The sequence below is a fragment of the Vombatus ursinus genome, unplaced genomic scaffold (genome assembly GCF_900497805.2).
Source record: "Vombatus ursinus unplaced genomic scaffold, bare-nosed wombat genome assembly UNPS02014781.1, whole genome shotgun sequence".
NCBI classification, from domain to species: domain Eukaryota; kingdom Metazoa; phylum Chordata; class Mammalia; order Diprotodontia; family Vombatidae; genus Vombatus; species Vombatus ursinus.
Window position 1 is genome coordinate 8,536,885 of NW_020954559.1, and position 72,089 is coordinate 8,608,973.

The 72,089-nt window shown below is 38.5% G+C and overlaps 1 protein-coding gene and 1 pseudogene across 1 annotated transcript; both read right to left on the bottom strand.

The window, feature by feature from the left end:
- Positions 1-12,862: 12,862 nt before the first annotated feature.
- On the bottom strand, positions 12,863-13,473 carry LOC114046125 (annotated as a pseudogene).
- A 648-nt stretch (positions 13,474-14,121) lies between these two features.
- On the bottom strand, positions 14,122-39,230 carry LOC114046147 (probable E3 ubiquitin-protein ligase TRIML1). The gene is made up of 3 exons (XM_027866402.1): positions 39,137-39,230; positions 14,877-15,401; positions 14,122-14,825 (listed from the first exon to the last, which is right to left on the bottom strand). The coding sequence occupies exons 1-3, from the start codon at positions 39,228-39,230 to the stop codon at positions 14,122-14,124; spliced, it is 1,323 nt and encodes a 440-aa protein (XP_027722203.1).
- Positions 39,231-72,089: the final 32,859 nt, after the last annotated feature.

Below are 72,089 nucleotides of genomic sequence, written 5' to 3' on the forward strand. Positions count from 1 at the left end.
TCCTGAATTTAAATCTGGCTAGCTGTGTGACTCTGGACCAGTCACTTAACCTTGTTTGCCTCAGTTTCCTCATCTGTAAAATGAGCTGAAGAAGGAAATGGCAAACCAATTACGGTATCTTTGCCAAGAAAACCCCAAATGGGGTCATGAAAAGTTGGACATGACAGGAAATGATTGAATAACAACAGCGATTCTAAGAGGGAAAGTGAATGTGTGTGTTCTAGGCAGGGAGGACAGCCAGTTCAAAGTAAGAGATGGAATGTTTTACGTGGGGAAGAGCAGGAAGGACAGTTTGACCAGATGTTAGAGTACATAGAGGTTAAACAACACTAGAATGTCAGATGAAGTCAGGTTATGAAGTGGCTTAAAAGCTAAACTGACATTATAATTGATCTACAAGTAATAGTGAACCACTGGAATTAATTGAGTGAGGAGTGACATGGTCAAATATGCACTTTCAAAAAGTCACTTTGCTGCCTAGTTGGAAGATGGAGTAGATAGAATAGGGATGAACTTGATACTAGGATAAATATTAAGACATCATTGATGTCTTAATGATGAGAATGTGGTAACAGACCTGAACTAAGGTGGTTGTGTGAGTGAAGAGAAGAAGAAATATTCAAGAGATAGTGAAGAAATATAAAAAATGAAATTCAGCAATTGATTAAATGAAAGCAAGACATCAGGAATAATGTTGAGGTTATGAACCTGAGTGTTTAAAAGGATGGTGAAATATTTCATAAAACTAGGGAAGTTTCAGATGATGTTTTGAGTTTTGGGGAGAGTGATATTGTGTTCTATTTTGGACACTGTGAGTTTGTGATGCCTAGGGAATATCCAGTTGAAAATGTTCAATGGGAAGTTAACAATGTGGGACTGGATCTCAACATACAGAAGGATGGATATATTAATCTTGGAGTCATTTGCATGGAGATGATAATGAGCTTGACACAGCACTTGACATAAAGTAAATGCTTAATAAATGCTTGCTGTCTGACTGACTTTTACCTCCAAGTACAGTGATCTTTTTCTAGTGAAGCTAGAATATAGGCTTTTTTTTCCTTTGAGATGTAGGGTCTCAGGAATTCACACTCTTCTTTTTCTCCTGATATTTGGGGGGATCTTATTAACACTGAATATTCATGACAGTTGGTAAGCATAGAGTCCCACTGGCTGTCTCCCATGCCTGAAATGTTCTACTCCATCATGTATCTTCCTTTCAGCTTTTATACATACATATATACATACATACATACATACACATACACATATACATACACACACACACATTATATATATATATATATATACTTTAGCTTTCCTGGATTTTCCCAGAATTGCTTCAAGCTGCAGCTCAAACTCTACCTTCTCCAGGAAACCTCTTGGGGTCCTTCCCTCCCTCCTCCTTGCCCCACCCAATTGCCAGTGACTTCCTAATGAGATAATATTCCATCTACCCAGTATATCTTTTGCATATATATAATTAATTACATGCTATAGCCCCATTAGAATGTTATCTCCTTTAGTACAGAAATGCCTCCCTGTCTCCTTTTTCTTTGTATACCCAGTGCTTAGTAGAGTTCCTGGTGCATAGTAAGCTCTTGACAAATACTTGTTGACTCAATGATTGAACCCTTGGGACCTGATGAACTCAATGAGGGACAGCAGAGAGACACATAGTGCTAGGATAGAGCTTTGGCAGGTACCCAACAGTAAGGGTGCTGGGGGCCATCTCCAGTCATCTGATTCTTGCCTTGGACCCAGATGGCTCCAGAGGAGATAGTGAGGCTGGTGACTTTGCACAGCCCTCTCTGATTTAAATCCAATTCACTTGCAAGTGATGGCATCACCTTCCTGATGCTATGGTCCTCTTCAAAAACATTTTTCCACAGTGAAATTTTCTAATTTGTTGTTGTTGTTTTGTTGATCAGTCATGTTTGACTCTTCATGACCCCATTTGAGGGTTTCTTGGCAAAGGTACTAGAGTGGTTTGCCATTTTCTTCTCCAGTTCATTTAACAGATGAAAAAAAAAATGAGGCAAACAGGGTTAAGTAACTTGCCCAGGGTCATATATCTGATAATTCTCTGAGGTCATATTTGAACTCAGGTCTTCTTGATTCCAGGGCCAGCACTATATCCATTGTGCCACCAAGCTGCCCTAGTTTTCACCTTACCTCCTGGCAAAGTGTTTAAAAGATATAATAAACTTACAGATGTTGTGCATTTTTCATTTACAAAAAGACAATTGCCTCAAATTTGCTGACATTTTCTGCAGCGACAAGTGGTTGCTAGTATGTGAATATATCTATATCTATCTGTCTCTGTGTGTGGTTGAGCTGTTCCATCAAGGTAAAGGTGGCATTAAACATTTATTGATACATTTTATTTTATGTCACCTTCATATCTAAATGTATTTCTCTCTCTTAGAACAAAAAATGGAAAAGAAAGACGGAAAAAAGCAATTCAACAAATCTAATCAACATAATCAATCCAATCCAACATTTTTTACAGAGTTCCATACTTACCTCCCCAAACAATAGAGGAGTATATCTTCTTTTGGCCAAGTATTGTTATAGTTTTAGTTTTAGTTTCTTTCTTCTTGTTATTGTTGCCATCCTTTCTTTTTTCATTCTTGCAGTTATTGTATATATTGTTTTTCTTGTCTTATTTACTTCACTTTGCATTAGTCCATATGTCCTCTCATGTTCCCATTCCCTAATCAATGACATTCAGCTTGTTTCTTGTTGCTTACTACAACAAGAAAGTTATAACTCAGCCAACAGGGTATCTGTTTTTCACACCTGCTCCATTATTGACTATTCCAAACTTTTGTCATTTTTGACAATTTCCTGAATAGAAATGGAAGTTTGCCTTTAGATTATTTATCCATTGAGGAATGACTTTTAGTGTTATATGTTAGTTCCCTCTATATCTTAGCAATCAGACAATGGTGTCATTAACAATCAGTGAGATATAAATTCATTTTTGAAAGAAACGTGCTATGTGGAGAGCATTTAAAAAATGAATGTTTGAAAATACTTTCATCATTATGTGATTTTGTTGCTGTAAATGATGTGTACCATATTTATACACTTTCAGAACTTGGAAAAAGAATTTTCTAATCTGTTTAAAATTTTCCACATGACAAATTTTGGTTTTGAAATATTTTTAAACATAAAAATACAACACCTTTGGATTCATTTGCAAGAATAATTGGTTGACATCAGGGAAATGGAAATTTCTAGCCAAATTTCAAGAAAAATGTTTCCATAAATAATAGCTGAGATTGAAAAATAAATACCATGGCTTTGGATGCATTTCTTTCATTTGGAGTTGTTTCTTTTTCAGCTATAGTAGTCATTTTAAAAAGCATTAAGCTGAATTTGAGCCACATACACACACAGAAATTATCAAAAAAAATGTATAATGGTACATGTTCATTTTTTTTCTCTGATAAAGGTGTGTAATCAAAATTTTGGTAACTGCTGGATAGAGATATGAGAGTTGCCCTCTCCAGTAGGGTTTAAACTAGGAGAGAAGTAGCCAGGCCTCTGAGAGACAGAGTGTTTGTCAAGGTTCCCTTTTTTGTTGAACAGTGAGAGAATCTTAGTAATCCTCATGCCCAAATAAAAGAAAGAAAGAAGGAAGGAAGGAAGGAATGAAGGAAGGAAGGAAGAGAAGCCTGAATCAGAGCATACAACACTATTAGATAGCACAGGTCCAGATGTGGAACTGGAATGAAAGATCCTGAGTATATGAAAATCAGGACTAAGGAACTGAGTGGTGGGGCATGGAAACAAGGAGGAAATTCTAAAAGATCTATTAAGGAAATATTGAAACTAAGCACCTTTTCCACTTCTTAACCTTGAACAATCTTTGTTCCTTAGATATTTTTGTTGTGTATATCAATATATGTATTCCAAAGCTAAGGCCTAAACTGTGACTGAAATCTAGAAATGGGGAAAAAACATTCATAATTTCATTATGCAAGGTAATTTTTTTCTTTTTCTTTACCTTAAAAAAAACCTTGTGAATGTAATAAATATGAAAGACAGAGAGAGAGAGAGAGAGAGAGAGAGAGAGAGAGAGAGAGAGAAACACTTCTATATGCAAAGTAGAATTTTTTTTTTTAAAGAGGTTTGTTCATGAAACCACAAATGTCTATTACATACAGTTTGGTCTTTAAAAGTATATAATAAATTCAACGTTTTACTTTCAAAACTGTCCTGCTTATCTGTTTTCTCCTAAAATTCATTTTACTATCTTCTGTACATTAAAAAATGTTTCAATGCACTTCTTTTCTCTTTTTCTCTTCTTCTCCTTCTTCTTTTTTTTTTTTTTTTGGCAATACTATCACTAGTTCCTCTCTTCTCTTGTCATAACAGAAGAAAAATAAAATCTTTATAACCAATACGCATAGTCAAGTGAAAACAAATCCACTGTATAAGCTAACGTTAACATTGTCAAACATAATCATTTGTTTGTTGAATTGAAATCTATTAGTCATTGCTGTCTTTCAGTATGAAAGAACAAACTTGAATTTTGTCATATTGCTCTAAATGAATGCATCATTCTTCTTATTGGTGCACTTTACAACTGACTTAAAAAAAATAGCTGCTCTTAGTTGCTACAACAAAATGAAAGATTACAAAATTTGTGACCATATTATCTGAGTTGAGTCCCAGATCTTTTTCTTACCATATTCATAACTTTGAGCAAGCCATTTAACCTCTATGGCACTCAGTTTTGTCATCTGTACAATGAAAGAGTTGTACTAGATGGTGACTAGGATACATTCAAGATCTAAATTACATAATTCCATGAAACTAAAGAACTTTTTTTTTTTTTTAAATCTACTGGAGGACTATAGCTCCGAAAAGTCACCCTTGCTTTTGGGATACATTTCTTGCTTCAGGACTCAATTTGCACCAATCCCAAAGCAAGATAGTTTTAGTTTAAGAGATTCTTAGGTCTATCAATACTACCGATAGGAGAAAGTAATGATCATCTGGTCTTCTATTTTTGTGTCCACATGGGACATATGTCCTCCAGCAAAACTGATTTGAGTTTTCTTTCAGGACACAATACAAGTTAGAGGTCCTCTCCATCCTCGTCCCCTAGTTCCTTATTGCTCAGAGATTTCCTGCTCCACTTTAATGACCCAGGCCTTTCTGGTCTCTAGCCCTCCAAAACCAAACAAAATTGGAAAGGAGCAGATGCCATCATTTACATTTTAAAGCAATAGTATTCACACTAACTTGCTAACTCTCTTAGCCATATTTGCATTTTAAGAGCTGTATCTACTTACAGAATCAAAGACTTTCTTCTAGTAAATGGAATTTAGGGAGATAGCCTGCAGGTTTGGGATGGCAGAAGGGGAAGAGGGGAGAGGAACCTTCCCAATGTCTTTGAATTCAAATTAGAAATCCTGAGGCTAATCCAGAAGGCATAATCTCCTTTGGTATTTTTAGGTTACTTCAGTGAAAAAGGACAATAGGATACCTAGGTTAGACTCTTCCCTTCCTTTTCCAATTCTCCAACCCTGTTTTATCCCAATCCATCTGCTTCAATTGAACTGAACAAACATTTATTAATTTAATACCCATTTAGTAGCAAGCCCAAACCACTGAGCTGGAGGGTGGGAGGGAGTGGTGGTGCACAAAGATAAATGTGATACAATTTCTCCCTCAAGGAAATTCCCACATTTCTGGATGTCAGCTATCCAAAGTCCATCGCCATTGTATGGTCTCTCCCTGGTGGCACCATCCATGGCCTGAATCTTACCATGTACCCACAGAATGTTGATAATCCTCTCATCTCCAGTTGATGATCTATTGTTAGAGCTACATGGAACTTTAGAGATCATTTACTCGAACCCTATCATTTTTCAGATGTGGAAAGAAAGCCCAAGTAAATTAAGTGACCAACCCAAGGTCACACAACTAATGTTTGGCAGAGTCTGGGAGATAGTAAGATACAATAGAATGAGCATTGGATTTGAAGTTAAAAGATCTGCATTTGAATCCCATCTCTATTACTTATTACCTCTGTGAACTTGGGAAAGTCAATTAACCTTTATGGGCCTCAGTTACCTCTCTGCAAACTGAGAGGGTTGGACTAAAATTACTTTTAAAATCCTTTCCAACTCAAAAGTCTATGATCTGATTTTTTAAAAAAGGCTATAGTCTTTTCATTCAAATCCACAGCTTCATTGCCCATAGTTTCCGCTACTTTTAATTCTCTAGCAGTCGGGACCCTCATGACAATGGGGGTGGAAATTGTAGAAAAACAGGGAACAGCTATTCCTCTTAGAAGAATAACCTCATGTTGTTGCTGTTTGTCTTTCATTTTATAAGAGGACCAATGTCATCACCGAGTGATGCCTTGACTCATGCATGAAATGGATTTAAGTGAGGCAGAGTTGCACAAAGTCATCAGCTTCACACTCTTTTCCAGAGTCATCAAAATCCAGAGGTAAGACAAAATTCAGGACAACTATCGATGGTTTGGGATACAGTGGATGACATTGACATCTTTGATGTCTGACCACAGCCTCTGTTTCAGCTGCCTTCATGACCTCTGGAACAAATTCTTCTCATCGGCCCATTCCACTGGGGAAAGTCTTCACCTGCTTGGGGTAGACATGCCCCTAAATAACCTCATATTTAACTGTTGAAGAGAGGCAATTTGATATCTTAGCCTTGCAATTATGAAGACCTGAGTTCAAGTTTCACTTTTGACACATTTAGCCTGATCATTTTCACATAAATAGCCCTATGAAATAAAATGGGTAAATATTGTTATCTCCTTCCAACAAATAAAGAAAACTGGGATAAGGATGATTAAATGAAGTCCTTCACAAAGAGATACTTTGACAAATGATTTAATCAGTGTAAGGAGGTCCCAGTAAAGAACCACCACCAAATGGGATCTGTAACTCATCTAGGAGCCACAAGGTGTCGGAGACAAAACAAATATTCACTGCCATCAAGAAGCTTACATTCTACTGGGAGTGGGAGGGTGGGGAAGGATACAAAAGATACCCTAATAAGCATAAGAAAAGGGGGCTAGGGAGAGATTAGATAAAGTGCTCTAGGAAAATAGAAAAAAAAGGAGATAGAGACTCAGAGAATACTTCTCAGAAGAGGATAGCACTTGATGTGAATCTGAAAAGAAAGCAAGAATTTTTTTGTGGCAGTAAGATGGAGATAATGTTGGGGTGTGCTGGTAAATGTTTAACAACCAGCTTTCCCACAAAGAAAATCTGTAGAGAGCAAACCACTTTACATTTAATCTGCATTATTAACATTTTCTCCATGACTTTCTTAAGCCTAGGCAATCAACAAAATAATAAATCAGTACCAATTTGTAGTATTTGCAGATTTCTAGGATATATGCTGAAAATTTAAAAATCACACTCCTGAATATATTCAGCATTGGGGGAGGAGGACAGCTTGAGCAAATGCATGGAAGCAGGAGAAATAGTCAATAAACTTTTATTGGTGGCAGCTAAGTGCTGCAATGGAAAAAGCTCAGGGTCTGGAGTCATGAAGATTCACCTTACATATTTAAAATCCGGCCTCAGACACTTATTTAGCTGTGTGACCCTGGGCAAGTCACTTAACTCTGTTTGCCTCAGTTCCTCATCATTTATTCCTCATAAAATGAATAAGGGAAGGAAATGGCAAACCTCTCCAGTATCTGCCAAGAAAATCCTACAACTGAAAAAAAAGACTTAATAACAACAGACCTTTATTAAGCACCTACTATATGCTAAGGATATAAAGAAAGGCAAAAAACAGTCCTGATCTCAAGGAGCTAATATCTAAGGAGGAAAGAGAAAGAAGCTCAAAAGGGGATGGGGAGAGTGCACATGGCCCCTGGGCATGATGACAGTTGGTGAAAAATGAAGAGATTGCTGCCATTGGCACCCTTTTTAAATGGAGGACCTGAGAGGAGTTGTCCATCGCCCAATCTCTATCTTCTCCAAATAAAGGGAAGAAGGGGCCCCAGGGTCAATAAGGAACTATGATTTTCAGGTTTTATATGATCTTGCAGTATGATGGATGAATATATATTATTTTTGTAATGAAATTCATTTACTTTATTCATATAAGAAGCCCTCACTCAGAGCCTTTTTACTCTTCTTTTGTTCACAATTTTAAGTGGTTGTGTGGCTTAGTGGAAAGCATGCTGCATTTGGAGTCAGATTCTGGGTTCAAATCCTACCCCTTCTTGCATCTATGAATTTGGGCAAGTCGTTTAAACTCTTTGGGCCTCAGCTTTCTCATCTTTGGTAGAAGACAGGGGAGGTTGGCTCTCTGCTTCATGGTAGGAGTGTAATTCTTCATAGGGGGAGATTTTATTGTCCGAAGCAGCAGTTAAATCTTGATTGGCAGAGGGAAATCTCCCTACATCACAGGCCTGGAGAGGCACTTTGTGACTTGTAGCATTTTTGGCAGGCAGCACGGTATAATGGTTAGTTTGTGGTACTTAAATTCGGGAAGATATGGGTTCAAATCTCTTCTCAGACACTTATTAGCTATGTAATCAAAGGCAAGTCATTTATCTTCTCTGAGCCCTTTTCTTGCCAAAATGGCTCTTCCAAACCTTTTCATCTCTCCTCAAGTCTCCCTGAGGGTCCTCTTGTTATCTTTATCATGAATTACAAAACTCCCCACTTCCAGGTCTCCTCTTTACCCTTGTTAGAATCTGGAAGGAGTTAACACTTAATAATCTGTAAATCCAGAGAGCTGTATTTCCCCCACTCTCTTCACAAATGGCTTTGATAATACTTGCTTCATATACAAACTTATACAGTGGCCATGGTTTTCATCCCCCCCCCCCAATTTATTGTTGTTGTTTTTGTTTTTGTTGTTGTTGTTCCTGGTTCAGCCATGGCTTCATTCATTAACTTGGTCCTAGAATCTTGAACCATCCATGAGCCAGGATGCCCAACACCCAGGATACATGGGATCCTTGAAATTGTCTTCCCATTCCTCTGTGGGTCTTTCTTCCTCAGAAGGGCTGGATCTGGACCAAGCCCCTATTTGTTATCTTTATCACGAATTCCGTGAAGCCATTGTTGAATCAGGAAGAAGCTTTATTAAGATCTGGGAAGGCGGGCATCCCACAAGTGTGAGAGCCAATGGATGAGCTTCTGATAAAGTGTAGGAGTACCATCAGGTGAGAAGTGAAGAAAAATAGAAGAAAGTTTTGCAAATAGTGACTTTGTATGGAACATAGGGTTTGTGAAGGGGGATAATATAAAATAATGCCTATACAGTAGGTGGGAACTGGACTACAGAGCACCTTAAATGTCAAGCTAAGGAGTTTTTAGTTTTGGTTTAGGCAATATGGAGTCACTGAAGGATTTTGATCTGCATGGTGTCACATTCAGTCTATTGCCTTGAGAAGCTTACTTTGGCAAATTTGCAAAGCATGCACTGAAAACTAGAGAAACTAGAGTCTTTTAGATAGGTTAGGAGGCTATAATAGCAGTAAGAGCAATAACAAAAGTAAAAGGTAGGGGCAGCTAGGTGGCCCAGTGGATAGAGCACCAGCCCTGAAGTCAGGAGGACCTGAGTTCAAATTCGGGCCTCAGACCAACCACTTGACACTTACTAACTGTGTGACCCTGGGCAAGTCACTTAATCCCAATTGCCTAAAAAAAATGAATAAATAAAAATTAAAATTAAAAATTAAAAAAAAATTAAAAGTAAAGGGCAATAAGGACTTGAGAACTACTAGGTGACTTAGCAGATAGAACCCTGGGCCTGGAGTTAGGAAGACCTGACTTCAGATTGGCCTCAGAAATAGTCATTCAATAAACCCTTAAACCTTTACTAATAGCAACTAGGTGAGTAGGGAAGATTCACCTTCCTAAATTAAAAATCTAGCCTCAGACACTTACTATCTGTGTGACCCTGGGAAAGTCACTTAACCCTGTTTGTTTCAGTTTCCTTATCTATAAATTGAGCTGGAGAAGAAAATAGCAAACCACTTCACTGTCTTTGTGAGAGAAATTAATGATATAATTATGTTAATAGCTAATTATAAATTTTTAATCCATCCTTTTCCTCCTATTTCTGTGAAGACCCTACTCCTGAAAAAGTCAGTTCTCAGCCTGATAAGATTACTTCTAGCCTCCAAGGCATATGCTCTTAACTAGGTTGGGAGGTACTTCACCTCACTCAGCCACTAACTAGATTGGGAGGTATCACATCCACCTTTAACTTGGTTGGGTAGGACCACACCCAACTGAGAAACCACTTGCTGTTTCTTGTATAAACAGAATCCAGTCTGGGTGAGACCTTATCCTGAGGGAAGGAACCCCTGTTCTTTAGACCTTCCATTATAGTTCAAGGCAACCCAGCTTATGAAGGAGAAAACTAGTCAGAGAGGTAGGATGGAAATGACTTTCCCTGCCCAGATTGTTGGAGGCTACTAGGCTTTCATGATCAAACCAGCTGGAGAGCTGAAGACTTTTAGCCCACTTCCTCGTTAATGTCCAACAATCAGGGTTAAGTTTCACTTGTCAGATGAGTTCCCTGTCAGAAGGTACACACCTGATTTAAGGTGTTTCAGAGTCTCCCTTGCCTTCTTTGTTTACCAAGAAAAACCACTGATCATCAATTTATTGCTTTTTAGCTAACCCAATTAATAAATAATTAATTACCTGGAAACTCTGTCTCTTGGGGTTTTTATTCATGACATTGCCAAGAAAATCTCAAATGGGATCAAATGGAGTCTAGAAGAGTTGGACACAACTGAAATAACTGAACAACAACAAATACAAAGACTTTAACTAGAAGTAGTTATTTGAGTGAAGAAATGTGGGGCAGCTGGGTGGCACAGTGGTTTAAGTGCTGGACCTAGATTCAGAATTGGATCTGACCTCAGACACTTACTAGCTGTGTGACCCTGGGCAAATCACTTAGCCCCTATTTGTCTCAGTTTCCCCATCTTTAAAATGGGGATACTAAAAACACCTACCTCACAAGGTTATTGTGAGGACCAAATGAGACAATAATTGTTAATGCCTTGTATGTAGTAAGTGCTGTAAAAATATATCATCATCATCATCTAGATCCAACTTTTGCATTTACATCGTGGAAGATTATATTTTATGTTAAAAGTATTTGCTTACAGGTCTCACTTGCCCTAGTAGATTGTAATCTCCTTGAGGGCAGAAAGAAAGTCTTATTTTTCTATGACTTTTTAGAAATATTTAACAAAAGTGTTTCGCACGTAGAAGAAACAACAGCTGGGACTAGGGGTATGTAAAAAGCCAATGAGGTTATAACATATAGGGTGGGGTGCGACCAGAGATATATTTTGTATTACTTTTTGTTAATGAATATATTTTGAATACTAGAACATCCTATTCTATGGCATGAAAGTGTTCTCTATGTGAAGATGCATTTGTCAAGAGTGAAGACTCAAAATTTCTGAGGTTGACTCTCACTTGGAAGTACAGTTTTGAAATTGGTGGAAGAACTAGGGTATAAAAAGAGAAGGGAGCCATAAAAGTTTATTTTGTAAGATGTCTTGCCTTCATTTCCTACCATTCACTCATCCATTGAGTTTAATTTTTTTTTGTTTTTGTTTTTGTTTGTTTGTTTTAGTGTAAATATATTTAATGTCACTGAAATTACAATTCCTTCAACACTTAGAAAAACCTCCAGGACTTCAAAGGGTTCAAATAAATAGCCTGTGAAATTAATTGTCCCACATGTTTAATTGACTTTTAAAACAACAGTGTATGATTCAGGAGCCTTTGAAAAATAACTATAGTTTTCAGAAAAAAAAAAAAAGGTACAATAGTACAGTGTGCCCAAGGAAGACTTACTACAAATATGAGAATCTACCAGTCTCAACAATGAATGAAATCACTAAATAAAAAGAACTTATTTAAATGACAATCACCACCATGAAAAGGTGAAAGAATGCTCTACCCAATCCTCATGAATTTGTGAAATTCTGTTTTTAAACAGAATCATAAGGGTAATATAAGTCAGGTCCTCCCAAATAGGGAGCCAATAAGCTCCAGAATTTCAAAAGCATTGTTTTCAAGTTCAACAATGTGGCCTAAATCCCCTCTGTAATGTAATTTCTTTCTCAAGCAGGTTCCTAGCAAGTCTTCATCAAATGGCAAATTCAACAAAGCTAGTCCCCTTCTGCCCTCTAGACCCAACACCCATTGTCCTCTGCACCCTAAGAACCACCTAAAAGCAGGTCCCCAAATGCCAACATTCTTATCAAAAAGCTCTCCATGAATTTGAGGAATAGGGGAGGGCCAGAGCATGAATATGCTTCTCATTCTGGAAGGTGTCCTAAGAGGATGCAGCAGCATCACACCAACCCAGGGAATGACTTTTGGATTCACCATTTCCTTCTTTTTAGTGGATGGCTCTAATTGAACCAGGCCCTTCATACTGAGTGATATGCCTCCTTTCAGGGCCACTGTCCCCTTTCACAGCATGTATCTCACTGCCAGCAGGGGGTACACTGAAAATATCAGCAGAGAAGAGCTGAGATTTACCAAGTCTGCTAATAAAGAGGTAATTGTCTTTGCCAACCTACCACTTTTTAAATCCATTGATAGAGACAGGTAGGTTTCCCCATCAGAAATTACTACAGAATAAGGCCTAACTACATAATATTGTTGTACTCTGAATTAATAAACATCATGGGACTAAGAAGCTGTTCAATAGTGAATTCAGCCCAATGTTTAAGGACCAAAAAAGTGTGTATCTAACACATGTAGTTTATCCCATGTCCTAATAAAGAATATTGGGGTGTTTCATCCAAGAGAATACAATGAAATTTCCAAGTTTGATCTTAAACAGAAAAGACCAGCTAGTCAGTCCATCTGGCTGATTGTTATTCATCAGGGATTGGTGGTGGAATTGGAGCAGGCTCTGATAAAGGAATAAATCTGTTCAAGGAAACACTTGGGAACCTGGCTTCTTGGGCATTATCATTCTCATAGTGGAGTCACTTGCCATCCTAGCTCTGAGACTCTGCTTCTTTCATTTCTTCTTCTACAGGAAGTCCAACAAATGCAGGGAAATCATCAGTAATAATCAAAGTATATGCCTGAGAAAACAGTACAAAGGCTCATCTTCTTGTGGCATCTCTGAATGCTTCCATGATGGACTGAATGGACTCAGACCACTGATGTGACCTGAAGGTCATAAAGATTCTTGACAAATTTCTCTGCCAAATTCTTTGTCCTACTGACCAAATTCCCCCAAGCCCAGAATTTGCATGTTTTCTAGCAGGAGGAATTTATTTTCAAAGATAATCAGCATTATTCATGTCATTGTGTAGTAAATACAGAGGAAGGAGCTGCCCATAAACTAGGGGCATAGTGATTCCTCTAGAAGCCTGAACTTCCGGTTCCTGCACTGATACAGCAGCTTCTTAAAGCTGAAGGTGGTGTTGTCCAGCATCCCCAGCACAGGCATCTTCCCTGACTGCACTGGGCGTGGGACTTCTCCACAGTGGCCACCTGAGGTCAGCTCCTGGAGCTCGCTGACCTGGGCCCCCTCAGTTTTTGAGACCAAGGTCTTCTTCACTGTATTCATTCATAATACATTTTTTTTTTCTTTAGAGGTTTTATATTTTCTGATTCAGTGGAAATTCCTTGAGTCTACTGTGGAACTCATTTTGTCTTGCCATCAACTTTCACAGCCTAAGACATCATCCAAGAGAACCATTCAATCTTTCATTTATTCATGTGTTTGTTTCTTTGCTTGTTTATTCATTCGTTTATTTATTTAGCATTCTAAATTTCCCTCTTCATCCTTCTGTACCTGAAAATTGTCTCCCTTTTTGCTCCCCTCAGTCCTTCTCTCTTGTTCCTTTTCTGCTGTCCCTTCCAACTGATCTCCAATTTAGGTGCCTGCATGGCAGCTACTATTTTTTTTAAAAAGCCCCCATTTTTATACCAAGGAAAAACAAGACAGACTTTACTTTAATTGGTTTTGATAATCATACATCACTTTATTGGCCATTTCAATGTGAGTTCAAATAAGTAGAAAGCCATTTTTAGTATCCCTTTCGGTCACTTTCATTAAAAGTTACCCATAGTAATAAGCATCGTTGACAGCCTTCTACTGATTATTAATAGGACAGATAATGAGTGATCCAGGAATAATTTTTTCTTTAGGAATGCCAAAAGAGAAGTAAGGGCGAAGAGGCCCTTCAAAGACTGTGTTTGAAGGACTGTGGATAAGGCATCCATCTGTGACATCATAAAATGCTAAATGTCCCTTTTCATAATCAAGAAAAATGCCTACTTTGTATACAGGCTGAATAAATTGAAAACAATTATGTGAATTCAAAAGGACGAAACGATTTCCAAATACGCAGCCTGCTAGGGTCCTTACACCCTCAGATGAGGAGAGTTTCCCCTTTCGGATGACTGAATCTTTACAGATGCCCACTTCCCACACTGTCTTATATCCCACCTCCACTTCCCAATAATGTTTCCCTGAGGTGAAGGTCTGGACCCCTAAAACAGCAAGAACATAGTCAAATCTCTCTTTGTTGTCAGGCAGGACCTGGGGGCCACTTCCATACTGGACCCTCTTCAAGTCCTCAGACAGGATGAGATGAGGATTGGCTGATTCAGGATCAAGAGTTATATCCCTCTGGAAACTCAAGAGCACTTCTCTTGATCCTGTGATGTACCAGGTGGTCAAGCCAGGGGAAGGAAGCTCTGGTTCTTGAAGTAGCAGTTCCTCATTTCTTTTCATAGTGCCTTTCACATCCTGCAGCATTTCCAAGGGCACCTTGTCCAAATTCTCCTCTACTTCTGCAATCCTTCATTGCAGATTCTGGATTTGTTGGGACAGCTTGGCCTTGCCCTTCTCCAGTTTGGCCAGATTATCTTTGGATTCCTGTCCCATTCCTTGCAGGTATTGATATTCTTCATCCCATAAGAACCGGTGCATTTTTCCATATTCAGAAATAACAGAGCATTTCAAATTGGAGGCAGCCTCCTTACGGTGAGTCTCTCTCCTTCTCACTTCATCCAATGCCATTTTAAATTCCTCTTCTTTTTTCTTTAAGACAGTCAATGTCTCCTGGAGCTTGTCCTTGCTCTTGTCAGCAGCTGTTTCCAAGGGAAGGGCTTGATGGCCCTTGTGCTCTGGGGCTAATAAACAGGAATCACAGAGGACTGTCTTGTCTTCCTCACAGAAGAGCTTCCTTTTTTCCTTATGTTGATCACAGGTGGTCAGGCCCACCATGCTCTGTCTGAGCATTTTGCCAGTCATGGACAGATTCCCCTTGGACATCAAATCACTGTATTTGATGACTCCTCTGCACTCTGGGCAGGTTAAGGTTTCCTTGGCTCCCTTCTTGCACTGGAGGAGACACTGTGCAGAAGCTGTGGCCACATGTGACAGTCAGTGAAGTCAGTGAAGTAGCCCAGGCACATGGAGCAAGTGAGATCTGCCTGGAGGTTGTCAATTAAATCTCTTGCATTTGGATTCCTAGGTCTCTGGTTCCTTCCTTCTCAGATATCTCTGTCAGGAGAGGTAATGCTGGCTCTTCCCCTTGAGCTCTGGCAGCAAAAGGTATTAGCTCTGAGTTGTGGGAGTCCTTTTATGTCTCTTCCTCTGCTTTGCCCCCTCCCTTTACTCCACCCCCAAAAGGTAAGAACTCCTAATTTTTGAGAGGGTTTCCAGACTCTTCCCTAGGGCTGAATTTTCACCTTACTTCTTATCCCACAGCTCTTGAAGAAAACAGCTTTTACTTCCTCTTAGTAGTTGCAAAGCAGTTGCAAGTAGTTGGGTCATTTAGCAATAACCCATTTCATTTCCAAGCCTCAGGACATCACGTTTCTGTTGTTCTGAGATGGAAATAGGGCAAGAAACACCCCCAAAACATCACCTCTTTCCCCAAACTGCCTTCTTCCCTACAACCAACATATGTTTTAAACTTTGGTATTTCCCCCTAAGCCTCTCTTTTTGTCTCCTCTCTCTGTTATGATTCATTGATTAGAATGACATGGTATTTTTTTTAATATGCAGATTTCTTTTTTTCTTTTCTTTAAGGGAGACTTCTGATTCCTTTCTTCTCAAATATTCCACTCAGAAAATAAAACACTACCTCTTTTTTTCTCAGAGCTTTACCAACAAAAGATTTCAGAACTGACCTTTTAGTGTCTTTTACTTTTTCACAATTTGCCTGTATAAGCTCTTCTTGTTACCCCTCCCTCAAAAGGTGAGAACCCCTATGTCCCAAAGTGCTTCTAGTCTCTGCAATGGGGCTGAGTTCTCACCTTTTTCTTTTTTTTTCATAATTATGACTTCTCATGTTCACAATGGTGTTCACTGAAGGCAATTGAGACCAGAGATTCTTGGTCCTTCAATCCTTCAAGTCAGTGAGGACTGGGTAGAAATGACTGGATTTTTTATTGAAGACACAGTGACAGTATCAGTATTCTTTTAGATTATCTTCTTTGGTGTGATCCTCTGAGAAGAGGGAGAGGAAGTTCTGTAGGGGAAGAACAAGGGTATAAAAAACAGAAGGCAGCAATAAAAGTTTGTTTTGTAAAAACTTTTGCCTCAATTTCCTGTGTTCTCCTCATCTGCTGATGTCTTATTCATTAAAACTATTTAAAATACCATTATTTCTGTAGATGTCTATTTTCCTGATTCAGTGGAAGTTCTATGAGTCTACTCTGCTCCTCAATTGCATTGTTTCTTACTCAGGGAACAAAAGTCTTTTTAAAAAAATTAGTTATAAAATTTATTATCATCTTTCTTGAATGTGTTTTTCATAGCATCAATTTTTCTTTTTTTTATATTTAATTTTTTTCTCAATTACATGTAAACAAACAAATCTAGAATTAGTTCTTTAAACTTTTGAGTTCTAAATTATCTTTCTCTTCACTTTCCTCCCTCTTTTAAAAGGCATGTAATTTGATATAGATCATGATTGTGTAGTCAATCAAAACATGTCCATATTAGCCATGTTGCAAAAGACAATGCACACCCCAAAAACAATAAAAAGATTCCCCCCCTTTTGGTGAGGCAATCAGGGTTAAGTGACTTGTCCAGGGTCATACAGTTAAGTATCAACAGTCTGAAGCCCTATTTAAACTCACATCCTCCTAACTCCAAGATCTGAGCTCTATTCTCTGTACCACCTAGATGCCCCCCAACTTTTTTTTTAAGAAGTATACTTGAGATGGCAAATGAGTTGGGATAAGGTATTCATGTCTGATAATACAACATTTGAAAATGATTCATGTAGGTACCTATGATTTATTTTATTTAATTGAATGTGAAGCAGAGGAAAAGGTTGTTAGGTATAAGATCACATGGAAAGAGCACAAGAAACTTTAGTTCCATGCCCAGGGCAATGGAACTTCTATTACTGTAAAGTAAAATGCAGGACTTTGCCCATATGGATAAATGTGTGACACTAACAAAGCTCTACAGAATGATTTAGTTCTTTACAGACTGCCTTGTCCATCACAAGATTATAGTTTCTTAAGATCATAGGTCTAGAGCTAGAAATATTCTAAGAGGTCTTCTGTGTCCTGTCCTCCTTATACTTATATAGATTTCCAACTCTTTTACAAATAAGGAAATGGAGATTTAGCAAGAGAAAGTGTCTTACTCAAAAGGGAGCTTTAAAAGTACCCAGTAAATTAACTAAATTAACCAAATGATTATGATGATGGCTTTGTTGTTGTTCAGTCCAACTCTTCATGATCCCATTTGGAGTTTTCTTGGCAAAGATACTGGAGTGGTTTGCCATTTCCTTCTCCAGCTCATTTTACAGATGGGGAAACTGAGGCAAACAGTGTTAAGTGATTTGTTCAGGGTCACATAGCCAGTGAGATTCTGTGGCCAGATTTGAACTAGGGAAAATGAGTTCTTGACTCCAAGGCCTGGCACATTATCCACTGCACCACCTAGCTGCCGTTTATATTACTACTCCATATTTAAATTATCACTCAACAGTGATATGGCAGGGCTGTGGGTTAGTTACTCCTGCTTTGTATTTGGACAGGAATGGTTGATCTGTAGTTGCTTTTTTTGAATCACTAACTAAATCTTTTTCCAGCTTAGTTTCTGAGTTTGCTTTCTTTCTGAGGTTACTAGCATCATTTAAAAGGAAGAAAAACAACAATCTTCCCCACCCCCTATACCCAAATAACACAATTCCAGGTAGAATGGCTGTTAAGATAAAAAATTTGGGAGTAAAAATTCCAGATTCTGCCTGTTTGTCTCAAATTGCTAACAGGCAGGTGTAGGCCATTTGCCTCAATGGGAAACTGGTCTTTCCCCATATCCATAATGTTGAAAATGCTTTCTAATCACATTTGAATGTGGAACAGTAATGACTTTACCACAATAAGAAAGGCTAGATTTCTGATTCAAATCAGTTCTCCTAAGTCGAGAGCTATTTTCGAACTTTTTCTTCCCCTGAAACATTTAGCGATTTGTTTATTTTTGTTAGAAAGACAGCCCTGTCCCTATGCCAGGGAATTTTCAAACATCCTGCCACCAACATCTGCACACAGAATAGAATGCTTTGGAGGGTCAGATGAAAAAAACAAATTTCCTTGGAAAGAGTGATAAAGACAGCAGTGTTTCTGTGAAGATCTACAGAATCTGCAAAAGAAGTTGCCAATTAAATTATATCGGTAAACCATTGTGATTAAGCCAATCTTTCAGGATGAAAAAGGGATCTGAGGTTATCTATCCTAAGCAAATGCGTTACAAGACTTTTAGATTTTGTATGACATTGTTTATTTGATGTGGGTCCTCTAGTGCCCAAGATCTCATGGTTCATAGCATACTCTGACTATTATATTCTGACTAAATGACAGTAGGGATGCACCCAGGATTGTGAGGGGAATCACTATATAGACAAGCACTGCAAAGCTCCTTAGTTTTTTCTAAGAGGATAGTTTCAAAATTTTGCCAGTTAACTAAATATTTCCATCACTAGGAATTGAAGTTTGCAAGAGTAGCTAAGTCATAGGAACAAGAGGACTGTAACACATACATAGCAAGCCAATTTGGCTTGCTTCAACCAGCCTTGATTCTTGCAATCTCCTCCCTCAACCTTGATGCACTGCAGCTGAATCAATCAGGGGGAAATTTGGATGAATTGGCACAATGGCCAGAAATATCATTTCCATTATACAGTTGTTCTGCTACATTTAGATATAACCTATGCCTTCAGAGCCAATGCAATGCTTGCTGCAGTCCTCTCCTGGGGTGATTGGAACTAATTAAAATGCTTTGGGGGAGGAGAGATGAAAAAATAGACAATCAATTTCAGCCAGTACTAAGAACCGACTTTCAGCTACTCAGCTCCATTTCTGAGCCTCACAGTACTAGAAATGTAGCCTGTTAGGAAAACCTGTGGGCTGCACTTGTTTGGAAATGCCAAAGAAATAATTCACTTTTGAAAAATGCTTAATCATATGCTATAATATTATTTCTCAGGCAAGTCTTCCAGGGTGTAGTACTGGAAAGGAGCCAGACCATTGATGTGGGGCATACTGATAAGAATTTGGCTGAATGTCCCTGTTTTGTGGCCTTAGAAAGAAGACCATGCACCACTGAGAGGCCCTGATGATTCTTAAATTGCTTAAGTAATTTTACTAAGTGGTTTGTGTGTTTATGTGTGTTGTTTTGTTTAGTTTAGTTTAGCTGTTTTCTGAATGACAATGAGCATCACCTGAACAGGAGATCCCCTGGTTTTTTCCCTCTCTGAAACAAGACACATATTTACATGGTGATTCTTTCTGAGGGTTTTAAGATTTTCAGAGGATAAAGAAATAAAGATCAATGTGGGGGAGGGGCAATTTGAATGGAACAATGAACGCAGCTTCAACATTACTTATCTATATGACTTGAGCCAACCTAAGATTTTATTAGTGAAGGGAATCCCCCATGAAAAACTCCCTCTAGCAGAAATCAGTACTTTCTCTGCAACTTATAGACTTAGTTGACTGGAGCCACTAATAGGTTAAGTGACTTGCCAGGGTCATACAGCCATATATGTCAGAGATGGGACTTATAATAAGGTATTCCTAACACTGAAGCCTGATCTCTGTCTATCCTGTGCCCTCTACACCCCCCTCACATATTTCCCTTACACCAAAACACTTATATATATATAATATAATATATATACATATATATAATATGTATATAATATATGTAAATGTAATATATATTATATATAATGTATAACATACATATATAACACACACACATATATAACACACATATATGTAACACTCATATATATATTTTCTGATTACTACTTATTAAAATGAATGCAGAGTCCTAGAAGACAGTTAATGCTGTTAGGAAATATCTAATAAGTCCAAATAATCCATAACTTACATACATTACATACCTAGGAGTTTCACATTTGTCTTAGCAGAGCATAATTTCTCCTAAAAAATCAAAGGATGTTAAAAGTCTTAAGGGACCTTAGAGATCATCTAACCCAAGAATTCTTAACCACTTTTGTATCACAGATCCTTGATGATCTGGTGAAGCCTCTAAACTCCTTCTCAGAATAATGTTTATAAATATATAAAATAAAATACCTAAGATAATGAGGAAAATTATATTGAAATAAAAGTATTAAAATATTAAAAAAATTAATTTCCCTTGACTCTAGGTTAAGGAGCCCTGATGTAGTATAAACCCCTCATTTATATAGATGAGTAAACTGAGTCTTAGAGGAGTCATTTGACTTGTCCATGGTCACACAGCTGATGAGAGGCCAAAGCCAGTGTTTTTCCCCTACATCTTGCTGCCTCATTGACTCTACTGTTCGTATTCCCTATCTTCCTTTCTCCCCTCCCCTTTTGACCAATACTGCCTGAAACTAATCCATCCACCCTTTCCCCCAAGCCTGGGATCATGGGACCATGGCATTTTTAATGGGAAGAGAGGACATTTAAGAATGAGTGCAGCCCTCATTTTACAGACTACTGTAAATCTTGACTTAGGATTGTACTAAGTCTAGCCCTCATTTTATAGGCAGCTGTCTATCCCACAAATGTAGCTCCTAGTGCAGTTGAAGGTACAAGCGAGAAGATTAGGGTTGGTGAAGGAGGAGAGGAGAACAAACTTCTGAAGTTCTCTCTCCCTTCACTACTGTTCAATGCATGTCCCTGATGTCTTTCCCCAATTCCTTTGATGAAACATCCAGAGAAGACTGTGTTTGCTGTTCCTCTGAAATGTAGCTGAGTCTTACTTTAGTCCTTTCTCTACACAAAGACCCCATTAGTACCTAGAAGTAATCATTCCTATTTAGCCTAAATGAAAGAAGTATTGAGGACCTTTTAAATTCTGAAAGTGGAAAGAGATGATGAATTAGAGCCTGAGACTCACAGAATTAAAAAAAAGGAATGATAGGGAAGCCAGCCTAGGAATAAATTGATGAATAAGTGGGGCTAGGCAGATGAGACAGAAAACATTTATTAAGCACATGCTATGTACTAAGCAATGTGCTAAGAACTGAGAATGCAAGGAGGAAAGCAAAACAATCTCTGTTCTCAAAGAGTTTGAATTTGAATAGGAGAAGGCAACAAATATATTAAGTTTGATATGCAACTCAGATAGAAAGGCTCAATGGTCCTTAGGGTGCAGCAGCAAGGCATATGAGATGTGTCTTCTTTTTTTCTTTTCTTTTCTTTCTTTCTTATGCTTAGATTTTATTTATTTATTTATTTATTTTTATTTCTTTAGTTTTCAACATTCACTTCCACAAGATTTTGAGTTCCAAATTTTCTCCCCATCTCATCCCTCCCCCCAGCCCAAGATGGCATACATTCTGTATACCCCTTCCCCTAATCTGTCTTCCCTTTTATCTCTCCCTGATTCTCTTATCCCCTTCCCCTTCTATTTTCCTGTAGGGCAGGATAGATTTCTATACCTCATTTCTTCTATTTCTTATTTCCCAGTTGAATGTGAAAACAATTTTTTTAACTTGTGTTTTTAAAACTTTGGGTTACAAATTTTCTCCCTTCCTCCCTTCCCACCCACCCTCATTGAAAAGGCAAGCAACTCGATACAGGTTATACATGTGTAGTCATGCAAAACACTTCCATAGTAGTCAGGCTGTGGAAAACTAAGTATATTTCCCTTCATCCTATCCCACCCCCCATTTACTCTATTCTCTCTTTTGACTCTGTCCCTCCTCAGAAGTGTTTGCTTCTGATTAACCACTCCCCCAATCTGCCCTCCCCTCTATCATCACCCTGTTCTCGTGTCCTCTTCCCCTCCCATTTTCCTATAGGGAAAGATAGATTTCCATCCCCAATTGAGTGTGTATGTTATTCCCTCCTTAAGCCAAATCCCATGAGAATGAGATTCACTCATTCTCTCTCACCTTTCCCTACTTCCCCTCCACTGTAAAAGTCTTTTCTTGTCTGTTTCATGTGAGATAATTTACCCCATTCTACTTCTCCCTTTCTCCTTCTCCCAGTATAATCCTCTCTCACCCCTTAATTTTATTTTCCAGATATCACCCCTTCATCTTCAACTCTCCCTGTGCCCTCTATTTATCTATCTGTCTATCTATACATACATACATATAATTTTTTTCCCCTCCAACTACCCTAATACTGACAAAGGTCTCATGAGTTACAAATATCATCTTTCCATGCAGGAATGTAAACAGTTCAACCTTAATAAGTCTCTTATGATTTCTTTCTTGTTTACCTCTTCATGTTTCTCTTGAGTCTTGTATCTGAAAGAAAAATTTTCTATTCAGCTCTGGTCTTTTCATGAAGAATGCTTGAAAGTTCTCTATTTCACTGAATATCCATTTTTCCTCTGAAGGATTTATGCTCAGTTTTGCTGGGTAGGTGATTCTTGGTTGTAATCCTATCTCCTTTGCCCTCTGGAATATTATATTCCAAGCCCTGCAGTCACTTAATATAGAAGCTGCTAAATCTTGTGTTATCCTGATTGTGTTTCCACAATACTTGAATTGTTTATTTCTGGCTGCTTGCAATATTTTCTCCTTGACCTGGGAACTCTGGAATTTGGCTACAATGTTCCTAGGAATTTTCCTTTGGGAATCTCTTTCATGAGGTGATCGGTGGATTCTTTCCATTTCTATGTTGTCCTCTGGTTCTAAAATATCAGGGCATTTCCTTGATAATTTCTTGAAAAATGATGTCTAGGCTCTTTTTTTGATCATGGCTTTCAGATAATCCAAATTTTTTAAATTATCTCTCCTGGATCTATTTTCCAGGTCAGTTGTTTTTCCAATGAGATATTTCACATTGTTTCCATTTTTTCATTCTTTTGGATTTGTTTTACAGTGTCTTAATTTCTCACAAAGTCACTAGCTTCCAATTGCTCCATTCTAATTTTTTTTTGGTGAGGCAATTGGGTTAAGTGACTTGCCCAAGGTCACACAGCTAGTACGTGTCAAGTGTTTGGTCTGAGGCTGGATTTGAACTCACATCCTCCTGACTTCAGGGCCGGTGCTCTATCCACTGCACCACCTAGCTGCCCCTCTCCATTCTAATTTTTAAGGAAGTATTCTCTTCAGTAAGTTTTTGGACTTCCTTTTCCATTTGGCAAATTTTGCTTTTTAGGTCATTCTTCTCCTTATTGGCTTTTTGGACCTCTTTTGCCATTTGGGTTAGGCTATTTTTTAAGGTGTTATTTTCTTCAGTATTTTTTTGGGTTTTCTTTAGCAAGCTGTTGACTTGTTTTTCATGATTTTCTTGCATCACTCTCAGTTTTTCCTCTACGTCTCTTACTTGCTTCTCAAAATCCTTTTTGAACTCTTCCATGGCCTGAGACCAATTCATATTTTTCTTGGAAGCTTTAGATGTAGGAGCTTTGACTTTGTTGTCTTCTTCTGGTTTTATGTTTTGTTCTTCTTTGTCACCAAAGTAAGATTCTGTGGTCTGACTCTTTTTGCCATGCTTGCTCGTGATCACAGCCAATTGAGATATAAACTCTTCATTAAGGTGGGGTCTGCTTCCAGTGTGGAGAATGTACTGTCCCAAGCTTCAGGGGTTTTGTGCAGCTGTTTTCAGAGATACTTCTAGGGATCTGTAAATTTTTAGTTCTTCCAAGGTGCTATGATCAAGGACAAGGTGTCTATTCCTTTCCTGGCCTGTGCTCTGGTCTGTGAGTGAATACAAGCTTCCTTTTCTGTTTTGGAACTGTGAAGAGGATTCTCTTTCCACAGCCACTACAAGATCCACCAAGCCAGTGCTCCTCCTTGCCCCAGGACTGCCACCCAGAACTATGACCCAAATCCAAGCATGGGCAAAGTAAGAGAATCCTGCATCAGCAAAGAGATCCCTGCAATCCCCTCTGATCAGCCTCTCTATTTCCCCTCAGTCTTGTGGGCTGGAAGCTCCAGATGCAGCCACTGTCCCAGAGCTGCACAGTGGCACTGGGGTTGGGCCCACACCACGCTTGTCTCTCACCGCACAGACTTTTCTTACTGACCTAAGTTTTCTTTGGCATTTGTGAGTTGAGAAGTCTGGAAACTGCCACAGCTGCCTGTGATTCAGTCTTCTGAGGCTTGCTCTGGGTTCACTGAGGCCTACCTTGCCTGCATACCCACAACGAACTGCTCTCCTCTCCCTACTCGGCGCAACATACCTTTCTGATCAACCATCCAGGTTGTCTTTGGCTGGAAATTTGTTTTACTCTGTCTTTTTGTGGGTTCTGCTACTTTAGAATTTGTTTAGAGCCATTTTTTATAGGTATTTGGAGGGGTTTGGGGGAGAGCTCAAGCAAGTCACTGCTTTTACTCTGCCATCTTGGCTCTGCTCCCCAAGAATGTATCTTCTTTAGTGTCATTTCCTTTGATAAAACCATATTTCTTGAACCCAATAATGATGCCAAGGATTTTGATGGTGACAACTTGCTTTTCTGGGTTTTCAGGGACCATGACTGTTGAGCAGACAAGTGGCTATTGCATCTTTTCAGTGGCAGTTGCCAGGTCAAATCTCCATAAGGGCTGTTCCTCTGGACAATGACTAATGATGCCTAGTCTGGAAGCAAAGATGGTGGTATGAGGGTGGGGTAAGTGATACTATTGGTAGGGCTCTTGGGAAATATGAGGAGAAGGGCTACACACTGGTAGGAGGGTTTAGACCTACAACAAAATCCTTATGTCTAAAACTTTGGTCTCTGCTACTTTACACTTTAGCATCCATACTGTTAAAGCCCTATCACCCCATTATTTATAGGGTCACTCACCATCACTACTTTTGTCTGAGCCAGGCAAACACCCCCTAAGCTAGATGGTGGGCAATTTCCTTGTTCTGTCTTGCATTCTCTCTCCTCACTCCCAGAAAAAATACAAAAAAGTACAAAAAGTGAAATTTGTTTTGGAAAGTCTCCCATGTTCCCTATTCAACCAAACTTTCCCTACTCTTAGCCCCCTTAGTATGGGGGTGGACACCCTCAATCTCATTTGCCGTAGACAATTCTCCACTAAGACAGAAGCTGATAACAGCTCTTGGATTATCTATCTATCTCTTCCAGGGATATTTTCATTTTAATTAACCATAGACTCTCTACGCCTGAAAAGCCTTGCAAGAAGGAATGACTCTCTCTATGACAGGCTGATAGTGGAGATATTTGAAGAGGGAAAGAGGGATTTCTTGGCACCCTTTAAATCACATCATACAGGCATCTGATTATTCTGTTTATTGGTAACTGATTCTGGCAGTTAGTCAAGCTGAGAGGGAGACTGTGAAACAGGTATATCTGAACTTATATGCCATTTTGGACTTAAGTTCTGGAAAACAAGGAAAATGCTGGAAGACAGTATAGTATGAACACTGAGGAAAGGTAAGGCTTGGCCTATACTGCCCGTTGAAGAATAAGCGGCTTTGTTCACCAGCATATCTGGCATTTTTTTTTTTAATGGGGGATTTTATCCTTTCATTCTACACAATTGAAATTTCATTCACCCAAATATTTCAAGGTATACATTTTTGGATTGCATGGAGTCAGAAGCTTATTCTATCTTTTGTTTTTCCCAATGGTAATATGAATGTGAGCTGTAAGTGCATACATCTTAGATCCGAAAGCAAGGAGGAATTAAGTTTGTGTGATCTCCCATCAGGCAGTTGAATTAGAGCTCACAGTAAGCATTGCTACACTTACTGCAAGGGTGTGACTTGTCAGTCTGTGCTCTGGGGGGATTTACAGGATTTCAGTGGGAGTTATACAGGAAAGGATGAGGTCCACATTTCAACAATTTAAATAAATACAGTTTTGTTCTTGGTAAATGAGCATTACAAAATACTTTCTGGCATTTTAGAAGCAACCTTCCCCCACCTCCCCAAACACACACACAAAACCAGGCAGGATTCTAGAATGACATTTCCATGCCAAACTCTGGGTTATGATTTTACAAAATAAAATAACTGTTTCATAAAAATTCTATTCATTCAAAAAAACTGCATTATTATTGACTCCTTCAATTAAAAATAAAATTGCTGGTGTTTTTTTTTCTTTTCAACATTACTGTTCTCATAGAATTGAGAGTTGGAAGGAGCCTTTAAAACCATGTGATCTAACTCCTTTATTTTACAGATGGGGAAACTGAGACCCAGATTGGTTAAGTATCTTGGTCAAGCTCACACCCGTAGTAGGTATGAGGGATGGGATTTGAATCTATAGTCTTAAACTCCCGATTCAATACTTTTTCCCACCACATTATGCTGCTTTTAAAAACAAAAGGCTGCTTCAATTGCTCAATTGTACAAACTCTGTACTAGAAAAAATATAAATGCTACATAATAATTGATCATAGCCCTTATCATGAGTTACTAAATGAATTCAATTGAATAAGAATTTATTAAACTACAAAGATGAGAGAGGAAAAAGGTTCCTTTCTTCAAGGGGATATGACATCTATAAAAACACATAAGATATAAGATAAAATGTGAAAGGATGATGCACAGAGTCAGACAAAGGACCATCAGGAAACATGAGTGGGGTGAGAGGACTTTTTGTTGTTGGTCAGAGAAGGCATCAAGAAGAAGGAAGTGGTATCCTGAAGGAAGACAAAGGTTTCATTATGCAGATAAATAGACATAGTGAATTACAAACTTCAAGAATGAAAATAGAATGGAACCAGAAGGCAATAAGATTATAGGTCCTGAATGGTACCTTGAAGACAGACATCTAATTAGACCCCCAGACCCAAACAGATTAAGTGGCTTGCCTAATAATAACTGCAATAATAGCTAGTGTTTATATAATATTTTGATGTTTGCAAAAGATTTTACAACTGTTAGCTTATTTAATTCTCATAAAAACCCTGCAAAATAAGTCCTATTTTTATCCCGATTTTGCTGATGAGGAAACTGAGACTGAGAAAGGTTAAGTGGCTTTCCCAGGATCAGACAGCTAATAAGTTTTAGAGGGAGGATTTGAACTCAAGTCTTCCAAATTTCAAGTCTACTTCTCTATCCATTACACTAGAGGTAGGATGTGTCAGAAGTAGTATTTGAACTCAGATCCTCAGGAACTAAACAGTTAATAATCAAGTTAGAACAGACCAAAGGACAGACAGTAACCAAGTTAGAGTAGACCAAAGAATAATGTAACCTAAGGCTGTATAGGTAATCAGGCACTAGGTCAAGAGTTAATTTATGGTCCACTTTTTAATCTGAGAATGATTAAATAATCCTAACTTCATAAAATATAATTATTCTGTGCAAATCTTAGTATTTTAAAACTAGAAGGGATCTTAGAAATCACTTTGTTCTTCTCATCATAGAGATCACATTATTTATACAAATGTTTCTTTCATACCTTATGTTTACAATTCATTTCTTTTCCTCTAGTAAGTGATAAAATTCCTTAATTGGAGCCAGATGAAAGATGTCAGGAACCTAGAAGACCCAGTATCCCTTATCAGGATTTTTTCTGATTACACAGATCAGGGGAGAGAAATTCTGATTTTGTTTTTCCCCTAGATTCTCTTTCCTTATCTTCTCACTGATGGTCCACCCTGGTTGAAGAGACAATTCTATCTCTATTGCGTTAATTAAATAGGAATTTCTAAATAAATCCCAGGGCTTAAGTTTTGCTGGGGCAGTCTTCTCTTTGGAATGATTTAGAATATGCATCAGTTTGATTTTTCATATAACTGTGTATTTCCCTGCCTCTTCCTGTTCCCCATCCCCTCCCCCTCTTCTCTGACCCTCTTCCCCTCTCCCTCTCCCTTCCCTCCACTCTCACTTTCTTTCTCCCTTCCCCTTCCCCCTTCCCCAACCCTCCTCTTCTCTCCTCCTCCTCTTCCTCCTTTTTTACACTTCTCATTTTTAAGCATATAATACTTGAATACTTGCACCTTCCAAGAACCTGTTTTAGGGCTCTGTTCCCATCATACTAATGAAATCACTGATTATGTTCTACAATGACTTTGTCAGATCCTATAGTTTATATATGCAACTACTGAGATAATTTTCTTTGATAATTATACAGAATACCATCTAACAATAGGACATGGTGTGTGTGTGTGTGTGTGTGTGTGTGTGTGTGTATTCCTGAACTGATATTATAATAATAATAGCTAGGATGTGTATGGTGCTTTAAAGTTTACAAAGTGCTTTATAAGTGTAATCTCAGCTGATCCTTGTAACAGTCCTGAGAGGCAGATGCTAATATTCTCCCTGTTTTAACAGATGAGGAACTGACACTGAGAGAAGGTAATGGGCTTGTTTAGGGTTGCACAGTTAGTAAGCTTCTGAGGAAGAATTTGAACTCATCTCCCTGATTCCTTGAGTTGACGCTGTCTTATATTCGCTACACTATCTACTCAGCTCTACACTACACTATACTACACTGCACTGCACTACACTACAGCACACTACACTGAACTACACTATACTATACTACACTGCACTACACTACACTGCACTATACTATACTACACTGCACTACACTACACTGCACTATACTATACTACACTGCACTACACTGTGCTATACTACACTGCACTGCACTACACTACAGCACACTACACTGAACTACACTATACTATACTACACTGCACTACACTGCACTGTACTATACTGCACTACACTACACTACACTGCACTATACTATACTACACTGCACTACACTGCACTATACTATACTACACTGCACTACACTGCACTGCACTATACTACACTACACTGCACTATACTATACTACACTACACTGCACTGCACTATACTATACTACACTGCACTACCCTGTGCTATACTACACTGCACTGCATTGCACTGCACTACAGTACCCTGCGCGGCACTAAGCTACACTGTATTACACTACACTGCAGTGCCCTGTACTACACTACACTTTGGGCCACTTTGCTGATATTTGATTCCTGGTTTCATTCTCACAGATACTTGCTAGTCACTCACTTTATGATTGCTACATGGCTTTTCCTGGAAACCATCTGTTATCAGTCGGTGGTTTAGTGTTCAGCTGCTTACTGTAGTAGCTCATTAAATCCTGTCAGGTTGTGAACTTCTTACAGGGGTGGGGAACCCATGGCCTCAAAGTCACATGTAGCCTTCTAGGTCCTCGAGTGCAGGCTTTTGACTGAGTCCAAGTTTTACAGAACAAATCCTTTTCTGGATTCAGTCAAAGGGCTGCACTTGAGGACCTAGAGGGCCATGTGTGGCCTGGAGGCTGCAGGTTCCCCACCTCTGTAAAATCTAGCAGATTTAGGAGATCTGCAGTGATCCACCCTGTCCGGGGAAGAAATGTACTCCTCAAGAAAGTCTGGGAGCTTCTACCCAAACTCTGAACTGGATCGTAAGCTCTTTGAAGGCACAAACATGCTCTTACATAATTTTTATATCTCCTTAAGGACCTAGAAGAGTGACTCACAAACTGTGAGCATTAAAAAATGTTTGCTGAATAAATGAATGGAATAATTGAATGAATATATGGACCGTTTTTCAGACCAGAAATTTGTGTGCTGGCTCACAGTGATAGATCATATGGGGCCTCATCATTGTTGATGGGAAGTGGGTTTCAGAGAATTTTCTCCTTTCAAAGGTGAATATGCAATTATTTTTCATAGTTTTCACATATCCATTATGTGGAATGATTCACCATCTTCATTTTAATTCTTAAAAACTTTCACGATCTGGGGCAGCTAGATGACGCAGTGGATAGAGCACCGGCCCTGAAGTCAGGAGGACCTGAGTTCAAATCTAGCCTCAGACCACATACTTGACACTTACTAGCTGTGTGACCTTGGGCAAGTCACTTAACCCCAATTGCCTAAAAAAAAAAAAAGAAAAAGAAAAAAAAGACTTTCATGATCTGATGAAGATCCTCAGAGCCCTAGTTTGTTTTATTTTTTTTAACAATGTTAGCAGCCCCACCCCTTGAATATTTTAATGTCCTGGCGCATGCTGTTTGAATAGCCTACTATAGACTTTGCAAGATGTTGGAATTGCGGTGAGGGGCAGGGAAGAGTAAATATACTGCGTGGCTTTGAGTTGGTGGGTAAAAATCAAGTATTTCAATGCAAGGTGTATTTGGGAAATTCATCATAATTTTCAAAATCATGCTTTGCATCTCTATGTGGTGATATTAATTCCTATCCATTTTTGGTCCAGTAAGGCAGAAAAATTCCTGCACTCAGCATCCTAACTTATAATGACATTATCACTTTAGCAAAAGTAGAAAAAAAATATTTGATATATTCATATGATAATTACATTAAGGAAAAAGATTACTCTCCATTAGTCTTACTAATTGTACTAAGCCATCCATGCTTGTAAAAATAATAATAAACAATGAATAGCATATGTCATCTCCACTCAGATGTTTAATAATAATTAGATAATGATCCCCAAGAAATCACTTGTTAGTCATGATAATTGATTAAAGGTAATTATTTTTGTAATAAATAATAATCAATGATTTCTAACAGCAATACTCTTATTTATTTATTTAAAATGCTGTGGCCACAGAAAATTTAAGCAGCTGTGCTGGAAAATTAGTAATTCTGTTGAGCTAATGGCTGATTTTCCACCAATTCATATCCAAGAACGGTCTGTTGGGTTTATAATAAGTGTTTGTAATATATATTTTTTAAAAAATGAAACTGCTATAAATATCCTATCTGCTTGTTTGCTCTTAAAAATAAATTACCTCCATACAACTTCTAACTATATTTAAAGTGTACAGTGATTAATCTGACAAAACCAGAGTAAATGTGGGAGTAATGGGGCATTATAACCCAAGTGAAATTGTGCTGACAAGATGCAAAATTTGGATTCTGTAAAAAGAAAACAAAGTCTAACAGTCTATCACACTTACATACTTTTCCAAATGCATCACCCATGATTTTAGTTTTGGACAACCTACTAAGCCATTTCAAGAACTGATGTGTAACATTAAAAACTGACACTTGCTATAATAAAGAGGTGACTAACAAACTGAATCATGTACATTTCAGCCATAAAACCTTTTGGAATACATATGCCTCATAGCAATTATTCTGCTTTTATGTTCTAGAAAAATGTGTAGGACCAAAGAGAGGCTTCAGAATACTTCTGGCAACTCATGATAATCTCCAGGAAGAATATGACCCTGGAGTTCCATATTCAATAAGTAGAAAGGGCCTAGGAGTTGTCTCAGAAGCTGTTACTCATCCTTAATACCTGTCACGCCCGGGAAAGATACAGTGAAACTGAGTTTGCTCAGATTTAGCCCTCGTGCAGTTAAACCATTTGTAAAGGGATATGATCTTCCACATTTAAAGGACCAGAGAAGATTCAGAGAATGGAAGTTTTCTGACCTTCTCCTCCCCTTCCCCACCAGAGGCACAAGGAAATGGCTTTAGGGATGTACACATTTTTTTAGGATGTTGTTTTGACATTAGAAGCACACAGGAGTCATCTGGTTAAGACCTTAGAATCTCAGAGAAACCTCAGATACTATATAGCTTGACTTCACAAATTTAATCCCTCTTCTAATCTTCATTTGCCCAGGTTAAACCCCACCCCTGTCCCAACCCCTACCCCCAGTTCCAAAAAATGATCATTATATGGCAATATTTCTCATGCTCTTACTCCCTTGACCACTGTCCTCTGGACTAGCTCATCATTGACCTTCTAAAAGCATGGGTAGCTTAGGGAGGAAGGTGTTATTGGGTCACTAGAAAAAGTAATATGGTTGCTTGCTGTTTATTAGACAACTTTAAGGACTTTAGAACTCACTTAGACAAAATTTCTTAGACAAAATCTTGCATTGTGCAGGTGGGGTAATAACTAGCTACAAATGGGAAATGATTTACTCAAGATCATACAGTTAGTAAGGGGTATAGCTAGAACTCAGATCTTCTGATTCTTGGTCTAATGTATTTTCTAATCTGTATCATGTTATTGAGACGTGAGTTCACAATTATAGGACTTTGGCATTTTAAAAACAGAAATGTCCATGCGCTCCTTGCTTACAATAGTTGTAGAAGACTGATAAGGAGAACCTGATCCTTTCGATGAAAACAGAGGGATGAGGAGACTGAGGTCCAGTGAGTGTTAGATGACATATCCAAGCCCATACAGTTACTTTGTGGCAGAGTCAAGATTAGAATCTAGGACTCTTAATGCCCATTTCAATGTTCCTTCCACCATACCATTCTTCTTCTAATGTAAAGATGTCTTGGATCAGGAGACCCTCACGAATATCAATCAATCAACAAGTAAATATTGAGCACCTATAATGAGCCTGGCACTGAGAATACAGAGAGCGAGACAGAGACAAAGACAGAGAAAGACAGAGACAGAGATGGAAAGAAAGAGAAGAGAGACACACAGAGAGGAGAGACAAATACAGAGAGATGGAGGGAAAGAGAGAGACAGAGATAGAGGCAGAGACAGAGCTGCATTCTTGTGTTTCTGATATTTTAATGGTATAGATTGAAAAAGTATGACATTTCATGTCTGAACAAGGTTCAGATCCTACTGGTGTCATTTATTAGCTGTGTAACCTTGAACAAGTTACTTTGATTTTCCAAGCCTCAGTTTTCTCATTTTAAAAATGGAGATAAAAATTTTAATAGCTAATTTATGGGTTTTACAGGGGGAAAGGTTTTATAAAACTTAAAAAAAACTATATAAAGATGGGATACTTTCGTGCCTCTGGATCCTCAGTACCTGCTACCCTAAGAATCCGTAGTATTATTGAGTAAAACAACCTAAAAGCGATCTGTAAAAAAATTTTATTGATGAAAATGATGACCATAATTATGACTAAAGCTCATCTGATTTAATTTATTACTGTGCACGTATGTGTATGTGTAAGTGCATGTTTGTGCATGCGTGTGTGTGGTGTAGAAGGCGAAAAGAAACATTTTAAATCCTTTTTCTACCTTTAGAATATTTGGAATGTCAATCACATTTGATAAATATTTATTTAACTACTATGTGAAAGACATTAAAAATACTAAGAACTAGCATTCATATAATACTTTAAGGTTTGGAATGCACTTCACATGTGGTACCTCATTTGTACCTCATTTATTCTTCACAAAAGCTCTGTGAAATAGGAGCTATTTTTATCCTCATTTTACAAATGAGGAAGCTGAGATTAAGAAAGAGTAAATGACTTGCTCAGGGTCACATAGCTGAGTAAGCACCTGACAGAGAATATCAATTCATATCTTCCCAACTCTGGTTCAATTACTTTAAGCCACCGAGCCATCTAGCTGTCTCACGAAATAGAAGAATGTTTAAGCCTAAAACTCCTCATTAGAATTTTAAGGAAACTAGTATATTCAATTGGTAGAGCCAAAAAAAATTGAAAACCCTCCAAAACAAAACCCTACCTTCTTCCAGCCTTGAATTTTATTTTTAGAGAAATAACTATATGGACGTTTTTTAGAAAATCAGCCTCATACTGTTTTTTTTTAAGTTGTCAAACTCACTTATCCGGATCTATCAACTCCTAACCCTGGTGTCCTACTATGCCATCCTATTACCTCTAAATGGGAAAAAAGACAATATTCCAGAATACTGTTATGTCATCCCATTCCTATGTAGACAAAGAAGTCCCATTTTCAAAGGCCCAGGCCCCCACTGACATACTCTTCAGCAAAAAAAAAAGAAAAAAAAATTGCAACAAAACAAACGTTCCTTCCCAAGGTGAATTCTGGCAAAGGTCACAGTAATCAAAAAGCTGTAGATGTGCTCAGGTCTGTGCTAATATTTGTCAGAGATAAGGCAGCCAGGACCTTGGAATTGGAATAGGACATCTTGGGTTTGATTCCTGGCTCCATCACTTCCTACTTAGCCTGCTTCCTCATTTATAAGATGGACATATGAATAGCTGGTCTATGTACCTCACAGAGTTATTGTGAGGACTGAGTGACATAATTCACATGAACAGACTTTGCAATCTGTAATATGCTTTACACAATGTGCCCCAAACCCTGGAGAAGTCCACACATTGAATTCAAGTCCAGACTCTGATATTTATGTGTGACTGGGGCAAATCTCTTCATCAGTTTGGGCCTCAGTTTTTTGTTTTTTTTTTAATTTCCTTTTCAAAATGAAAGGGTTTAAGGAAATAATTTCTAGGGTTCCTTCTGGCTCCAACAGTCGGTGATTCTGTGGTAAAAGTAAGAGATAACCTGCAGAAAAAATCAAGAGTATGCCAAATGGTTAGGCTGTAAGGAGGTACTAGATGCCCTAAGGTAAAGCAGGAAGGACCCAGGAGAGACTGAGCAATGTTGCAAGCCAAGACAAGCTGGAGTAAGTAAGGAGTGACTACATGCCTGTACTGTACAAAATTAATGTATCCTTTGTTTCCTGAGATTCCCTCACAATGTAGGCTCTACAGGCGTGGAGCATTGCAATGGTAATGAGAGGGAGGGGCAGTGCTGGAGAAGCAAAAAGAGAAGGGTCAGAAATCTCAGGAGGACATTTAGAGAAGAATCCCTCTTCAGCTCAGAGGCGGCTGCTGCTATTTGTCCTTCATTCTTGAAGAGCACCTTGGCATCAGGGAGGTGATGCCACGGCATGCAAGTGAATTGGATTTAAGTGAGGAAGGGCTGTGCAAGGTCACCAGCCTCACTTTCTCCTCTAGAGCTACCTGCGTCCAATGGCCAAATATATGGATCAGGATGCCTGGAGATGGCCCAGGATGCAGTGGGGGACCTTGACCTTTTCAAGCTAAGGTCTTGAGGAGTTGGAGCTCAAAAGTTATCCAGCAGCTGCAGAGCCAGCTGGGAAGTATTCCATTCAGGATTTTGTCACATTGTATAAACAAATCCTTGTCCCATATTTCCTTTAAATTCTCAATGTGATTCAATTCAATTCAACCAACATTCTATCAGGTGTCTGCTACATTCAATACATTGTACTTCTGAAGTCTTTCCACTTCCGCTACAATCACCCTCCTTCAGAATCTCAAATTTTCTATTGTTTATCAATCAATTAACATTTATTAAGTACCTACTATGATCCAGGCAGTGTGCTAGGGTTTGGGGATGATGGGGTGCTAATGATGGATCCCTAAAAGGCCCCAGTTTTCCCCTCGTGGTGCAGTCCCTGGCTTTAGCCTGAGGCATCTGGCCCACCCCAGCCCACCTTGATTACTTAATTAGCTTACTTTACACTCCTTAATCCCATCCAGGCCCTTTTTTGTGTTACCTCTGGACCGCCCCAGGCTACTTGCCACTCTTTAATCCCAACCAGATCTTCTCACAGTCTTTTTCTGTATAAATGTAATCTTACTCTCATTAAATTGCACAGATCCTTAGAATCTGGCTCACTTCGTATTGGCATGACAAATACCATAGACTCACTAGGAATCTTACCCATACAACCTGTGTCATAATTAACTTATTTACTTGGATTGAAAGAAGATTAGAATGGTCAAATTGTTTTGAGGCAGACCCACCCCATATTTTGGGGTTCTTAGAACCCCTAGACCTCATCAAGGATGTAAAGACATGAAATAATCACTGATATTCTTGCTTTCAGTCTCTCTTTTCTCTCATCTATCCTTCACTCTTCTGCCCTGGAAGTCTTTTTAATGCTCTATTCTATTCATGTTATTTCTTAATAATAGGAAGCTACCCTCTCTGGGCTACCTTCCCAATTTGGCATTCCCAAGTTTTAGATTGAATTCCTAGGGAGCGACTATTACCTCAAATTCAAGGAACTTTGCAGGCCATGCTATTAACACTATATCTCATAATATCACCCCCTACTCCCAACCTTACCATTGTCATTAGCCAATAAATATAATTAGATCAAACAAAGGTGTTTGCTAAGATAGCATAGTAGGAATAATAACTACAAAATATTTTCCCTTGCTCCCATGGACCTGGGACACATTCTTCCACAAATCCACTCATCATAAATGATAAGAGTAGGCCATATACTTAGGAGGTACTTTGGGAGGCATAAATACAGGGAATGCATATGACCAAGGCTTTTGGCAGTGTAGGGCCCAAAGGTCCTTTCTCTTCTCATAGTGATCTCCTGCTTCTTCCCCTCGAGTATTGGACAAGTTGCTCAGATTGGTTCTCTGGGTCTGTTTCAATCAATAAATCAATAAACTCTTATCAATTTCCAGGCATTAGACAAAGCACTGGGGATACAAAAAGAGGCAAAAGATAGTCCTTACCCTCAAGGGGTTTACAGTCTAATGAAGGAGACAACAAACAAACACGTATATAGAAACAAGCTACATACAGGATAAATAGGAAATAATTAACAGAGAGATACTAGAAATTTCCTGGAGCTGAGAGATGAAGTATCTTGCACATGGAATAGCAGGGAGCTCAGTGTCACTGGATCAAAGAGTATGTGGCAGGAAGTAAGGTGTAAAAAGGCTATAAAGGTAAGAGAGAATAAGTTATGAAGAGCTTTAAATGCCAAACAGAGGATTTTGTATTTGATCCTGGAGGTGGTAGGGTGCCCCTGGAGTTTATCGAGAGGACTGAGGGGATTGACATAATCAGATCTGCACAGCTTAAGCTCTGACAATAGGGATAAATTTTCTTTTGTTTCCATAACTGATTCTCTTCTTTGCAATCAGGGGTCATTCTCCTCAGACCTGCCTTTGCCTCCACTGACTATCTCTTTTTCTGACTCAGTGAACCTATAGTTATTCTACAAGATATGATGGTAAAAAGGAGTGAGTAAGGAAGTGAGGAAATTGTTCCCTCCCCTACTGCCATCTGATAAAAGCAAGGAGTAATTTCTCAAGAGTTAGATTCTTTCTTCATAATCGTCCATTCTCTCTACTGCCGGGGGTCACACTTCACAATTGTCTCTGGGTCCACTATTTCCAAAAGCTCACTAGCTTTCTCTTTATAAGCTTCCTTGAGGGCATGGCCATTCTTTTCCAGGCAATGGCAAACTATTCTTCTAATTTTATAAAAGAGAAGATCTTCACTTTTTTTTTAAAGGAGCAACAGTGAAAACTTTGCATTTTGGGGCAGCTAGATAGGACAGTGAATAGAGCTCTGGCCTTAGAGTCAGGAGGACCTGAGTTTAAATCCATCCCCAGACACTTAACACTAGCTGTGTGACCCTGCGCAAGTTACTTAACGCCGATTGCCTAAGGGGGGGTGGGGGGTGGAACAAACAAACAAGCAAAAAACCACCAACAACAATTTTGTATTTTTTTTACAACAAAATCTTCTTATCTCTGCCACCTTCTTCTTCTATTTCATTAAGTGTGTTGAAGAAAGGGAATGGATTGATCAGGACTATCCTGACCAACTTCTTTATCTCAACTATAATAATAACTCATAATAGTATTTCATAGCTTACAAAGCAATTTATTCACACAACCCTGTGAAGTAGACAAATATGGTTCCTCATTTCTCATAAGAAATCTGAACTGGGAGCTTTGGAATTTGGCTATAGTATTCCTGGGAATTTTCATTTAGGGATCTCTTTCAGGGGGTGATTAGTAGATTCTTTCAATTTCTATTTTACCCTCTGGTTGTAAGATATCTGGACAGTTTTCTTTTATAATTTCTTGAAATATAATGTCTAGGTTCTTTCTTTGGACATGGCTTTCAGGCAGTCAAATAATTCATAAGTTATCTCTCCTCAGACTATTTTTCAGGTCAGTTTTTCCAATAACATCTTTCAATTTTCTTCTATTTTTTTCTTTTGACTTTGTTTTATTGTTTCTTAATGTCTCATGGAATCATTAGCTTGCACTTGCCCAATTTTAATTTTTAAGGAATTATTTTTTTCATTGAGCTTTTTTTCAAAACCTTTTTTCCATTTAGCCAATTCTTTTGTGGGGGGTGGAGGCAATTGGGGTCAAGTGACTTGCCTAGAGTCACACAGCTAGTGAGTGTTGGGTGTCTGAGGCTGGATTTGAACTCAGGTCCTCCTGACTCCAGGGCCAGTGCTCTATCCACTGCGCCACCTAGCTGCACCACCAATTCTGTTTTTTTCAAGGTATCTTCTTCCACATTTTTGATGCCTCTTTTCCTAAGCTGTTATTTGTCTTTTCATATTTGTCTTGCATTGCTCTCATTTCTTTTCCCATTTTCCCCCTCCACTACTTGTATTTGATTTTTTAAAATAAAATTTTAGTTCTTACAAGATTTCTTATTGGGTTTATGTCCAATTCACATTTTTTTTTTCCTTCTGAAGCTTTACTTATAGATGTTTTAACATTGTTGTCATCTTCTGAGTTTGTATCTTGACCATCTTCATCACCATATAGGTTTTTATGGTCAGGTTATTTTTATTGTTGTTATTTGCTAGTTTTTCCAGAGTATTTCTTGACTTTGAACTTGATTTTAAAGTTGGGCTCTGTTCCCAGGTGATGATGGGGTAGCACTGTACCCCAGTTTCAGGCTTTTTCACACTGCTGTTTTCAGAGCTAATTCTAGGGGTTTGGAAGTTTTTGGTGCTTCCAAACTGGTATGATCTGGAAAGAGGTGTGGTCACTGCCCTTACCCAAAATGAGTCCCTGATCCCCAGGGCCCCTGTTGTCTTGTGACCAAAAGTATTCTTCTCTGCCCTAGAACTGTGACTTGAAAGTGGGTATGGGAAATGGAATTGCCAAACAGCACCTGGTCCCGTGCCCAGTTAGCATAGGGCCCCAGGATCATCTCTTTCTGATCAGTTACCTGACCTGCTTACTGTCTCTGGGCTGAGAGCTGCCAAAGTTGCTGCTGCCACCGTCACATTATCTCCAAGGTCTACAGCCGGTGGTGCTGTCATGTGGGTTCCAAGCCAGCCTCCACCTCAGTCTCACATACCTCTTCTTTTAGTCTCTTCAGTTCTCTTGAGCTGAAAAATGTCTCACCCTGACCTTTTGCTGGCTCTCTTGCTTTAGAACTTGACTTGAGACATTATTTTCAAGTTTGAAGGAGAATGTTTGGAGATTTCATCTGCTTCTTCTATTCTGCCATCTTGGCTCCATTCCCTCTATTCTTCTTTCATAAGAAATCTGAGGCAGAGAGGTGACACAATTTGTCCAAGGTTCACACAGCAAATAGGACTTGGACTCAGGGCTTTTCTCTCTAGCACTCTTCATCATTCCATTCTGTCTTTTATGTGGCAATAGTGCTTCCTTTGCTCAATATTCATGGATGGCTCACTGGAATCTGTGAAGAGGTCTAGAGGTTTGGGGTGCTCGGACCCCAAGATCGCAACATGGGCCCTGCCTAAATGAATTCAACCCAAATCTTCTTCCAACCAGAGAAAAAGCTTATTAGAGATAAATCATATAGGCAGACTCTTAAGGAATCTGAACATTAGTAACGCCCATAGGGACAAGTGGGCATGAGAAAATCTCAGCGTTTGAATGGGGGCCAGGGTGGATCTTATATACACTAAAGTAACTTTGGGTGGCCAGAGGAAGTGGGGGGGGGTGTTGGGAAAAGGGTCTAGGTGAGGATTCTGATTGGAAGCTCTCAGAGATTGAATAAACAATGGGAATAGATAATGAAGGGAACTAGAAGGAGGAAGTTTGAAATGCATCTGAATAAGATCAAAAGGTAGGGCCAGGGCTTTCAAAGGGAGATGAGGGGAGTCAATAAGGAACCTAAAAATTTAAAGGTGTTCTGGGACCCATAGACAAAAGGGAGCCAGATTCTTTTTAGGGCTAGGGGCAAAGGTGCATCTGAATAAGATCAAAAGGTAGGGTTAAGGCTTTCAAAGGGAGATAAGGAGCTGGGGCCTGTAGAGCCAGATTCCCTTTGGGGCAAGGGGTGAAGATCTAGGCTTGGGCCCATACCCTATTATCTACAGTATCTATCAAACATTCACAACGCTCTATCTTTTTCTCCAAGTCCAACCTACCCTTTCCCTATAAAGCGTCCTGCACATAATTTATGTTCTAGCTAAACCAAACTATTCTCTGTTGCTTGTTCTTATCTTGTTCTTCGTTCACTCTGTTCCTTCACACTGGGAATAGACTTGCCTCTCATCTCCAGAACCTGTTAAAGTCCCTCCCATTCTTCAATGCTCCCTGACTTTACCTACCCCCCCAAGTTGAAAGTTGTCTCACCCTCAAATTTTTCATAGCATTTTGCATTATCTTCACTCTTGACCTTAGAATCATAAGTAATTTGTATGCGTATCTTTCCCTTCATTAAATTATAGACTCCCTGAAAAAAGATTCTTTATAGCATTCAGCATTTATCATAGTGCCTTCCACATAGCAGGTGCCTAATGGATGTTTATTAAATTGAACCCAGTGTCCATCTACTATTCCTTTCTTCATTTCAGCTGCATTTTTTCCAGTCTTAGTTTTGGTCATCACCCCATCTCTATCTCATTTCATCTCCACTTGAAATGAAAACTTACATTAAGAATGAATGAAAAATAACTTATTAGAAATTATGTGAAAGGCTATGTGGTAAAGGCCAAATACTTTCAAAGAGTTCACTTTCTAATTAGGGAAGAAAATACAGTTAGGTGGTTTCAACTTCAAGTCAGATGGAAGGACCTATGATTCTTACGATGCAACAACAAAACACAGAATAATGTACCATCTTTAATGTTTTATTTGCTGATAGAAAACATCCACTTCTGAAAAAGGCTAAAGACTTTTGTGGTAAGAACTTTCTTTTCCAGATCTTTAATATCTGTGACTGCTGACTCAATAGGGACTGACATACTTACAGAAGCAGTTTTCATGCTGTGACAATGACCCATTGGTGAGTTATGGGGGTGTCTACAGCAGGTATGTGAATACCTCTAGTGGAAAAGACAGGTGAGAACTTTTTTTTTCAATGGACATGAACGTGGCTGAAGTAGATTCTATCGAACACTTAGAGCTTGGTCAGACAATGAAGACACTGAATCCCGGGCCATCTTCACTCGACTTGATTTTTGTCCTGCCACTGGATGCCCATGACTCTGGCAGAGAGAATGAGGCTGATGATTTTGTGCAACTCTGCTTCATTTAAATCCAATTCATGTGTGAGTCAAGACATCACTCTGTTGTATCATTGGTCCACTTTGAAAACAAAGGACAAACAACAACAATAATGGAAGTCAGTTCAAAGAGAAGTGAAAACAAAAGAAATATATCTTACCCTAGCTTTCATAGGCTGATCACTCTTTAAGTGATTTAAGTGATTAAGGACTCTTTAAGTCCATAATACACTTCAATTATAGGAAGTGTCCAATAACCATTCCATGATTGAATGAAGTAGAAACTCCATGTAATAGTAAGAGTTCTATAGAAAGATTTGCAGCATTATTAGGTAGACTGTTTGTAGAGGATTGATTCAAGGACATAGACAAGAATCACATAAAAAGGCATGGATGAGTTACCATTTTTACCCTTTTGCCTGAAAGCTCATATCTATTGATGTATTAATGGGTATTCTAATGCAGAATGTGGTATTCCCCAACTTGCATTTAAATTGACAGGGCCTTCAGAGGGCTGACCACCCTTGGGTTCTAGGGTTAACTCTGCGGGTCCTCATTCCTACCATTAGCTCATGAGCCCCAACCAGTGTGCCAGTTGCTCCCCATTAACAATCACCCAGTAGATACAATTAGCTCTTAAATCATTTACTTAAATGACATAGCAAGAATAGTAATTATAAAACATTTCCCATAAACTTGGGGCACATTGTCCTACAAATACATATAGCACAAATGAAAAAAAAGTTAACAAAAACTATGTAATGGTACTGGGGGACATGTGTAGAGTACAAATGTGTCAAAGGCAATTAAATCTACTAGCATGGCAGGGCCTTAGAAATACTTTTTCTCATCATAGAACCTTATATAGCTCCCCTTTCATGCAGCATATCTGCTGGTGGGCTTCTAGGGCATATTTCTCTCCATAGTTCAAATTTGAATGTGAGGGCTAACTCCTTGAAGCTGCTTTTTGCTTCAGAGGGCTTCAGCTCAGCTGGGCTTCTAGGTGCAGAGGTTCCAAAACTGGGTGATACCACCCCCTGGGGGCACTGAACTGATCCAAGGGGGCAGTAGTAACCTCGGGTGCAATTGGGGGAGGGCATTGAATAAAAATAAGGGGGCCATGGAAGAATAAGGAAAGAAGAGAAGATAAGAAAATTTTGAAAAAAAGTTTTTACATGTTTCATCTGTAGTATAACAGAGTTAAAGTCATAGTGATTACATTATTTTCCAAATAAACACACAAAATGCAAGTTATATCTGATCAGTGGTCAAGTCCGCTGACAGGTCTTTACAAGCAAACATTGGCGGGCAAGTGTGTGGTGCATTGTCAGAAAGTCCAGCAAGCATTGGCGGGAATATGTGCATGTAATGACTTCTTTACAATATGATATTATATGGTTACATAATGTAATATTGCATCATCAAAATTTCAATGCAGAAAAACCCCACAAATTTACAATAAATTATTAAATTTAAGATGCATAATAAAAAACATGTTTTATATATTTTTGAAGTAATGCAAATTTTAAAAAAATGTTAAGGGACTAAAGAAAGTAGATTTCCAGTAGGGTTCTGAGTATTTTTTTTTAAAAGGGGGAAGTAGGCCAAACAAGTTTGGGAACCTCTGTTCTAGGATATACTTCTCTCCACAGTTCAAATTTTGATTGTGAGGACTAACTCTTGAAGCCATTCCTCCTTCAGATAATTGTCTATGTATCTATGTCTGTCTGGCTTGTCTCTTCTCCCTTCCTGTTGTTGAATCTCCTACTGGCCCATTACTTCTGGTAACATGGCCTGTGAAGGGGAGGGAAAAAAAGTCCTCCTTGCTTGCTGCCCTCTGATATAGACACAGGGGTCTCTTCCATAACTGCGACCCACTCTTAAATTCTGAAACTTGTCCAGGGTCTAGCAATTTAAAGTCCACAGAAACATGTCTAACCTGCATACTCAGTTATGTTCTTCCCCTAATGACCCAATTAGAGATGTATTCAAATCTTACAAAGAGATTAGGGCATATATACATGTTTACACATTAAACAAGCATCATTTGTGACTATAGTCTGTGGCTACTTCAACTGATTTGGAGAGGAAGGGGAATCATCCTATCTTATACCAAGTAAAAGGAATAGCAATGATCAGGGAAGGAGGGAATGATCAGGGGAAGGGAGGAAGAAAGATAAAAAATGTGTTTGAGAAACAGTAACTTGTAGCTTGTTTGGCACAGAGAAAGTAAGCAAGGATATGATGGAACATATGGTTATAAGGATAGATTAGGGTCAGGTTGTGGAGGGCCTTAAATACTAAGAAAGAGTTTATCCTCTATTGTTAGTCAATGACAAGCTTCCAAAGGCTTATAAGCAAACAAAAGCAAAAATGCGTATTAAGAACCACTAGTGTGGCAGAGACTAAAGCAGTTGAAGGGCAACTGAGTTGATGTGCTAACAAAATTTTGACTTTGTGCGCTGATTTGGATTATAGGTATCCTGGCTTCCTTTCACTAACATGTAGGATTCAATTGGCCATACAAAAAATTTAATAACATTTAGACCTTTGTAAAAGTTCCAGGACCTAGGGGTAGCAATTAGGTGTTTTAGATTGGATAAATAAATAATCAGCTACTAACTCACTGAATTCTTTACTTTCTCACAACTGTTGGCATGTTGTTTAGTTATAGTCATGGTTGGTTGTCACGTAACTGCTACACTCTCTCTGCCTGTGTTTTTTCTTTATATAAAATAGAGAAGACAGACAATGCTGCTCTAGCAATGAAAGTTGGTGTTTTATACGTAATGATAAAACCCTCAGAAGCCACAAAAATGTTTACACAAAGGTTGTATAAAGTTAAGGTAAGAAGAGACTGTGGAGATCACCTAATTTTATAGGACCATTCAGTTGATCTGGGGGTGACCTTTGTAACTATCTTGTCCAATCCTGTCATTTTAGAGTTGTAAAAACTGAGGCCAGGAAAGACGAAGACTTTTCTGGGGTCACTCTAATAGTGTCAGAGGAAAGGTTCAACCCTCTCATTTTAAAGACGAGAAAACTGAGGCTAAAGTGGGCAAGTGACTTGCCCTTGGACATAAAGCCGCCAGAGACTGGGCTTCGCTCAGGTCTCCTGGTGCTAAATTCTTTTTATACATTACACTGTTTCTCACATGAGTCTTTGTTGCTAGAGAAGGAAAAAATTACAAGTGTGGACTTGTTTTTAACCAAGTCTGGTGTTACTAGTATCAGTGCCTGTTTTCTAATTTGCCTTTTGAAGCTTTTTTTGCTTTGATTTTTACCCTAATTGTATCTATGCCATTTTCACACTAGTTATGTTTTTGTTGTATTATTCCCATAAATATCTTTGAAAATACTTCACGTGTAGCATTAGCACTCATGTAATGTCACATCTTGAGAATGTATTTCAAAGCCATCCAATAAGAGCAAGAGATAATGAGCAGATGAACAGCTTACTTACTATACCCATATCCATGTAATGGTTGCCATGTAATGGCTCTAGACACAGAGCCCCCCTCCCCCCCCAAACACATACATATTGAGTAGAGCCCCTTTGGAGGATTTTTGGAAGGAAATAGGATGACAAGTCATGGGATCATGGATTTAGAGTTGGAATGGGCCTTTGGGGTCATCTTAGTAAAACCCTCCTTAGTTTACAGAGAATGAAATATAACAAGGAAGATAAAATGATTCATGCAAGTGAATTTAGAGATCATCTAATACAACATTTTTATTTTACAGATAAGAAAATGGAGACCCAATGAAGTTAAGTGATTTTTCTCAGGTCAAACAGATAGTAGGATGGTTATGTTGAAGCTATTCATTGAACTCTAGTCTTCTGATTCCAAATCCAGTATTCAAACAAAAATAAATAAAACTAGTACAGCCTCTCCTCACCCTGGTTTTTTTTTTTTCTTCTAAACTTGATTGCTGTAGAGCAGAGGAAGCAGATTCTCCCCAGGTAAAATTCTTCTATACAACCAGATTGAAATCTAATTGGGAAATATTTTACAAACTAAATGAAAATATGATACCATATAGATAATGTTTATTTCTGGTTTTCTAAATCAATATGCAACCTACAGGGATCTGTTTTAATTTGAGTTTGACCGCACTGGTATGGAGGATTGAAAGAGATGAAAAGATTTCAATCTATGCCACTGGAGATCATAGATAGGTGAGATCATAAATACATTAATATATTTGTAAAGTTCTCCTTGTCCATGAAGTCTTTAATTCCTATTCTTATTATTTCTCTGAAGGGCAGTAGTATTTGTCATTGAGAGGGAGGGTGTTATATAAAGAACTCTAAACTTTGCACCAGGAAAGACGTAGATTCAAAACCAGATCTCAGATTTTACTGGTTATGTGTTGATAGACCTCTCTGATACCTGTTTTCCACATTCATAAAAATAAGATCTGTACTATCTGTAAATAATAACAGCAACAACAACAAAATCTAGTACTAATATTGCACCTACTATGTGCCAGGCACTGTATGAAGCACTTTACAAATATTCTCTGATTTGATCTTCACAATAACCCTGGGAGGTAGGCATTATTACCCCCATTTTACAATTGAGGAAACTGAGGCAAACATAGGTGAATAGTATCCACCTAGTGTCTGATACCAGTTTTTAACTCCTCTTCCTGACTGTAGATACTGCCTCATAAGGGAAATATAAGATTCCCCTTACAGAGTTGTTATAAGGGTCAAATGAAATTATGTATGCAAAGTAGTGAAGGGATTTTTGGATCTTGAGTCAGAATTCTTGGGTTTAAATCCTGGCTCTCCTACTCAATAACTGTATGGACTTGGGCAAGTCTCTTAAGTTCTCTGGGTATCCATTTCCTCATCTATGGAAAAGAAGTTTGAATTAAATTAATCTCCAAGGTTCCTTCCTGCTCTAAATCTATGATCCTCTGGATTTAAAATAAATCAGTATTAACACTATGTCATTATATAATTATTCCTAGCTTGTGAGTCTTCTTCACCCAATGGGATCATAAATTCCTCAAGGACAGGCTAATAAATGAACATTTCTTTTGTGTTTTCCACAAAACCTAGCCCCAGTTCTGGATGTGCACAAGACACCCAGGAACCATGATCACCATATCCTTTCAGTGAGCCTGTCATACTTTGAATGTAGCTGTTTCTCCTTTTAGATAAAAATCATATAAGCATTTGCTTCTGGAAAGTGAGGTAAAAAAAAAATAGACCTCTTAGTTACTCTTGTATTAAATGTGTTACGGCTCCATTCCTATGCTGTTTTCCATGATTCTGTTAATATGGCTCAAAGTCAAGTGGAGATTTAGAAAATACCTGGATCATTTTATATTAATCAAATATAAGTAGATATTAATATTAAATATATATTAAATATAAGTAGATACTAATCAAATATAAATATAAGTAGGCCAGCCAGTAAACTCAAAGTGCCAGATCCTTGGCAATTGTCAGGGAATTTCACTTATATTTAGTGGAGAAATCATGGTAGCTTGCCATAATATCTAGCAAGATTATGAGAGGAATTAAAATTACACATGTGCTAACAAATATTGACCTATATAGATATTTGCACAAGTCAGTATCTGAGAAGAATGAAGGCCTAGAGGCCTAGAGAGCTGGCCTTGGAGGTCAGGAGCACTGGTTTTAAGATCTGGCTCTGAGATAGACTAACTGTGAACCTGGACAAGCAAGATATTTATTCCCTTAGTCCCCTGGTAGCTCCTTAAAACTATAGGAATAGACCTGAATCTATACCATAGGTTCTGATCTGCTCTTGGTAAAGGATGATTCCTTACCATGGAGCTCCCTCTATTCTAATGAAAATATAGATCTTGTCACCCTCCCCCCGCCAAAAAACAAAGGCTATTTCTAGACCATCAGAGTCACCTGAAATAACCTGATTAGAAATGTACTACTCTGGAAGTTGTCTGACAGACAGTCCAAGGCCCCAATGAACCTCACTCCTTTCTAGCTCTGGTGGTGATATCTGAAGAGGTAACATTTATCTTGACTGCGCTAAGTTCTGCTCAGTAGGAGATCTTACTGAAAGACTAGGCAAACAGCACAACTTGCTTCCGATAAGATAAATATTGTGCAGATAATTGTTAACTTGGGAATGATTTCTACTGTGGGGCATACTTAACCATTAGCCAAAATTGAATACGTCTCTCTACCACGAAGCATGCAAGTTAGCAACAAAACAAGGAGAAATCTGAATAGAGTATACATTAGAGAAAACTCCTTGATTATATTTATAAGGTAACCTAAAGAAGTCTTTCAAATTGGTACTCCCAATTCCCACACCCCCTTCCCACGCACAAACAAACAAATGACCAAGAAAGTATTTACATGTACTTGTAGTTACAATTTAAGTTCATTGACAGAATTGCGACAGGTGGAATCTTGGTACCTAGGTTTGCATTCTGACCAAGAGTTAACTCTCTAACTGATAACGTTCTTCTTATGAAATCCAAACTTCTAATTTGATTCTTAAAATCTTTAGTTCTTTACTTGCCAACAAAGGCAACAAGAATAGGTCAATGAAGAAACCTGTTTGCTGTAACCTGTTCAAAACTTCCTGTAGGCTGAATATGCTATTCACTTCTCCAACTGTAATGCTGTTTGCTTTCATTTCCAGGACCAGGCGTCTTTTCTTCTTTCTTCCATAACACAACCTAAAATTCATTCCTACTTTTGGATGGTTTCTGAAAGTTCTTAGGGTAATAGGTATAGAGCTAAAATCACAATTCCAGAGGAACAATGATGAAGCATGTACCCACCTCCTAACAGAGACCTGACACATTCAGGTGTAGAATGAAAATATGTATATGTATATGCATAGATATATGTATAAAGAGATGTATGTGTTTGTATGCATGAGTATATATGGATGCATGTGTATATATCCACACATACATTATATATAATATGTGTGTGTGTTAAATGTGTATACTGTAAGAGTTCATAGATAACGTGAGAATTTGTTTTGCTTGACTGCACATTTGTTAGAAGGATTTTGTTTTCTTTTTCAATTGAGGGAAGGAGAGAAAAAGAGGAAATGGATTTTTTAATTGAGAAAAAAAAAATCTAAGCTTTGTATCTCTCCTAATGCCTAATGTGCTGCTCTGTCTGAAGTAGGCTTTTTTGTAGCCCCTGGCTCAGAATTCCAAGTTGTTCATTTATATAGACTGGTTTCAAACCTGAGATTATCTCAGAAATCGCCATCTTTAGATTGTTTTGCACTCCCTGGGAACCTTAGATTTGTCCCTATTTGCTCCCATTCCCCACTCAGCCTTATATCAGAATTTCAGAATATAGATCTTGCCTAGTCTCTACAGTGTAGTAAGGACACTGGTTCCTATGAAAGATGGCTGTTGTCCTTAGTGCTTAAAGAGGACCAAAATGACAGCATTATGTTGGGATCAAGATACAGTGGGTCCGACTATGGCTGATCAGACCAATAGAAGCTCAGAAGGCTCTACTACAAGTTGGGCACAAATAGTCCATATGAACATTTGGAGTGGAGATGTCTCTAAATTTGTACCCTTCATGTTTCTTTTGAGTTACTGTAATTCTGCTTTACTCATAGAGCACAGTGCCTTCTTTGCAGGTACATCATGCTGGGTGGTCCTGTGCCATTGTCTCCTATGTCTCATGATCGATTCCAAAGTTCTTCAGAGAGACCTTGAGAGTGTCCTTGTATCACTTCTTCTGACCTCTATGTGAGAGCTTTCCTTGTGTGAGTTCTTCATAAAATGGTCTTTTTTAATTTTTTTAAATTTTTTTTCATAAAATGGTCTTTTAGGCAAATGTATGATTGGCATTTGAACAATGTAGCCAGCCCACCAGACTGCACTCTCTGCAGTAGAGTTTGAATGCTTGGCATTTCAGCTCAAGAAAAGACCTCAACATCCAGTACCTTATCTTGCCAGCTGATCTTCAGAATCTTCCCAAGACAATTCAAATGAAAGTTATTCAGTTTCCTGTCATAGCTCTGGTATACTGTCCAGATTTCACAGGCATGCAATAATGAAGTCAGCACAACCTCCAGTTTTTTGGTCAGTCTAATACCTCTTCTCTCCCACACTTTCCTTTGGAGCCTCTCAAACACTGAGATATCTCTGGCAATGTGTGCATCAATCTCATCATCTATATGTACATCCTTAGAAAGTATGCTGCCAAGGTAAGTAACTTTACGACAGCATTCAAAATTTGTCCATTTGCCTTAACCAATGGTTCCATGTATGGATGGTGTGGTGCTGGCTGATAGAGAACCTCTGTTTTCTTGGTTCCCTTGGCCAAAATTAGCACAAGTGACAGAGAATCAATCCATACTTGTTGTATCACAGCCTCAGAAGCTGCATAGATCTGTGAACAAAAAGCACACCAACTCTCTACTTTAATCTTGGCTTGTAGCCTTTTCAAGTTAAATAATTTACTGTCACTGCGGTAGCTGATTTTGATGCTAGTTTCATCTTTGCTGAAAACCTCTGATGGCATCACTGAAAACATCCTTTTAAAAAGTGTAGGAACAAACACACAGCTCTGCTTCACTTCATTGGTGACTAGGAAAGCATAAGAGCATCATCCATTATAGACAATCCTGTACAAGCATGCCATCATGGAACTGGTATACAGTACTAGTGAACTTCTCTGTGCAATCAAATTTTCCCATGATCTTCCACAAGCCCTCTGATAAGACAGTATCAAAGACCTCAGTAAGATTGATGAACATTGTTTACAGACCTCTGGTCTGCTCCTGGGATTTCTCCTGGAGTCATCAGGCAGCAAACAACATATCAACCCTTCCTTGGCCCTTTCTTGTAGCCACATTGGCTCTCAGGTAGGTGACCATCTACCAGGTCAAGGATCAGCCTATTAAGGAGGACTCTGGCAAGAATCTTGCTGGCAATGATTAAGGGAGAGAACTTCACGTGATTTTTGATTTTTTTTTAAATAGGCAATTAGGGTTAAGTGACTTGCCCAAGGTCACATAGTAAGTGGCAAGTGTCTGAGGCTGGATTTGAACTCAGGTCCTCCTGACTCCAAGGCCAGAGCTCTATCCACTGTGCCACCTAGCTGCCCCCCCCATGAGATTTTCACAGGACAATCTATTTCCTTTTTTTTAAATAGAGATGGACAATGGAGGCATCCTTGCACTCCCAGGGGATAACCTCCTCTTGCCATATAACCAGGAAGATTTTAGTCAGCTCTTATATGAGCATTTTAACCTCTGCCTTATAAATCTCAGCTGGAATAGAATCAGCACCAGGCACTTTGCCACATAAGAGAAGCCTAACATCATTCAAAACCTCTTCTTCAGTTGGAAATTTGGCTAGAGAGGGATTGACTTCAACCTGAGGTATACGGTCAATAGTTTCAGCATTGGTTGATGACGGTCTGCCGAGAAAACGATACAGAAGTATTCAGCCCATCTCTCCAGGATCATGTCCTTTTCATTAATCAATATGGCTCAATCAGTGCTAAGTAGTTGAGATGTACCATATGTCTTTACCCCATAAATAGCCTTCAAGGCATCATAAAAGTGCTTTAGATTATCCATGTAAAACTACATTTCATCTGCCTTCTTACTGAGTCAATAATCCTGCATCTCTCTAAGCTTTGCTTGTACTTTACTTTTCAGAGTTAAATGTTACCTTGGAGACAGACAAACTATCTTGTTGGTAAACCTTGTGGAGTTCTTGGGGTTTTTTTTGTTGTTGTTGTTGGTTTTTTGTTTTGTTTTGTTTTATTTTTGTTTAGCAGTTTCTGAATTTTCCCATCATTTTGGTAGAACCAATCTTGATGTTTCCAAGTGTTCTATCCCAGATGAGTGAGCACAATGATATACAACAAATCTCTGAAAGTTGTCCACTCCTTTTCTGCTCCAGTGTTGTCACTGGGGAGTTGCAACAAACTGTTCCCACCTACAGAAGCCCTTTAATCTATTGACATTAAGTCTTTAGTAGTCAGCTTGCCTTGGGGCTGCCGCTTTTGTTGAATGCAAATGTTTAGCTTGGAGAGGATAAGTCTATGATTGGTCCAGCACTTAGTACCACACACACACATCACTTTCATCACTCTCACACCCTGCCTGTCTCTTCTCCTTGCAATGACCTATACTATCAAATGCCCCTATTTGCAGTGAGATTGCATCCATGAAGTTTTATTGCATTTAGGTAAATGAAAGACAGGGTTGGTGATGAAGTCATGAGACACATAAATCTTCAGTAGTAAATGACTGTTGCTATTGCTGTTTCTGACTTTAATCCTCTAATAACCCCCTGCCATGTTTGATTGTCTATGCCTACTCTGGCATTAAAGTCACTCAGAATTATGAGCTTGTCCTCTTTTGGCATGTTGATGATGAGGGTCTCCAGGTCTTCATAAAGTTTTTCTTTGACCTCATCAGGGTTCATCATGGTGGGAACATATACCCACTAATGATTGTGCCATGGCACTTTCCAGTAACTGGCAATTGCATTGTCATGAGCCTGTCATTCATTCCTTTTGGGAGGTATGCAAACTTGTTGACTAGATTAGTTTTGATTGTGAAACCTACACCAACTTCATGGCACTTCCTATCACTGCGGCCATTCCAGAACAAAAAAGGGTGTATCCAGCTCCAAATTCAGTAAGTTGGCCTTAATTTGCCAGCCTTGTTTCACTCAGGCCTGCTATTTGTATGCAATACCTACTGAGTTCTCTTGCAACAAGAGCTATTCATCTTTCAGGTCTGCCAGGTTTTGTGTTTCTATAAATGTGTGCACATTCCATGTATCAGTGGTGAGTTGAATCATCTTTGCAAAAGGTTTTGTACATTTTTTTGGGTGTGTGTTTTGACTGCATGGTAGGATCCCCACCTGCCATGGTAAGCAGGCCAGGGTTGAGTGAAGCAGACAATTTTTAGGGTACCTTTTCTAGCGTATTCCACTCACCAGGAAATGAGCAGTGTGGTTCTTTAAAAAGGCTGCTCAGACACCCAGGGGGCTAGCATCCCAATGCTGCTTCCGTCCAGTGAGAAGATAACCCTATGACCTGGACCACCTGTTTGCATGGTTGTGACTATAACTCCCAGTGTATCTGCACCCACTGCTTCATCACTTACCCATTGCCACAGGACTTTGAGGTAGGTAAAATGGGAAAATGGTATGGATGCTATCTTTTGACTCATGCATAAGTTGGAATTGAGTGAGGTAGAGTTGCACAAAGTCATCAACTTCACTGTCTCTTCCAGAGTCATCAGAATGCAGTGGCAAAACAAAAGTCAAGACAACTGGTGATGACTTGGGATGCAGTAGAAGACCTTGGCATCTTTGATGTCTAACCAAGGTCTAAGTGCTCCCCTGTGCCTGCTTCCACCACCTTCGTGGTGCTTTGTAACAAATTGTTCACATCTGCTTATTCTACCAGGTAAGTTTTCACATGCTTGGCATAGATACCCCCCTAACTCACCAATGGGTCTGAGGTCATTTAGTCCATCCACTGAAATGGTTTACTGAAGTATGGCCACTACATATGCCACTGATTTTTGGAGCCACAGTTGAGAGTTGGGTGGTAGGTAGACACCAAAGATGGAAAGCAACCCCGAAAAGGGCTTGACAGCCCTCACACCAGAGACGCTAGTCTTCCCAGAACACCTGTACACCCCATGAAAGCACTAAAATCACAATATTGGAAACAGGACCATTTGTAATTTGACAAAAATAAATAAAAACAAAAAAATAAAAAAAAAACAATGCAAAATAAACAAACAAAAGATAAACTAATAGTAATTGAAAAATTTTCTCATATTCCAGGGAGTTCTACTTTGCATTGAAGTGGTCTATTCCGGTCTATAACTTTCTCATTCTATCCTACTGGTTTTGATTTTCCCAGAATTGAAACAAAACTTGGGGTTACTAGGGAGTTATTAGCTCACATTCCAGAGAATTCCACCTTCTCCTCCAGGGACCTTATAGTCCTTCATTCTTAAATTGTTACCCTAAGAATCTGTACTCCCTCTGAAGAGAAACTAACTTAAATTAGGGCCAGTGTTGGAAATAAAGAGACTTCTCAGAAAAAAAGAATTGAATCAGTTGATGACAAAAACAATAGGCCCGACAAAAATTATCAATAAAAACTTATTTAAAAAAACAGTTTAAGAAGTAAAATCAACTAGCTTTTCCTTCTGGAGTATCTAATGAAAGAGAACAAGGACAACAAAAGATGGGTACCGAGGAAGGCTCTTGATTCTCCTTTGGCTACTTTATGCTGGGGCTAATAGCGATACCTCCAGATTAGGTAACCTACTAAACCACATTACACGAGGGTTGAGACTGATACCTACAAAACTGAACTGGGCAAGGGCAAGGAAAGGGTATAACTGACAATGTGGCCAGGTAGCCTCAGGAACAACAGTCTTTAGTCAATGACATGCCACAATGAGACTGCTTTCTAGACTTAGTGCCTGCTTACACTAGTTTTCACAAGGAATTCTGGCTCTATGCTTCAGTGCAGCTCAGGAAACTTGAGGGGCATTGTAGCATGTTTAGATCTGATACCAGTAAGCCGTTCAGGGAGGGGAGGGGCCCTGCTTGAGAGGGTCTAGATTGTTTTCCACCTCTAAGGTCACAGGTTGTAGGAAACAAAAATTTTCTAGAGTGGAATAGACAATTCCATTTGAGATGGAACAGAAAAGAAAAGAGGGGGTATCAGGTTATGAGAAGGTTGGAAGAAAAATCTAGAAAGTAGATTAAGCCAGGAAAAAAAAAACAACAGGGTTGTATGGATGTAAATATGTTTTTTGTTTTTGTTTTGTTTTGTTTTTGTTTGTTTTTGTTTTTTTCTTCTTTAGATTACAAAAAGTTTGCTAGGGAGGCAACCTTCTTTCCTACTGGACCTGTATCACCCTAGTCAGTCTATACATATTTATTATTCTGGAGTCAGAAACTCTGAGTTCAAATGACCTCAGATACTTACCAGCTGTGTGACCCTGGGCAAATCACTTAACCTCTGTTTGCCTCAATTTCCTCAAGTATAAAATGAGGATAGTAATCAACCCAGTGGTTGTTATGAGTATCAAATGAAATAATATTTGTAAAAGTGTTTAACGCAGTATCTGATACACAGTAGGTCCTATGTAAATGCTTATTCTCTTTCTCCCCTCCCTCTCATCTATAAAATGGGGACAGTAATAGCACCTGACTCCCAGGGCTCTTGCATGGATAAAATGAGATATTTCTAAAGTGCTTTGAAAATCTTAAATTATTGTATAAATGCTATTATTTGTATTAATGACTGTTTGCTGAGTTAGATTGACTTTCCCTATCATTCCTATATTCCCCTAGCATTTGTGTAAACAGACTATCTTATCATGCACTTATCTGTATGAAGCCTGGTAATTGTTCCTAAGTATTGTTTAAGCTAGTTATGCTGTTTCCCCAACTACATTACAAACTCCTCAAAGGACCCTAGTGCCCACAGAGCAAAGCTCGACAGGCAGCGAATACAAAATAAATGCTATCAACTGCCTGCCTCTGCTCTGATATTCAATATTTCAGTGTATCTGTGGCCTCTTTAGAGTGGAAACTCTCCACTAAGGTGGACCCATTCAGCTTGGTGTAGCAGAGACAGCACCTCACATGGAGTTATAAAGACCTTAGTTCAAATTCTGATTCAGACTCTAACTTACCTGTGTGAGGGGAAGTGGGCCTGGGAGTCATTTGATCTCTCTCAGTCCCTTTTTTTTTTGTTTTAATTTGTAAGAATAATATTTATGGGGGTGATTAACAGAACATATCTGACAGTGGCATAAAGCCACTGATCAAATGGAGTAGAGCTAAGCTCAAATCCCACCTCAGAAATTTAGTAGATGTAAGACATTTTACCTCTCTCAGCCTCAGTTTCCTCATCTGTAAAATGGAGATAATAATAACACCAATCTTACAAGATTATTGTGGGGGTCAAAGGAAATAGCATGAATTAATCACTTTATAAACCTTAAAGTGCTATATTGTTATTGTTCTGTTGTTTTGATTGTGTCTGATTCTTCGCGACCCCTTTTGGGGTTTTCTTGTCAAGATACTGGAATGATTTGCCATTTCCTTCTCCAGCTCATTTTACAGATGAGGAAACTGAGGCAAACAGGGTTAAGTGACTTCTCCAGGGTCACATAGCTAGTAAGTGTCTGAGGCCAGATTTGAACCTAGGGAGATGAATATTCCTGGTTCCAAGTCCAGTACTCTATCTACTACACCACCTACCTGCCCAATGTGCTATATACAAGCTAGTTATTATGATTCTAACAACTCAAACATGTTTGGTGGTGGTGTTGTGTAGAGTAAGTTGGTTCACAAGCTCCTTGAGTTGAGTGCTGAGAGATGGGTTAGAAATTAAGATATCTGACAGGTACTGACCTTTTACATTCCAGAATCGTGACTTCAAGTCACAGTGGCTGCTGAAATAATTCTGATCCTTATCAAGAATGAAGCATGTCCAACTGTGGGACAAAGACTTTGTCTTATCCCAGAGTTGTAAGAAATGACAAATATCAGAAAGGAATCCTAAACACCAAGAACAGTCAATGAAAGCATTTTTTTTTATATTTGTCTTCATTTACTTGAGATGGCAAAAGAGAAGATGCATATATGTGCTCCAGATTATTCCATCAGTCACTCTCCACTAAAACAGAACTCTCACATGGGCAGGGCATCCTGGGAAATATTAGAACCTCACATTTGATGCCTTTATAGTTCAGCTGGCAAGCATACTTTTACTTCATATGTTCATTTCCTAAGTAAGGAATACCTTACACATGTGCTTGGAGTCTGTCTAGTAAGGCATAATTATCCTCTTCCTCTTTCTAAAAAACAGTAGTGGTTTGTTTCTCTCTCCTTTTCCCTAATCTTTCCTGTGTCGGTCGCTGGGGTAGGAAAGATAATATGTCAGCTGGGAGAACATGCAATGGAAGATAGGAAGAAACAGAGAAGGGGAAAAAAAAATCAATAAATAGCTATTTTAGGACACAACACAGTTTTAGTCTAAATGTATAAGAAATTCCTAGACAGATGTGTAACATACCCAGAGCTTTGAAAATACTTTAACAGTGCTCAAAATAAATATCTCATTTTACCACAGGATACAAAAACATCACATTTTGATAATTTTAAAATTCATTTCTTTAAAATACAGAAATGGAAATGGAAAAGAACAAGATATTTTCAAAATTAAAAAAAATGAGACCCCTGACACTTTCTACCTTAGGGTTTTGTCCTAAAAAAGCTAAAGCACTATAAAATCAGCTATTTATACTACAGCAAAAGAAGTCTAGAAACTCACACCATCTCCAGGATTCTTGGATTTCCTGATCCTTTTGCATTTATATCGAATCTTCCTGCTTGGGAGCTTAAAGGGCTTTATAAACATCATACTATCAATCCTCAGGGTACCTCTGTGTAATAAAAGTATACCCCTGAACACCCTTCCCCTACCCCCATCTTTTTAAAGGAGACTATATTATGGTACAGAGAAATTCAATAATGTTCCCCAGGCTATAGTGGAAGTGAGTAAGGAAATAAGGAGTACTATTTCTCACATCTAGGTTACATTTCTTCAGATCAGCTCAATTAGATGCCATTTCTTTCATACATATTTATTTGAGGAAGAGGAAAAGGGGGAAATGCAGAAGGGAGGGAGAAAAGATAAACTGAAAGAGAGCAGGATATAAAGTGTTCAAAGAAACACTAAAGGTCACTTCACTTATTCCTGCCTATGTTATTAATCAAATAAACAATTCTTTCCCATCCAGGGTTTCATAACCTGAGGTGCATGAACTTATTTTAAAAATATTTTGATAATGCTATTTCAATTTCATAATTGATTCCCTTTATAATCATATATATTTTATGCCATGCATTAAAAACATTATTCTGTGAAGATGTCCAGAGGCTACAGCAGATTGCCAAAGGGATCCATGACATACATACATACACGAAAAAGGTTAAAAATCCCTGCTCTACTCCCTTTAGCATTTAAAATTAAAATCAAGTGTCATAGTCCCTAGAGCTGAAAGGACCTCAAAAGTCAACTAGTCCAATTGTTATTTTATACATATTATGTATTATATAATAACATATATTCTATTATTTGATATAATACATAATACATAATATATCATAAAACATATCATATCATGTAATTTACAAATGAAGAGACCGAGGCTAAGGTTAAGTGAGTGACTTCATCAAGGTCAAACAGCATTCATAAGAGGCAAGATTTACACCTATGTCCTCTCCCTGAAAGCCAGTGTTTTGTTTTGCTTTCTCGCTATGTCACACGGAAAAGTTAAGAATGAAAGATTCAGCCTAGGTTTGAACAGAGGCCAGAAACAGGAGTGTCATTTTTAATTCAAATTCTTCCATTAACTTTGTCTTGTGATCCTTGATAAACCACTTAGTATAACCAGGGAAATAATACCAGCTGTAAACAATATTAAAGTATTTAGTATTGAATTAATGCCAAGCTCTCTCCATTTCTCCCCTTCTCTCTGCTTGTTCCCACTCCCCAATCCCCATCCATAAATTGGCGCTACTTGAAGAAGTTGAGTGTGGAGAGGGAAAAAGATATTTCAAGACAATGAATCAATCGCTAAGAATTTATTAAATGCCTATTATGTGCCAGGCACTGTGCTATGTTCTGGGAATATGAATATAAAGAAAGAATGATTCCTTTTTGAAATACAGATCAGCATAATCTGTATCTTTGAGATGCTAAATTAGCAGGTGAATTGGATTGGGAGATCCAAAAAATTAAATGGAAAAAAATGTCAAACTAATTTTTTTATATTTATGACTGAACTTTTCATTTAGATCTGTTTCTTAAGGAGTTTATATAAATACAGAACTGTGTTATTATTTAGATTCGCAGATGAATAACTCATATGGGGTATACAGACAGACAGAAATAGGACATTAGACAAAAAAGCATAGTGGGTGCCTAGCTTACTGACAAACCCTTTTCTCCCACTATATCATTTCACTTCATGATTTCATCAGCTCCTATAGATTCAACTAGATTTTTCTCAGTCTATTTATCAAGCCTCAATCTCTCTCCTGACTACCAGTCTTGCATCTCCAACTGTCTATTGGACATTTCAAACTAGATGTCCTGTAGACATCTTAAATTCAACATGTCTAAAACTGAACTCATCATCTTTCCCCCCAAAAAAAATCTCTCTCCATCTGAATTTCCCTATTACTGTTGAGGATACAACCACTCAGACTCCAAACTACATAGATGTCATCCTAGGCTCCTCATTTTCTTTCACTCTCCAATATCCAATCTGTTGACAAGACTTGTTGATTCTCAGCATCTCAACATCTCTAGCATACACTCTCTTCTCTCCACTGACACTACCACTACACTGATAAAGGCCCTCATCCCCTCTCTCCCAAGCTATTACAATAGTTTTCAGGTTGGCCTCTCTGCCTCAGGTTATTCCCATTACAATTTATCCTCCTCTTAGCTATCAAAGCCATCTTCTTGAAGTACAGGTCTGACCACGTTGCTCCCCTCCTCAGTAAACTCCAATGGCTCCCTATTGCTTCAAGTATCAAATATAAAACCCTCTGACTTTACCCTTTGTAATCTGCCCCTCCCCCCCATATGTCCAGTCTTCTTGCAACTTATTCCTCCCTACATAGTCTGTGAACCAGTGACACTGACCACTTTTTTGTGTATGTGTGTAACAGACACAAGATTGAGTGTTGTGTGTAACAGCAAAATTTTGTTTAATAGGTTTAAATGAGTCACATTTCCACTGAGTGTTTGTTTGGCACAAGGTAAAGGACTTCAACTTTCTTTTAGATGACAGATGTCATTATAGCTTTAATCATCATAAATTGGAGTATGAGCACTTATCTAGTCCAAAAGGTAGCTGGAGGTGGGAATGAAGGTGGGAATAGGAGGAGTTTAAATTATTTGTCTTAAATTCAATTATCAATAATTGATCATTCACTGAGCACTAGGCTAAATATGTTTGGCCAGAGCTATTCTGCATTAGCATATACTTGAGTAAGAAAGACTATACAGTTATTATTTCACAAACACCACAAATTAAGTTGTTCCTTCTTTCCTTCCTCCCTTCCTTTTTCTTCCTTTCCTTCTTTTTTTCCTTCCTCTCTTCCTTCCTTCCTTCTTATCATTGCTACTCTAATTCTTCCAGAATACAGGATTTTGAGTGCATCATCATGGCATGGTGGCGACACAGCTTTCTTGAGGCTATGTAAACAGAATATAAGCCAAGTGGTAGGTCTAACTGTAGAAAAGTTAGGAATCCTGGGTGGGGGGGGTGGGGAAAAACTTCAGTGTTTAAGGACTAGTCTTGGTCAGTACAGAAAAACCCATCACTAGTAGTCCTGCTAAGAGATGATGAAATAGCTGAGTGACCATGGGAAAATTACTTATCCTCTCTAAACCTCAGTTTCCTCATCTATAAAATGAAGGGGTTGAATTCAATGACCTTCAAGGTCACTTACAGTTCTAAATCTACTATCCAGTGAATACTTTGACCATGGCAACAAGTTCAATCATGAAAGTTGAGTTTTTAATTCCCATTTTTTTTGTCTCCAAACTTTCTTTAATACAACTACATGTTAACATCATTCAACTTTTTTGAAATGACATATTGATAAGCCCAGTCTATTTTAATTGGGAATAATGTCTCTCAAAATTCACAAAGATTTATTTTTCTAAAGAATTAGAAAGATTATAGATTATTATTAACTATGTATCTTCTTGTTTTTGTTTTGTTTTTTTTGTTTTTGTTTTTAGGCAATTGGGGTTAAGTAACTTGCCCAGGGTCACCCAGTTATTAAGTGTCAAGTGTTTGGTCTGAGTCTGGATTTGAACTCAGGTCCTCTTGACTTCAGGGCTGGTGCTCCATCTACTGCGCCACCCAGCTGCCCCAACTATGTATCTTCTTAATAATTAGACTGGTATTTTCTGGCATTAGGTTAGGAATGATCATATTTTGCTCTCCTTTTTTTTTCTTTTTGATGGGCAATCGGGGTTAAGTGACTTGCCCAAGGTCACACAGCTAGTAAGTGTTATGTGTCTGGGGCCGGATTTGAACTCGGGTTCTCCTGACTCCAAGGCCGGAGCTCTATCCACTGCGCCACCTAGCTGCCCCTTTGCTCTCCTTTACTGAGGATCAGGGAACTAATTATTGTTTTTCTGTTGTGACAGGAAAAAAAAGTGTGCTATTTCTTTATGTACCCCAGACCTTGGGCCTTACTTAGAATAGGATCACTGGGGTATCCAGTCTCAGTAGATTGCATTTTTACAGAAGCTACAAGAAATGCAGATGTCTACTCACTTCCAGGCAGCCTTCCTGCATCCATATGATAGCCTGTTTCCCTCTAACAGAGGGTCATTTCTTATTAAATTGACTCTTCATCTTAGGGGAAAATGAATATGGAGACATGTCCAGTTGAAGTGCACAAGGAGAAGGCTTCAATTAAGATAATTGATGTGCTTTAGCCCTGGAGCCCCATAACACTGCCATTCCAGGCTGACTTAGGAGAGCATCACTTCCACTGGGCTGCAGGTTGTGAGTATCCATTACAGTTGTCTAAAGTAAATTAGACAGAATGACTTCAGAGGAAATAATATGCCACTGATGGCACCTAACAAGAATAGTCATATGCACTATTATTTTTGAGAACTGCTTTAGGTCAGCCTGAAAATCATTCCAACCTCCAGAAAAGAACATTTATGTCTATACTCATGATGATATTCCATACTTACATAACCTTTTGCTGCTAGAAAAAAAAATTGCTAAAAAATATGCCTTAAATAGAGTTTGAAATTTATTCATAAATTTATCAGGAGAACATTGCAAAACTCAGCACTCTTGGTGAAAGAAAAGGAAAGACTGAGCTTGCAGCATATCTACTTTTTTTTTTAATTTGAAAATTTGGTAAAACCAAAGATTTTATAATCTATGAAAGAATACATACATGTTGCAGTGAGATGAGAATGAGAATCCTGGTTAAGCAACCAGACAAGGATGTTCACTGCCTCAAGTTCTGGGCTTTTTTATTTTAGTTAGAAGTTAAAAGCAATAGGGCAAATTTGTGCTTATTTGGTTCTCATCTTAATTAAGTTTCTCAGGTTAGTTTCTGTGTGTACAGGAGAAGCATGAGGCATTAAATGTATGACCACTATCTATAGACTTCTCATTAGAGCAGATTTCCAGAATGAGTTTCCTGGGACACTTCCAAAGTATCAAAGGTGTGTCTTACCCTACAAGCCACTAGAAAATACCTCACTGATTGACCTCTGAGGAAGTTGATTTGATTGGGAAACATAAATGGGAATCAAAGCAAAATTTGCATCTCAGGCTTCTATCCTGCAATGACATCTCTAAAATAAAAATGACCAGAGATGACTTCTTTTGTAACCAGAAAGTCTTTCTCCAGGGGAGCAGAATAATTTGCAGTGAGTAAATGAATTCTATTCATGGAAAATACCCTGGATAGAATGCTTACAAACAGTGTTTAGAAATTTCCAGCAGATACCAAGAATAGGAAAGATGGAGACCTCCATTAGACTGGGAGTCCCTTGAGATTTGGGACTGTCTTCTGTTTTCCTTGGTTTCCCTACTGCTTAGCACAGTGCCTGGCAATAAAAGATTTATTGACCAAGGTGGACATATTGGAGATTTTGGAATCTAATCATGCAGAAGAAAAAGTGTGGACCTCTAAATCAACCTAAACTGTGCCTCATTAAGTTCTATGTTTTAGACTCTTACTTTTTCCCCATTTTCGAATGAAGATTGAGTCAATTTGAAATGTTGCTGTTGTTCAATCATGCCTTATACTTCATGACTCCTTTTGGGGTTTTCTTGGAAGAAATACTGAAGTAGTTTGTCATTTCCTTCTCCAGCTCATTTTACAGATGAGGCAACTGAGGCAAACAGGGTTAAGTGATTTGCCCAGGTTCACACAGCTAGTAAGTGTCTGAATCCAATTTCAACTCAAGTCTTTCTGAGGCCTGGTGCTCTATCTACTGCACCACCTAGGTGCCTTAATTTCAAATAGTTAAAAACAAACGCAGACACCTACTTCCTCTTTTCATTACTAAATCCAAGGACAGATTAAAGGGCTCTGATCTGGATCACTGGGAGACACAAATTTCAATGGTTTTCTAGGGCTTGAGCCAAAAATGATATAAATTGGATCTATCCTCAGATAAAGAGATGGGCATGAGGGCATTGATATTGCCTTTGGATCTCTTGGCATTTAAGAGGGTAGTGGATGATATTCATATTCTTATAGGCAATATTACTACCCTGGCATATCTCCTTCATTTTGTTTATTCTAGCCTTAAAGCCAGGGGCTATGTGGCTTGATGGATGAGTTGGGATCAATAGTAGAGACTGTGGCAGTGAAACCAAATTTCCATGCCCACTGCTGGTCCAGACTTCAGGGGATAATAGTTCAAAGCCACACTCCAATTGTCTTCGTGTATGGGCAGGGCAGGGGATCTATATAAAAGATTGATATCCATGACAAACAGCTTTTACATGACTAGAATTATTACTGAAATCTCTTCCTTTCTAAAGTATGCATGCAAGCTGAACAGAATTAGTGGCTCAAGCAAAATTGTCTCACTGTCCTGGACTTCTTTCACCAGAGGTATTTTCATTTCTGACAACAACCAAAACAACAAGAAAATAGTAGCAATAATGGTTTTACTCAGAGTAACCAAATGGCTACCATCTTAAGCTCTGGTTATAGCTACCATGAAACAAATTCATATCGCCTCTCAGTGGGTCTGGTCCAGGTCTGAGTAGAAGATACACCCAAAACAGTAAAGTCTGGAGACTGCTTGTGAAAGCCAGCTACAAAAACACCTTTTCTTGAGACTTCTCACTACTGTCTTGTTTGCTGGTATATGGACCTAGGTAAACATACCTCTTCAAGGACTGGAAATTGAGATGAGCCTTGGTTGAGCCAATTCTTAATAATACAGGATCTGAGATTTAGATCTGAAAAGAAACTTAGAGGTTATCAAGTTCAATCCCCTCATTTCACGAATGAAAACAAAACAAAATGGAAAAAAACAAAAAGGAAAAACTGAAACAAGTGATAGTGAAGTGACTTGCCCAAAGTCACACAGCTAGTAAGTGTCTGAGTCGGGTTCAAACCTAAGACTTCCTGATTTCAGGTCTAGTTCTGTATGATCCCAGACTTCACTAATTTCCTGACTTCCTCACTATGGGTGTTGGCTAAGTGCGGGTTCTTGAGGAGCACAAGTCCCAACCCCAGAGCAGCACAAAACACTTGTGAACACCCCTATCCACCTACTCACCACAGTGATGACGCGTGGGAAGGCGACTCAAGAACAAACAACACGGAAGCCACAGCTGCACCCTATAGCCTGAATCAGTCCTTACTCGCTACAGCCTTTACTCCACTTATTGTCATCACATGCTTTTTCACTTCTAAGCATAAGCTAGTTCAATCAAAGATACTCCAATAGCCTTCCAATCACCCAGCTCCATTAAATTCCCTGGCAGAAGAGTTAGGGCATTAAGTCGCCACTTGATTCAGCTGCTCATGGCCATGGTGTCGGCAGGATAGATAACATCCCAGAGGCTCTCCTCTCTGGAGGCACAAGGCGTATCCAGCAGTCCCTTTTGACCTTGTGCCTTGACATCCCCCTTCCTCACCTTTACATTAACACCAGCTGGACTATAGTATCATTAACCACTTACCACTATTTGATAATTCACTTTAGGAATTCTACAATGGAAAGCCAGCAGAATGGAGCAATTGTGTAATTGTGTAAAGTGTAATTACACAATTGTGTAATTGTGTAAATGGAACAATTGTGACCAGTAAACTTTCTCTATTGGATGATTTTTCTGCTAATATGCTGTAGTATATTTTTGTATATATTTCTGAAGCACACATAGAATCATAACCTTTTAGAGCAGAAAATCTTAGTCAGTATCTAATCCACACTCTTATTTGACAAGGAAGAAACTGAAACCCAGACTGGTTTGCCTAAGGTCTTAGAGCAAGGTTAAAAAAAAAAAATCTGAGGCAGGATAGTAATTAAAGTCTAGGCAACATATGGAAAACTGAAGTAATTGGGGGAGAACGTAGAATCTAGCCATCAGTAAAGTTCCAAATTTCATAATCTATTTTTGATGTAGATTACTAATAATCAGATAGTTTGCTGTTGCTTCAAATCTTAATGACTTTTTGGATTTCATAATGATTCTATCTCCTTCAGTTTCCTCTAAAATTACTCAGACTTCTTGATAAAAACCTCTTTGACTTATCAGTGATGTGGAAAAACCAGATAAACAAGCACTCTTCCTGCGCATCATGTTTAATTGAATCAAGGGTTCTTTCCTGTTTGCGTTTAAAAAAAAAATCAATAATAATCACATGTGTATTATATTTCAAGTGTAGTCGGCAGCTAATCTTGTATAAATAAAATTCTTGACTTGTCTTCTAACTGGGCAGGCCAGATATTAAGAATAAACAAAGTCTTTATTTTAAGACAACAACAACAACAGCAACAAAGAAGTCAATTTAATTTTTAACCCCCCTTTTCTCCCCACCTCCCCCAATCAACTCTCAATCACGGTAGTGAAAATCCCCTCAGAGATCTTTAGGTGAGCTAGAGCTAATTCACTCCATTCCCCACTTCCCTCCCCCATCCCCCCCCATCACTTTGTGCCTCCCCCCCCAAAAAAATTTTTCAAGCAGTTTGCTCAACCAACTGGTGTCAGTATAGCAGTTCAGCATCGTGCTCCTGAGACTGCAATGCAAACAGGCAGATGGAAAATGAAGGAGGTGTTTTTCAACCACTATGTCTATTTGTCTATCCAAAAGCACAGGATAATTCTGCAGATTGTATTTTGTCTTCCTGACATTTAGACTTTGGGATAATAGTTGTGACTGAACAGGGAATTGACATTAACTGTAGAGGAAGAGGAAGCTGGGATTTGGAAAACAATTCTTTGATAATGTTTGTAATAAATATTTGCAAACCTGTGATGTACTATGATGTTATCCTCCTCCCCTCCCACCCCCCAAACCTCCCCTTCAAACTGTAGTAGGCACACTCTGTCCTGGGGAATTGGGTGTTGGAGGCACAGGATGTTTTAACATGCTGTCTGCCCTTGTAACCTGATATTTTCGTCATTGTCATGTGCTCAGTAACCATTGGTGTCATAAGGGGCCAGGGGTTACTATAGCAACACTAACCATGCTATCATAATAAAGGAGGCTTGTGAACAGAGGGATGCTGTCATTTTTGACCCCACCACCTTTCAGGTTTTAGAGGCTGTGCCCAATCAGCTATGTGGAATACGATCTCTGTAACTTTTCAACAAGGAGAGACACCTTAGAGATTTGGGGTTGTCAGACTTAGAAATCTGCTGAATAAGTCATATCTTCACGAGGACCCTTCACTATTCAGTTGTCAGTCAACCGGTCAGTCAACAAGCATTTATTACTTACTCCGTTCTAGTCATTGTGTTTAGTGCTGGGGAAATGAAAACACATTCCTTAAGCTTACATTCTAATGGGTGAAATAACATTAAATAAGGGTGTACTTGTAAGATGTATATAGTATAAAAGGAGGGCAGTATCAGAAGTCATGGGGATCAGGGGTTGTTACATAAGAAAAGGACCAGATAAGACCGCTGTCAGAAGATAGACTTGAAGGAGGTCATGGAAACCAGAAGGAAGATGATTCCAGACCTCGAATAAGAAGGGAGAACCTTCCAGGCTTGGGGGACAACAAGGCTTTACCTATAGTTTTCTTTGAAGTAAAGAATCACTGATCAGGGATCTAAATGAAGCATGGTTTCTATCCCTCAGACAAGTCAATTGCCCCTTTGTGTGATGGTTAATGGGAGTACTCTAACCATTTACTATCCAAGTTACCTTAGGCAAGTCAAAACTTCTCAGAAATTCAGTACTCTTATCTATGAAAAAAAATGGGAAATACCTACTGTGCCCTGCCCCACCCTGCCCTGCTCTTCCCTGCCTCACAGGGCTGTTGTTAGGATCACGTAGAACAATGGATGTGAAAAAAGCTTCGTAAAAACTGGGAAGTTACATACAGGAAGGTTTTATTTTTTAGGAAAAAAATTAAGCACAGGGTGGATGATGATTGATTAGCCAGTCAATCTGATAAGTGATGATAATAAATCTGGAGAAATCTGGACTAAACCAACCACAAGAACAAGAACAAAAACAAATTTTCCATCAATAGAAAGGTGGGAGGTAGAGGTGGGGCAGGCTTAGTCATATGCAGCTTAAGTGCTCCATTTAGAGGCTTTATCACCTTGTTATATCAGAATATTATTAAACATATTTTTACACAAATAATTTTTTCCAGATATATTTTCCCCTTCCATCTCACTTTTCTTCCCTTCTGATATCTTTACCATCATTTATAGGCAATTAGGTGGCATAGTAGATAGAGTGCCAGACCTGGAGTCAGGAAGACTCATATTCCTGAGTTCAAATCTGGCCTCAGACACTTACCAGCTGTATGACCTTGGGCAAGTCACTTAACCCTATTTGTCTCAGTTTCCTTATTTGTAAAATGAGCTGGAGAAGAAAACAGCAAACCACTCCAGTTTCTTTGTCAAGGAAACCCCAAATGGGGTCACAAAGAGTCAGACATGACTAAACAAAATAATCCTTTATACTCCTAGCTACCATTTAGTACCCTTCAAATCTTTCAAAATACTTACTGAATATGTCTTATTAAATGCAAGTCATAGAGAACATGAGCATAAAAGGACATCTTTCTTGCTTTCAGCTAGTTTATATTCTAAGGTTATAAAATCGATAATATGAAGTACCGTCCAATCACCAAAATCACACATGTAGTCAATATAGAAACATGTAAATATCCAAATTGCATAGTAACAAAATGTTTGTTGTTTTTTTTTTTCCTTCAAAAATCACATCTACTTATTTTTCAAATCTTATTGACCCTATCCAGTCATGTAGGGACAGAGATGCTAACAAATAAGTTGAAGGTGCTTAGTGAATGATTTGTGAATGGAATTAAATGCTTGGAGGAAGATTATTGGATTAGCTTAAAAAAAAAAAACCAGAAAAGAATGAGGTAAAAACTATGTCCATTGTGAAATCCTACTGGCAATTTTAACCTTTCCTTTTAATTTCTGGAATTTATAGTAAATGCTAATAATAAACAAACAAAAAGTGTAACTTGCTAAGAAAAAAACATAAAGGTGATCTAAGGTTCCTCCCCTTTCCCCCTACACACACAACCTACAGCCTCTCCCCCTTCGATTTTATTTTGTAACCTGGAGCAATTATAAGTGTAATGCAGAGTTACTAGTCAGAGATAGAGGGGTTTGAAGTTAGATCATTTTTCGATACAAGCAAAGCAGCAGATGGTTGCCCAGGGCAGCAAAATGTTTAGCGACACTATTGAGAGAGCGGCTAAGGGTAGTTAGGGACATCATGTTTTTGGAGGAGGGGGTTGTTTTTATTCTTTTTTTCTTTTTTTTTTTTCTTCAGTTTTTCAATGTTTGCTTTTTCTTATTTTGCCTAGGGCAACAAAATCCTAGCACCAGCCCAGCATATTAGGTAGAACATTTGGATATATTTACATTTCTATTGGGAGGGGCAGTAATGTTCCTTGCTTTTCGAATGATTGTTTTACTATTTATCCAGAGCATTGCCCCTATGGCATGTCATGTTTGGGCCATACAGTGCCAGTGCCAGACTCTTTATAAAGGTGATATGAAGGTCACTCAAGGGATATACCAACCCTGGGAAGACCAGAGGGACAACTGGCAGTGAATACTATCCCCAGGTCCTTTCTAGAGAGTGTGTACATTCTTACTAGGATGCTATAAACCTCTACTGAACCAAGTCCAGTACTGCACCTGGTTATCACAGCTGCCAAGGCAATATGTCCAGGCTGCCACATCAATTCAGAACTGCTGGAGATCCTGGTAAGAAGAAAATAAACACTAAGGTCAGAATTGATAGCATTGTGGAACACAGCCTCTTTGTGATGGGAGCTTCTGATTGGTTTTCTTGGAACCAATGAATTTAGAAGATGCAAATTAACTTGTTATGCCAAATCATACATCATAGCTAATCTAGCCTTTAAATTTATTCATATGCCATCAGAGGTGGACTGTTATATCCAAGCTAAGGTAGTTATAGTAGATGAATCTTTCAAAGAAGGTGCTAGGCAGTAGGAAAACTAGACTAATAAATAGATGCCTTTCTTTGATACTCCACTCTTATTCTTCACCATTAAAACATACACACACACACACACACACAACCACACGATTTTGGAATTATGTATCTTTTCCAAAACATCTCTTTTGCACAGAATCAAACTAGATCCCTCTTCAAATGAGCAAATAACATTTCCTGTCCCTTATTTATGTAATTGTAATCATTTCTGCTTTGTGCATTATTTATGGAAAAATACTTTCCAATTAACAAAATGTATTATACATATAGAGCCCATGGGGTCTATTTTGGTGTCAATATGTTCACTCATTACCATTAATGTGAATTAAATATGCATATCAATGGAAGAAAAGATCCCTAAATAATCTAAATGAATAAGCATCCTTAATGTGACATAATGGTTAATTTTCCTTGTGAAAATGCATTTAATCCAAAAAGCTCAGCATAAATCTACTAACAGAAAACTCAGAAATATACAGTCCTGAGAATCTTACAAACAGGACCAAAACAACCTTGCAAGCCATAGAATGCTATCCGATATCTGGTGTACATTTTTGGCTTTGGAACTTTAGTTAAAGTATAAAATGTATCATGGCTATTAAGAAAGGTATTTGTGCAGAAATGGGGCCCTAGAGAGAAATACCCCAAGCTCAAATATGGTGAAGCCTTACCCAAGACTTGGCTTTATCACAATAATAACACTGAGGACCATTATTTAAATTAATCTAAATTATCCTTATGCCCTTGCAAGATAAATAAGTGGGGTAGAAAGTTACTCTCCAGGTTTCTTTTACTAATAAGTCTGAAAATCATTTAACTATTCTGTGTCAGAGCTTAGAGGTAGGACATCTCTTTCAATCATTTCTATCCTTTACACATTTGTATACCTTTATATCTGGAGAAGGAAATGGCAAACCACTCCAATATCTTTTCCAAGAAAACTCCAAAATGGGGTCACAGAGAGTTAGATATGATGGAAACCAACAAATACCTATTTGTAAATAGAATGCATATATACATATAAGGACATATATATGTATACATACATACATACATACACATAAATACATTTTTAGTAATTCTATTATTTCATTAGCATAGGAAATTCATGGAGAAGAATTCCCAATACCAGTGCAAATGAGTACCTTCTTTGCTACTTACAGTCTTAAAGAGTTGTCTAATGAACTGATAAGTTATGTGATTTGCCCATGGTCACACAATTATTATGGGAATTGCAGGCAGAACTTGAATTCATATCTTTCTGTCTCCAAAGTTGGCTCTCTTTTCTCAAAGCCATGACAAATGAATACACAATGAGGCATATGAACTAATAATTTTTAAAACTATGAAATTCTTGAGGGATAGAACGTTTATGAGTTTGATACTTAATAGACTAGCATAAATTTTCCCTATGTTTATAAGAAATGTAAGCAGGTAGTTCATGACAACAGAGAAGGGACCATATTTCAGTCACTTAGGAAATGGCTTCTATTTATTTCATTTACTGATAGAAGCCTTGTTTGCCATTATTCATGCACAGGCTACTGATAAACTTAGATACAGCATCTATATCTTATCATGTATAAGGAAATATGGATTTCTAGTTGTAAGAGTCAAAATTCCTAGATTTGTTTAGAAAGTAAAAGACAATGTAACCAAATACATACAGAAAAAAAAGAAAAAAAAAAACTTAACCATGGTGCATGTCTCTTTAATGCACCTGTTGAATTTTAGGCAATGCAAAGTTAGCCTTGAAGAGAAGCCAAGTCTTAAGCTAAAAGCCCAGATATAATCCACTTGCTTAATGTTCTCTCTCTCTCTCTCTCTCTCTCTCTCTCTCTCTCTCTCTCTCTCTCTCTCTCTCATCCAATTCTAAATGCTGTGATTCTATTCTTAGGATCCAATTCATGAAAAGTCATGATCTGGCTCATAAAATTGTATATACTATACTGTCCCCTTCACAAGTAAGCTTAAAAACAGACGCAATATAGTCATTCTCATTATCAGACCTTTTAACTCAGCTGCCACCCAAAGAAGAATTAGGAAAACCCATTCAAAAGATTGCATCAAAATCAGGACTTATAAGACTATATGAGTTTTAAGGGATTGCCTGTCTAGTCTACATTGGTAGAGTCAGTTTCTTCTTCTGGTGGTTCTCTATATCAATGAAATCAGTCCTTATTCTATATATGTGTGTTGGGGGTGGAGGTGTGAGTATAGCACTGTGTCATACCGGATAGATATCTGGACTTGACAAAACTAGGAAGACCTGGGGTCAGGTCCTGCCTCTGACCCATTCTGGGCAAGTCAGTTAGCCTTTGAGAGCTCTAGAAAACCCTCTATGACTCTAAATGAAAGTACTGACCTGCATCGGTAGGAGTTTCCTTACTTACCTACGGATTCCCTATGCCAGTGAAATCACAGGTTTACTCTCTATCCTTATTCGTTTATATATTTCTACAGTAGAGGCAATGTGGTTATTCTATAAGGAGGAGCACAAACCTGCAGGTATGAGACAGCCTTTAGTCCTACTTTGCCATTGACCATCAGGCTGACCCTCAGTAACCTCCTTGGACTCCAGGACTTACCTGAGATTAAACGATTTTTAGGAAATCTTTGCCATTCTAAATTTATAAGCGTAAGAAAGATTTTAGGGGGTTAGACTTCCACAGCAGGATAACAAATTCTAAGATCTTGTGGATAGTCCTTCAACCAATCAGAAAGTATTGCAAACAACTAATTCCTTAAGAAAGAGCCCTGGAGGCTAAACCAGTTGCAACCCACCGGGTTCAGGGATGGGGCTTCAATCTGGCAAAAGCTTTTCTCCACTGTTCTTGCTTAATAAGCTTATTGAATATTAACTGACATACCCCAAGGGGTGGAGATAGCTGCCATTTTTGATGGTGAAGAGGTGTAGAGGTTTTGGGGTGCTCCTACGAGCAGAGGCACCCCAAGATTGTGGCGCCGGGTCTGCCTGAATGAATTCAACCCAAATCTTCCAGCCAGAGAAAAAGTTTATTAAAGATAAATCACATATAGGCCAGGTGATGCCCGTGAGGACAACCGGGCATGAGAGTCTCAGCCTCTGGGCATGAGAGGTTCTCAGAGTCAGAATGGGAGCAAAGGTGGATCTTAAGTCAGGTGACCCCCGTAAGGATGAGTGGGCATGAGACAGTCTCAGCCTTTTGGCATGAGAAAAGCTCAGCATCAGAATGGGGGCAAAGGTGAATCTTAAGTACAGAAAGACTGTGGGAGGGATCTAGGCGTGACCAAGTAGTTTGGGGTGACAGGAGGAAGGGCCTACGGAGATCTGGATGGGAGTGGCTAGTAAGCTAGGGGAACAGAACTCCTGGGTCCTGGACTTCAAGGCACCTAGCTAGGATTAAGGGTGGGAAATGGCCAGGGGTCATAAGAAGGTAA

Excerpts from the sequence above, each read along its gene's own strand:
- LOC114046147 (XM_027866402.1), bottom strand. The coding sequence starts at position 39,230 with ATGACAGCACCACCGGCTGTAGACCTTGGAGATAATGTGACGGTGGCA. Across the intron at positions 15,402-39,136 it reads AGAGACAGTAAGCAGGTCAG|CTTCTGCACAGTGTCTCCTC; the intron begins GTAACTGATCAG and ends ATGTGGCCACAG. Across the intron at positions 14,826-14,876 it reads TCTGGCCAAACTGGAGAAGG|AAGTAGAGGAGAATTTGGAC; the intron begins GCAAGGCCAAGC and ends GAAGGATTGCAG.